At 35.9% G+C, this 72,089-nt stretch overlaps 2 protein-coding genes across 6 annotated transcripts in view; both read right to left on the reverse strand.

The window, feature by feature from the left end:
- Positions 1 to 15,468: 15,468 nt before the first annotated feature.
- Positions 15,469 to 22,898, reverse strand: LOC110464762 (zinc finger protein 37-like). Of its 4 annotated transcripts, none has more exons than XM_021520149.1 (9): positions 22,851 to 22,898; positions 20,946 to 21,432; positions 20,464 to 20,591; positions 20,022 to 20,066; positions 19,141 to 19,542; positions 18,773 to 18,895; positions 18,179 to 18,430; positions 16,994 to 17,077; positions 15,469 to 16,653 (listed from the first exon to the last, which is right to left on the reverse strand). In XM_021520149.1, exons 1-9 carry the CDS (start codon positions 22,876 to 22,878, stop codon positions 15,494 to 15,496), a joined length of 2,709 nt encoding a protein of 902 aa, XP_021375824.1. In that variant the 5' UTR covers positions 22,879 to 22,898; the 3' UTR covers positions 15,469 to 15,493. The 4 variants fall into 4 exon arrangements, with proteins under 4 accessions (XP_021375824.1, XP_021375815.1, XP_021375832.1 ...); XM_021520140.1 differs by having other exon boundaries at positions 20,946 to 21,435; positions 22,851 to 22,892; XM_021520157.1 differs by lacking the exon at positions 22,851 to 22,898 and adding an exon at positions 22,560 to 22,668.
- A 46,046-nt stretch (positions 22,899 to 68,944) lies between these two features.
- Positions 68,945 to 72,089, reverse strand: part of LOC110464780 (Williams-Beuren syndrome chromosomal region 27 protein-like) — an 11,275-nt gene continuing 8,130 nt past the window's right edge. Inside the window, exons 3-6 of one of the 2 annotated variants that reach the window (XM_021520176.1) lie at positions 71,957 to 72,088; positions 71,597 to 71,732; positions 71,361 to 71,453; positions 68,945 to 69,182 (exon numbers count right to left, since the gene is read on the reverse strand). In XM_021520176.1, the coding sequence (XP_021375851.1) occupies positions 68,998 to 69,182; positions 71,361 to 71,453; positions 71,597 to 71,732; positions 71,957 to 72,088 (546 nt within the window). In that variant the 3' untranslated portion in view covers positions 68,945 to 68,997. The remainder of the gene's footprint in view (positions 69,183 to 71,360; positions 71,454 to 71,596; positions 71,733 to 71,956; position 72,089) is intronic. The other variant, XM_021520186.1, reaches the window with a different exon arrangement.

Consider the following 72,089-nt stretch of genomic DNA (forward strand, 5'->3'; position numbering starts at 1 on the left):
ATACAACAATTTGTCCTACCACGTTATACCATATCACCCCTCAATCACTCGCCATACTAAACATGATTTATAAAAGTTGTCCTACCACGTTATACCATATCACTCCTCAATCACTCGCCATACTAAGCATGATTTATACAAGTTGTCTTACCACGTTATACAATATCACAGCTAAATCACTCGCCATACTAAACATGATTTATACAAGTTGTCCTACCACGTTATACCAAATAACACCACAATCACTCGCTATACTAAACATGATTTATACAAGTTGTCCTACCACGTTATACCATATCACAGCTCAATCACTCGCCATACTAAACATGATTTATACAACAAGTTGTCCTACCACGTTATACCATATCACACCACAATTACTCGCCATACTAAACATGATTTATACAAGTTGTCCTAACACGTTATACCATATCACAGCTCAATCACTCGCCATACTAAACATGATTTATACAAGTTGTCCTACCACGTTATACCATATCACACCACAATTACTAGCCATACTAAACATGATTTATACAAGTTGTCCTACCACGTTATACCATATCACACCTCTATACTCGCCATACTAAGCATGATTTATACAATTTGTCCTACCACGTTATACAGTATCACACCACAATTAATCGCCATACAAAACATGATTTATACAAGTTGTCCTACCACGTTATACCATATCACACCTCAATCACTCACCATACTAAACATGATTTATACAATTTGTCCTACCACGTTATACCGTATCACACCACAATTAATCGCCATACAAAACATGATTTATACAAGTTGTCCTACCACGTTATACCATATTACACCTCAATCACTCGCCATACTAAACATGATTTATACAAGTTGTCCTACCACGTTATACCATATCACACCACAATTACTCGCCATACTAAACATGATTTGTACAAGTTGTCCTACCACGTTATACCATATCACACCACCATCACTAGCCATATTAAACATGATTTATACAAGTTGTCCTACCACGTTATACCATATCACAACTCAATCACTCGCCATACTAAACATGACTTATACAAGTTGTCCTACCACGTTATACCATATCACAGCTCAATCACTCGCCATACTAAACATGATTTATACAAGTTGTCCGACCACGTTATACCAAATCACACCACAATCACTCGCCATACTAAGCATGATTTATACAAGTTGTCCTACCACGTTAGACCATATCACAACTCAATCACTCGCCATACTAAACATGACTTATACAAGTTGTCCTACCACGTTATCCCATATCACAGCTCAATCACTCGCCATACTAAACATGATTTATACAAGTTGTACTACCACGTTATACCATATCACACCTCAATCACTCGCCATACTAAACATGATTTATACAAGTTGTCCGACCACGTTATACCATATCACACCACAATCACTCGCCATACTAAGCATGATTTATACAATTTGTCCTACCACGTTATACCATATCTCACCTCAATCACTCGCCATACTTAACATGATTTATACAAAAAGTTGTCCTACCACGTTATACCATATCACAGCTCAATCACTCGCCATACTAAACATGATTTATACAACAAGTTGTCCTACCACGTTATACCATATCTGACCTCAATCACTCGTCATACTAAACATGATTTATAAAAGTTGTCCTCCCACGTTATACCATATCACACCTCAATCACTCGCCATACTTAACATGATTTATACAACAAGTGGTCCTACCACGTTATACCATATAACACTTCAATCACTCGTCATACTAAACATGATTTATACAAGTTGTCCTCCCACGTTATACCATATCACAGCTAAATCACTCGCCATACTAAACATGATTTATACAACAAGTTGTCCTACCACGTTATACCATATCACAGCTCAATCACTCGCCATACTAAACATGATTTATACAACAAATTGTCCTACCACGTTTTACCATATCACACCACAATTACTCGCCATACTAAACATGATTTATACAAGTTGTCCTACCACATTATACCATATCACACCTCAATCACTCGCCATACTAAAAATGATTATACAACAAGTGGTTTATACAACAAGTTCTCCTACCACGTTATTCCAAATCACAGCGCAACCACTCGCCACTCTAAACATGATTTATACAAGTTTTCCTACCACGTTATACAATATCACAGCTCAATCCCTCGCCATACTAAGCATGATTTATAAAAGTTGCCCTACAACGTTATACCATATGACTTATACAAGTTGACCTACCACGTTATACAATATCACAGCTCAATCCCTCGCCATACTACACATGATTTATACAAGTTGGCCTACCACGGTATACCATATAACACCTCAATCACTCTACCACGTTATACCATATCACACCTCAATCACTCGCCATACTAAACATGATTATACAACAAGTGGTCCTACCACGTTATACCATATAACACCTCAATCACTCGTCATACTAAACATGATTTATACAAGTTGTCCTACCACGTTATACCATATAACACCTGAAACACTCGCCATACTAAGCATGATTTATACAAGTTGTCCTACCACGTTATACCATATCACACCTTAATCACTCGGCATACTAAACATGATTTATACAAGTTGTCCTACCACGTTATACCATATCACACCTTAATCACTCGGCATACTTAACATGATTTATACAAGTTGTCCTACCACGTTATACCATATCACACCTCAATTACCCGCCATACTGAACATGATTTATACAATTTTTCCTACCACGTTATACCATATCACACCTCAATCCCTCGCCATACTAAACATGATTTATAAAAGTTGTCCTGCAACGTTATACCATATCACACCTCAATTACTCGCCATACTAAACATGATTTATACAACAAGTGGTCCTACCACGTTATACCATATAACACCTCAATCACTCGCCATACTAAACATGATTTATAAAAGTTGTCCTACAACGTTATACCATATCACACCTCAATTACTCGCCATACTGAACATGATTTATACAATTTTTCCTACCACGTTATACCATATCACACCACAATCACTCGCCATACTAAACATGATTTATCCAACAAGTTGTCCTACCACGTTATACCATATAACACCTGAAACACTCGCCATACTAAGCATGATTTATACAATTTGTCCTACCACGTTATACCATATCACAGCTCAATCACTCGCCATACTAAACATGATTTAAACAAGTTGTCCTACCACGTTTTACCATATCACACATCAATCACTCGCCATACTAAACATGATTTATCCAACAAGTTGTCCTACCACGTTATACCATATAACACTTCAATCACTCGTCATCCTTAACATGATTTATACAATAAGTTTTCCGACCACTTTATACCATATCACACCTCAATTACCCGCCATACTGAACATGATTTATACAATTTTTCCTACCACGTTATACCATATCACGCCTCAATCACTCGCCATACTAAACATGATTTAAACAAGTTGTCCTACCACGTTTTACATATCACACCTCAATCACTCGCCCTACTAAACATGATTTATACAACAATTTGTCCTACCACGTTATACCATATCACCCCTCAATCACTCGCCATACTAAACATGATTTAAACAAGTTGTCCTACCACGTTTTACCATATCACACCTCAATCACTCACAATACTAAACATGATTTATACAATTTTTCCTACCACGTTATACCATATCACAGCTCAATCACTCGCCATACTAAACATGATTTAAACAAGTTGTCCTACCACGTTTTACCATATCACACATCAATCACTCGCCATACTAAACATGATTTATACCACAAGTGGTCCTACCACGTTATACCATATAACACTTCAATCACTCGTCATCCTTAACATGATTTATACAATAAGTTTTCCGACCACTTTATACCATATCACACCTCAATCACTCGTCATACTATACATGATGTATACAATAAGTTGTCCTATCACGTTATACCCTATCACACCTCAATTACTCGCAATACTAAGCATGATTTATAAAAGTTGCCCTACAACGTTATACCATATCATACCTCAATCACTCGCCATACTATACATGACAAACTATGAAATGAAATGAGGAATTTCTGGTAGAATTCTTCATCATGAAATGAAATTGAATCCATATGTCATATCATCAAGAATATATGTTTTAAAATCGATAATGCGTTATATGGCCCTGTTTGAATAATTCATAATTAGGTTCATTACAAATACCACTAAATGGATCTGTTCGTTCAAATCATTATCAATTCATACAAGCTATTCACAATAAATATTTTTGAATTTAGAACTCTGTTACAAGTGTAAATGTTCAAACGGTCTACTATTGTAAGAAAATGTACATTTAAAGAAATAGCTATATATATAGATGATTTTTGCCATTGATTTATTTTTTGGTAAAAGACTCAATTAGCTATTGTGGCTTTGGAAACGTGTCCTGGTAGAAATATTCATGCTGATATAATTGAAGTACCCTATAATTTTGGTTGAATGTTTAATCTATTTATTTGTCGTGCGGAGTGGCCGGCCCATTGTTCATGTATGATTGCTATGAATAAGTGATACACAGTAGCTAGGTAATAAACGGTGTTGGTGTTGTATATGACTCACTAATTTATTAGGCAAGTAAACAAGAAGCCCAGAGGGCCTGTATCGCTCACCTGTTTCATTTGTGACATGAAACTAACATATAGGTAACTTCAGAACAAATTTGGTAACTAGAACTCAAGACATTTTAACATCTCTTAAACGCTTAAGATATTGTTGTTTGAAATTTGAAATTGTAATTTTAAAACTTTTAACTTTTAACGGACAAGACACCATGGACATTAAGCTGCCAACATACATCAACAAGTAAAACACATACAGCGCCAACACCAAGAAGTTCAATTTCGATTCGAAAAGACAATCGCAATGAAGAGATACCGGAACAAATGTAAAAAGAAAGTAATATCCAAAAGATATATAGAACGCATCATGCAATTCAAAGGATAACACAACATATTAGTATGTGGCATTATTTCATCATTTTATTTTATCGGCGAGTTATATATATATTTCATCATTATTAACTGGTGTGTCTATATCAAGCACTAACATCAAGGGAACCCATCAATACTTTGTAAATAAATGATTGTCCCATACATTACTCTGAAGTTTGTATGGCCAGTTAATACATGCTGTATATGGAAAAGCCCATCAGTTAAGTACTGAGGCATGTAATCCCTATCAACAATTCAATGGTGTAGTCGTTGAGGTGTTCTACGGCTTTTATCCGTAAATCATTTATATATTGAGTAGGCAGCATTTTGGAACAATTAACTATATCTAAATTAAAGCTGAATTATAATGATAAACAGCATAAAGCACCATATTACCTGACGTTACTCAATAAACAAGAGGCCCAATGGGCCTGCATCGCTCACCTGGTATTAATCTCACACTTGTAATCTTAAAAGTGGACTAAAAGACAGCTACAGGCAGAATATCAGGGTTTGATTCATAAGAACCCATTAAAAGATTTAAACATATTACGCCTGTGACCTTGAATGTCGAATAAGGACATCAGGTTGAAAGTGGATCAAGGTCCTTCATTTGATTAAACTTGGTAGTCCTTCATCCCAGCATGCTACAGGCCTAATTTCAGTCCCCTGGGCCTTTTGGTTATTTAGAAGTTGTTTGAAGATTTTAAAACATTTGACCCCTGTGACCTTGAAAGCTGGTCAAGGTCATTCATTTGAACAAACTTGGTAGCCCTTCATCCAAGCATACTACAGGCCCAATATCAGTACCCTGGGCGTTTTGGTTATTGAGAATAAGGCGTTTGAAGATTTTAAGACATCGGACCCCAGTGACCTTGAAAGTCGGTCAAGGTCAAACATTTTAACAAACTTGGTAGCCCTTCATCCCAGCATGCTACAGGCCCAATATCAGTACCCTGGGTCTTTTGGTTATTGTGAAGAAGTTGTTTGAAGATTTTAAGACATCGGACCCCAGTGACCTTGAAAGTTGGTCAATGTCATTTATTTGAACAAACTTGGTAGACCTTCATCCCAGCATGCTACAGGCCCAATATAAGTATCCTTGGCCTTTTGGTTATTGAAAAGAAGTTGTTTGAAATTTTAAGACATCTGACCCCAGTGACCTTGAAAGTGGGTCAAGGTCATTTATATGAACAAACTTGGAAGCCCTTCATCCCAGCATGCTACAGGCCCAATATCAGTACCCTGGGCCTTTTGGTTATTGTGAAGAAGTTGTTTGAAGATTTTAAGACATCGGACCCCAGTGACCTTGAAAGTTGGTCAATGTCATTTATTTGAACAAACTTGGTAGGCCTTCATCCCAGCATGCTACAGGCCCAATATAAGTATCCTTGGCCTTTTGGTTATTGAGAAGAAGTTGTTTGAAGATTTTAACATATTTGACCCCTGTGACCTTGAAAGTGGGTCAAGTCATTTATTTGAACAAACTTTGTAGCCCTTCATCCCAGCATACTACAAGCCCAATATCAGTACCCTGGGCCTTTTGGTTTTTGAGAAGAAGTTGTTTAAAGTAAAAAGTTGACGCCGGACAGACGGACGCCGGACCGACGGACGGACGGACGGACGCCGGACGCCGCACCATAACATAAGCTCACTTGCCCTTTGGGCAGGTGAGCTAAAAGAGACAACCGGAATAAATTATCAAGACAGTAGTACCATATGGGCGGATTGGTCGAGTGGTTAACACTCCGGCCTTCCAAACAGGCGGCCGGGGTTCGATGCCCGAAGTCGCCGTACGCATGGAATATTCAGAGAAAGTGTTTTTCTCCTGCCCACACAACTCCAACAACCCATGTGGAGTATAAAATGGTCTGGGGTGGGTGTTGCGGTATCTGTGCTGTAGCATTCAAGTGAGATGACACTATAAATTATACCGTTGGAAGCACGGTTCCACTACAAACAGGACACAATTCATCTCTAGCGCACACACAGGCATACACACATAGGGAGATATTAGCCAGGTGGCATAGGACTAGTATTTAGCGCCTGATAAGGCAGCTCCTGGAAATTCCTCAATACTGTATTGATTAATATATATGCTAATTGTATTGATTGTATAAAATTGTATATTTATGTACTGTACAGTGCTTTAGAGTGGCTTATGTTAGCTAGATAGGGCGCTATATCAAATGTTGTATCTTTTATTTATTTATTTATCAAGATCATCTGAGCAATGCAGAGTGACATGAACTTAAAACAATACCGAACTCAATCATCAAGACAGTAGTATATCATCAAGATTGACCCAGAGTTAAAAAATATCAGAATAAATATCAAGATGGTAGAACATTATCAAGTTAGTCCAAGTATAGCATAGTAACCTGGAGCTTAAAACAAAACCGGACTCAATCATCGAAACAGTAGAACATCAGCAAGATAATATCAGGGAGACACCCGGGTTAAAAACAAACCGGACTCAATTAGCAATACAGTAGGACATCAGCAAGATAATATCAGGGAGACACCCGGGTTAAAAACATACCGGACTCAATTAGCAATACAGTAGGACATCATCGAAATAACGAGAGTTAATTAACTAGATAGTCCGTCTTGAAAATAATGTAACCAATCATTTTGAAAAGTCACGGTACCAAGAGCGGTCCGTTTCTTTCACAAAGGACCCGAAGAGACATCAAGACAAAAGTACAGAAACCGAAGAAACAAAAGTCAAAGACATTAAGACAAAAGTAAGAATCTTTAACTCTTACTTCCTCCAAGTTCAAGGTTTCCCCTCTCAATATACATATCTTATATGCATCCGTAGAAAATGTCATGGCAAAATTGAAGCCTATTTATGCGACACCTTAATGATTTTAATGAATATCATAGTAATTATACTCCAAAGTAAAATCGACTGGCTTTAAAGTTATTCAAAGGACAGCTACAGTATCAACCTACCGATTGGAACCCGTGCAAGTTTGGGGAAAGAATAGGGCTGCTGTACCCCACTGCATGATTGTAAGAAGCGACTAATTGACCCCCCCCCCCCCTCTGCAGAATCAGGGGTGATTTCTTCTTTGTCTTCTACTTAAAGAGACTTTAAAGAAATCAAGAATAGACCTACTATATCCCACTGCATGTGTATCGTAAGAGGCGACTCATGGCGGGGCCCTGCGAAACGGGGGTATCTTCCATGTCTTCTACGAAGATGACAAAATTGATTTGTTGCCCCAGCAGTGTCTCCCTACCTACATACCTGGCTGCAATGAGGACGTTTAACCCCTAAAACAAACGAACCTAGCGATTGGTCAGGTTTGTATACCTGAAACCAATCAAATAGCTAACTGAGAGCCTTTGATTTTGTCATGACATATTCAAGGGGTGCTGAGAAGATACCTGAATGTGTACCAATCCCAGAACTCTTGGATTTCAAGGATGTGTTTTATCTTGGTTTCACTTCCAAACGTACAAGATTGACTAATTAGCTGAAAATACCAACGTAATACTAACTGAAGTGCTTTAAATATCCGTCGTTATAACGTGCACTTGTTTTCATAATGACTTCTAAACTAAAACAGGTATTTAGGTAACTGTAAGAACCATTGCTCAAGATCGATTTTTTTTAAAATTTTCAAGCCAATTAAAAAATCGATCGGATCTTGAGTTATTGTTACCGAAGATACATGTAGTATTTGGGTATCTATCTTTTTAACAATTTGAGTAAATTATTAATTGAATAATATAATCTTTTTCATGTTTATGTGTACTTTATGTGAATGATTTTCAGCATTATGACATTGACACTTACTAAAAACCTAATATATTTAGAACTTGTTTCTTTTCGTATTAAGATACTAACCGCCACTGAAACCACTTTGAGTCCAAATCTGTAAAAGCTGGCGTAGTACACGTATCAATTTGACCCAATTTTTCAGAATAAATGTTTCCAAAATAATCCCTTTGTGTTGTGTGAAACTGTGGTAGTTTTTTCAATTTCCCATGAGTGAAATGAACGCTTCCTGTAATGAAGCAAGGTATAAATGGGTTTAATTATTTATTACTAACGGTCCCATAGGCTACAAAACATGGCAATTCACTGAATGTAATCATGAATATTTTTGAAAGGATAGGATATCAGATTGTGTTTCATGTTAACATTTGCACATCAAGCGCCAAATAAATGTAAATATTGTAGCCCAGGATTGTCAATCAATCTGAATCACAAATTTTATCAATAAATTGATATTACTTTTTGTTACTAGTGTCATTAATTCGACAATTACGTTAAACATGATTAAAAATTTGATATCTTACATTTTTCTGATAAAAGTGTGTCCTTTTATAATTCTGGACGTTAAGTTATATATATAAGTACATGAGAAATGTAATTGAAGTCAGCATGCAACCCATATATCAATATGTAAATGACAAACTAAAGTTTTGGAAAGGGTGCTCTCTTACATGTACTTCTGATTTCTAGTACTTAATGAGCGTCCGTATCAATTATAGACAAAAGAGTTCAAAATGTAATTAAAGAACATTTTTATTACTTCCAACATTGACATTTGTTTGTATAAATAACATTTAAAGATTTAAATGATTAAAGAGATAGTAGCACACATTATGTATTCAATGGTGTTCAATGCTCATATGTTTAATGTATAGCCAATCAAACAACAGGAAATACCTCTAAAGATACACTGAGAAGGAATCTGGAAATATGAATAGAAACTAGAATTTTCTTTTGTGAGCAAAAACATGTGTCTCCCCTTATTAGCCAATAGACAAACTTCGGTATAAAAAATTAACAAAGGCCCATATCTCTTTATATAGTGGGGCATGAGACCCGAGTTTAGAATAGACACTCCTACTTCCCAAGATACATTAAAACTATAGCAAGTTTGGTCAACGTAGATGAAATAACATGGAAGTTATGCTGTGGACAAACTTCGGTATTAAAATTAAACAAAGGGCCATAACTCTGTATATAGTGAAGCATGAGACCTAATTCCAGTGCACTGCACACCTTCTGTGGGTGATGCAGGTATACTTTAAGTTTAATCAAGATATCTTTAACAGTTTAAAATTTATGAGCCTGACAAGAATTTGCTGAAAATGTTGCACTTATTTGACCTTTGACCTTGAGGTGAAGGTCACAGTTACCTAATTCCAGTGCACTGCACACCTTCTGTGGGTGATGCATGCATACCTTAAGTTTCATTAAGATATCTTTAACGTTTTAAAAGTTATGGCCCGGACAAGCTGCGATTAGAAGAACCAGAAGAAGAAACAGAAGAAGAGGAACGAAGAAGAACCAGAAGAAGAACCATTATTAATACAATATGTCTCCCTCATTCGAAGGGGAGACATTATAAACCTGTCCATATCATGAAACCAATTATACACATCTACCTTTCAAAATACTGTTACCCCTCAGGTGAAATAAATGTCGGATAACCATAGTGTTATTACTGTCAATAACTACTAGATTACCATATATTATACTGCACTGTTCTAACAGAGATAAACTATATTAATACCCATAGAACCAGTGTTATTACTGTCAAATTACTACTAGATAACCATATAACTGCACTGTTCTAACGGAGTTAAACTACATCGATACCCATAGAACCAGTGTAATTACTGTCAACTTACTACTAGATAACCATATAACTGCACTGTTCTAACAGAGATAAACTATATCGATACCCATAGAACCACAGTGTTATTACTGTCAACTTATTACTAGATAACCATATAACTGCACTGTTCTAACAGAGATAAACTATATCGATACCCATAGAACCACATTGTTATTACTGTCAAATAAATACTGGATAACAATATAACTGCACTGATCTAACAGAGATAAACAATATCGATACCCATAGAACCAGTGTTATTACTGTCAAATAACTACTGGATAACCATATAACTGCACTGTTCAAACAGAAATAAACTATATCGATACCCATAGAACCACAGTGTTATTACCGTCAACTTACTACTAGATAACCATATAACTGCACTGTTCTAACAGAGAGAAACTATATTGATACCCATAGAACCACAGTGTTATTAATGTCAAATAACTACTGGATAACCATATAACTGCGCTGTTCTAACAGAGATAAACTATATCGATACCCATAGAACCACATTGTTATTACTGTCAAATTAATACTGGATAACCATATAACTGCACTGTTCTAACAGAGATAAACTATATTGATACCCATAGAACCACAGTGTTATTACTGTCAAATTACTACTGGATAACCATATTACTGCACTGTTCTAACAGAGATAAACTATATCGATACCCATAGAACCACAGTGTTATTACTGTCAAATAACTACTAGATAACCATATAACTGCACTGTTCAAACAGAAATAAACTATATCGATACCCATAGAACCATAGTGTTACTACTGTCAAATAACTCTAGATAAACATATAACTGCACTGTTCTAACGGAGTTAAACTATATCGATACCCATAGAAACCATGCTGTTGTCACTAAAGTCAAGTAAATACTTGATACCTATATAATCGTACTGTTGGCACTATGGTTAAATAAATACTGGATACATTGTACCATTGTCATTAAGGTTCAAATAAATACTTGATACCTATATAACTGTACTGTTGTCACCGATGAAATAGACACTGGGTACCTCTATAACTGTACTGTTGTCACTGATGAAATAGACACTGGGTACCTCTATAACTGTACTGTTGTCACTGATGAAATAGACACTGAGTACCTCTATAACTGTACTGTTGTCACTGATGAAATAGACACTGAGTACCTCTATAACTGTACTGTTGTCACTGATGAAATAGACACTGAGTACCTCTATAACTGTACTGTTGTCACTGATGAAATAGACACTGAGTACCTCTATAACTGTACTGTTGTCACTGATGAAATAGACACTGAGTACCTCTATAACTGTACTGTTGTCACTGATGAAATAGACACTGAGTACCTCTATAACTGTACTGTTGTCACTGATGAAATAGACACTGAGTACCTCTATAACTGTACTGTTGTCACTGATGAAATAGACACTGAGTACCTCTATAACTGTACTGTTGTCACTGATGAAATAGACACTGAGTACCTCTATAACTGTACTGTTGTCACTGATGAAATAGACACTGAGTACCTCTATAACTGTACTGTTGTCACTGATGAAATAGACACTGAGTACCTCTATAACTGTACTGTTGTCACTGATGAAATAGACACTGAGTACCTCTATAACTGTACTGTTGTTACTGATGAAATAGACACTGAGTACCTCTATAACTGTACTGTTGTCACTGATGAAATAGACACTGAGTACCTCTATAACTGTACTGTTGTCACTGATGAAATAGACACTGAGTACCTCTATAACTGTACTGTTGTCACTGATGAAATAGACACTGAGTACCTCTATAACTGTACTGTTGTCACTGATGAAATAGACACCGAGTACCTCTATAACTGTACTGTTGTCACTGATGAAATAGACACTGAGTATCTCTATAACTGTACTGTTGTTACTGATTAAATAGACACTGAGGACCACTATAACTGTACTGTTGTTACTAATGAAATAGACACTGAGTACCATTATAACTGTACTGTTGTCACTGATGAAATAGACAATGGGTACCTCTATAACTGTACTGTTGTCACTGATGAAAAAGACACTGAGTACCTCTATAACTGTACTGTTGTTCCTGATGAAATAGACACCGAGTACCTCTATAACTGTACTGTTGTCACTGATGAAATAGACACTGAGTACCTCTATAACTGTACTGTTGTTACTGATTAAATAGACACTGAGGACCTCTATAACTGTACTGTTGTTACTAATGAAATAGACACTGAGTACCATTATAACTGTACTGTTGTCACTGATGAAATAGACACTGAGTACATCTATAACTGTACTGTTGTCACTGATGAAATAGACACTGAGTACCTTTATAACTGTACTGTTGTCACTGATGAAATAGACACCGAGTACCTTTATAACTGTACTGTTGTCACTGATGAAATAGACACCGAGTACCTCTATACCTGTACTATTGTCACTGATGAAATAGACACTGGGTACCTCTATGACTGTACTATTGTCACTGATGAAATAGACACTGGGTACCTCTATAACTGTACTATTGTCACTGATGAAATAGGCACCGAGTACCTCTATAACTGTACTGTTGTCACTGATGAAATAGACACCGAGTACCTTTATAACTGTACTGTTGTCACTGATGAAATAGACACCGAGTACCTCTATAACTGTACTATTGTCACTAATGAAATAGACACTGGGTACCGTTATAACTGTACTGTTGTCACTGATGAAATAGACACTGAGTACCTCTCTAACAGTACTGTTGTCACTGATGAAATAGACACTGGGTACCTCTATGACTGTACTATTGTCACTGATGAAATAGACACTGGGTACCTCTATAACTGTACTGTTGTCACTGATGAAATATACACTGGGTACCTCTATGACTGTACTATTGTCACTGATGAAATAGGCACTGAGTACCTCTATAACTGTACTGTTGTCACTGATGAAATAGACACTGGGTACCTCTATGACTGTACTATTGTCACTGATGAAATAGACACTGAGTACCTCTATAACAGTACTGTTGTCACTGATGAAATAGACACTGGGTACCTCTATGACTGTACTATTGTCACTGATGAAATAGACACTGAGTACCTCTATAACTGTACTATTGTCACTGATGAAATAGACACTGGGTACCTCTATAACTGTACTATTGTCACTGATGAAATAGACACTGGGTACCTCTATGACTGTACTATTGTCACTGATGAAATAGACACTGGGTACCTCTATAACTGTACTGTTGTCACTGATGAAATATACACTGGGTACCTCTATGACTGTACTATTGTCACTGATGAAATAGACACTGGGTACCTCTATAACTGTACTGTTGTCACTGATGAAATAGACACTGAGGACCTCTATAACTGTACTGTTGTTACTGATGAAATAGACCGTGAGTACCTCTATAACTGTACTATTGTCAATGATGAAATAGACACTGAGTACCTCTATAACTGTACTGTTGTCACTGATGAAATATACACTGGGTACCGTTATAACTGTACTGTTTTTACTGATGAAATAGACACTGAGGACCTCTATAACTGTACTGTTGTCACTGATGAAATATACACTGGGTACCGTTATAACTGTACTGTTGTCACTGATGAAATAGACACTGGGTACCTCTATAACTGTACTGTTGTCAATGATGAAATAGACACTGGGTACCGTTATAACTGTACTGTTGTCACAGCAGTAAAATAGATACTGGTTACATATTCTTCTCATGCCCAACTTCTTACTCAAGAATAAAAACAGCTCAGGTAAATAATGACAAGAAATGCAATATGTTGGGTATTCACAAACATGCTGCAAACTCTGATCATGAAGGGTTGAAGACCCTGTGTTCTAGGGCAATGACATTTCTATTTGTTGATACAGAATGAATATCCTTAAAAGTTGGCAGCATAGAATGCACCTTGGCCCTGTATTCACGAAACCGTTCCCATCCTCAAGCATGGACTTTGTGCTCAAGCCAAATATCTTGTTCTGGCTATAAATTAACAAAAATCAATGTTATTTTGTCAATGATTTGGAAAAACAATGAGGAGACTTAAAGACAATTACTGTTTTTAATGTTTACAATTGATGTTTTGACCGTTGACACAATTTGAGTGAGTTACAAGAAAGGTGGTTTGAGCACAGAACCCATGCTTGAGCATGAGAACGGTTTTATAAATACGAGCCCTGCACTTGGACAACAAAGCTTAATAATCATACGCTACACTTTAGGTTATCAAATTGTATACCAAAACCTAAGTCTAACAGATGAACTTTTGTCTACATTAGTTTAATGACGGGCTCACTCTAATCATAAAAAAAGTATTTACGCATAATTAATGCTCTTATCTTTTACAATGTAACTTCCAGAGTGGTACTTATGGTAAATTCAGAACATGTTTAATACTGGACAAAATCAGTTTATATATAGGTTGCCAATTAAAAACAGATAGAACTTATTTATAAAAATTCAGAGTTTTGTCATTTCTGTTAACCTTTAAGTTATATAAAAACACTATCTTACATGTACATAGACACATTTAGGAACACAATAATTTGTAAAATATGAACACAACTGAGTGAAATACTTGAACATCCTGACTGAAAATTAAAGAGTGTGCTATAAATATAAATTGAAACTTTTTAAAAGGAATTTCATTTTAGTGAATTATCTGTATATAAATATCACTGAGCAACATATACAACATTCAACTAAGTAAAGCACACATACAATTTTTGTTACCGAGTTTAGAACAAACTTGTTTATATCAACTCTGTGATACTGAAGTCTAACTGATAACAGGTCTAAATCACGCCTTCTCTAGATTTTGCATGACATAAAAAAGATGCTCATTAATAATTGTATTCAATTCTTTCGAGATATTCATGAGGATTTTGAAATTTTCCTTATCAGCTACAACCCCTGACGGGGTAGCCATGACATCAGATAAGGTCTTGTGCACTTGGCTGATCTTTTGGAAGAGGGACACGTCCAGGGGCATGGGAACAACCTTACAGAGCTCCGTGAAGCTAGACAGCCAGTTATAGTACTGCTGACTACCAAAGTCAGGACTTGTCACATAGTCCAGTGACACCGACCCACCCTGCTGGCTCCCCCCAGAGGCGAGAGGCGACCCTAGTTCCTCAACATTCATTGGAGATGTCGTTAGGGTTTCATTCCTCTGATTGGACGGTGGTGTTGAAGCCCCCTCTGTTGGAGGGTCTGCCTCTTGATAATGCACTTCCACGATTTGTTGTTCTAAAGAATCAGGTGCGAGCTCTTCAATGATTTGAAGGTACTCCACTGGTACTTCTGCCTGGTCACTCGCATTCTGCAAGATGTCAGTCACATCTGTGATGGCAATTACCCGCTGATCTTTGTCATCCAAGGTTTGTCCTTCGTCAGTGACAATTTGCTGTATGTCACTATCACTGGACACAGTCCCTAGGTCCTGTATGATGATTCCTTCATGTGACGTTTCTAACCTCTGTTTGTCACCATACAATGTTTCCATGACAATAGTTTCCACAGGCTCCAACTGTTCCTGGGTCTGAGATGGTGTCTGCCCACTATCTTCTTCATTAAAGTCCTGAGAGGGCAGATTAATTTGAACATGTTGCACCATAGATGAATTCAGATCTTTGATAAGCTTCACAATTTTTTTCTGCTTTGTGAGAGCAACAGTACTACCGTTCTTGTCATTTTTATTTAACTCCGGCACCAGATTTGTACCATCTTTAAATATGAACTGTATATCACCGTTGTCAGCACGAACCACCGAAACCTCATCTTTCTCATTTGTGTGTTTACGACTGAGGTGAGCCTTGAGCTGTCCCGCCCGTTTGAATGAGTCACTACACAGCTGACATGTATACGGCTTCACTCCTACATGTTCCCGCTCGTGTCTCCTCTTACTGGACGGGTCGCTGAACTTGGCATGACACACTTCACACTCGTAAGGTCGCTGTCCTGTTAAATACAATATGGAAACTTGTCACCACCATACGGCACATTTCAGTTCAATGAAAAAATAATTGATTCAAATACCTTTTACATCTCAAAGACTTACAACATACATCAGTGCTGAATGGTAACAAAAAAGAGGAAAACAGAAAATGTAAATGCTTGAAATAAGTATCAAAACTAATCAAACGTCCTGAGATTTATAAATGACTTTTGTTTTTTTAACAACAGCATTAAAATCAGTGAAATTTTATTGTGAGAATTTGGCAACATCTAGCAATTACACCTCTTGCTTATGGTTAAAAAGTAACATATTTCTAATTTACATAGAATAATGAATACCTACCAGTGTGGATGATTTTGTGACGAGTAACATCAGACTGGTGAGCAAACGCTTTCCCACACTCATTACACTTGAATGGCTTTTCACCTACAGAAATAGATAACAAATAAGATGTGATTTCTAACACAAGCTGAAGTATTTGACACATTAAACATTAGTGTTACAGTAGTTCAGATTGGTTTTACACTATAACTATGAAATTAAGGAACTTTTTATTAGTAGTTATACTTTTCCATCAGCTGAATGTACATTTGTATAACAAGCACAGAGTAGTATACTTATAGATGGATTGAAACCCTACTTTGCACTCAACTGTTTGATAGAAAGACTATGGAGATCATTTTCCTAAAACACATGCCAGGCCAACATCATCCTGCCATTTTTTATGCTGAATACAAAATTACTGAAATTTCAAACAGATAAATTAATACTGAATTTTTGCAAAGGAAGATAACACACATCTGAATGTATATTTTTGTTTCAAGGGAAGTGACTCCATCAAACAATTTCTGCATTACAAATTGAAACGGAAAGTAATTTGTTGGCCCGGATGTTAGCATGTGTACAGTGGAGATGAATAAAGCAATATTGACAGGTAATTCTTGTTGTGATGCACTTAAAAGGTATGTAACATGCAAACACTATGATATTATGATTGAAGTAATTCTATTGTGTTTCAATACACTTCAAAATCCCAGCCGAAATGGCTTTATGCTAACCAACAGCACTGAGTTACTTCATGCTGTATTCCGTCTTTGCGTATTGCAGAATTATCTTCTCTTGGGAGCAGGGATTGATTGTTACGTCACTTGTTTGTGAGAGTAACGTCATCAATTTTTGAGAAAAAGACGTAATTTTCTCACACAAACCAATGACGTAACAATCAATACCTGCTCCCAAGGGAAGATAACCCTGCAATACGCAAAGACAGTATAGTTCAGGTCGTTTTTCAGACCTGATTGACCCAGAAATGTGTCGTTTTACTGACCTGATTGACCCAGAAATGTGTCGTTTTACAGACCTGATTGACCCAGAAATGTGTCGTTTTTCAGACCTGATTGACCCTGAAATGTGTCGTTTCAAATGCACTACTTTTAGTGCCTTGGAGCCAAAAGATTATTGTTGTATGAATTTTCATGAAATATTACTTTTTTTACTACCTGTGCAAGTCTTTCAAGTTTTCCTTACCTGTGTGGGTTTTCATGTGAGATTTGAGGTACATGGTGGTGGAGAACCTTTTGCCGCAGACCTGACAACTGTAAGGTAGGTCTGAAGAGTGAGTGACCATGTGTCGCCGTAGGCAACTGACCTGGCGGAAGTTCTTTAGACATACAGTACACTGGTGTGGACGAGCATCGGTGTGTCGACACATGTGTTCTTGTAGACTAACACTGCTGGCAAACTTCTTACTACAGAACGTGCACTGGAACGACTTAATTCCTGTAGATTTACAGAATGACATGCCATGTTAAACATTGGAAATTGACCCTGTAAGCCTTCTTATCAATATCAATAACAGAAGGTTTAATTGGCTATTACAGTTATTCACATCACATGGATTTCAACCAAAAAGAAAGATAAAAATAATGCAGTCAGTACTTTGAAAGGCAGGCTTATACCAAATTTGATCAATTTTTAATTACCTTTTTGAGAAGAAACTGTTAAAAGAAAGGTGAACAAAGTGACTTATATAAGGATTCAAAACCTAACTTTATATAACAGGAGCCTGTTCAATACATATGGACTGACAATGCAAACTGTCATATCATCTACATTACGTACCCATGTGTGCTAGCTTGTGTCGTCTCAAAGTCTCGTTACTCCTGAAGAACTTGCTACAGTTCGGGAAATCACACGAGAATGGTTTCATTCCAGCATGTATTAACATGTGGGTCTTCATGTTGCCTGCAGAAAGAAAACAAATCCTTAAAAATATGTATAATATTGGCAGAAAACAATTAGTAAACACATATTTCTTCAAAACATTTATCAAAATTATCTGTAACTAATTGTAAAGCCAGTTTAATGTTTTCTTTGGAATTTACCTCACATTTTCCATTTAGTTGTATTATTATGTTATCATTTGATTTATAAAAAATATCTTTTTTCTTGATATAATTGACATATCAACATAAATCTGATTTAGGTACCTTTAGAGGAGAAGACCTTATTACATGTTGGACATTTTGAATCCTGTATACGGGAACTTCGCATTCGTGTACTGAAGATACTTTGAGTGGTCGCGTTGACTTTCTCCACTACTGCTGTCTTAGGCTGGTCTGTCTGTCCGTCCCCCTTCCCACCCTCTGGACGCTGCAAGGAGACGTCTGTCTGACTGTCTGCTTTCCCTCCTTCTGGATGTTGTAATGAGTTGTCTGCAGTAATATTCTGTTCTGATGCCTCTGCAGCAATCTTGATCTCTGCCTCTGCGGTTGTCTCCCCCTCATTATCAATCTGGTCCGAGCTAGACATTGGCTCTGACTCACTGGTTGTAATAACTGGATGGCCCGTCAAAGATTCAACCTCCATCACTTCAACAGCTGGGGGGTTTACTGGAGAATTATGTGATAAAGGTTCTGTTACCATGGATATATACCACCAGGTAAATAGATATAATCAAGTAAAAACATTAATATCAAATGGTGGTAATCACCATAAAAGTGAAGATGTATGTACATTAACATGGTCAGAAGATTTTACAAAGAATATTTCAAAATTTCTCGACTCAAAGTATAAATATAAATTTCCAAATACCTGATTTAGACTTGCAGGATATTTACTACCTAAATACATACATATGTACTAGTGTAGAACATGAAATGTGTAACAAAATGTGCATTCACTTCTTGTTTAATTAGGTGTATTTTCTAAATGAGATTTGAAATTTACAATGATACATGAAGCATAAATTATTAATTTATCAATAATTACCCCTTAGTGGTTAAACAAATGGTAAAGATTGAAGTTAATGTCTAATTTCAGAAGTTGTGATTCACATAGAACAACATGTATTCAAATAAAATGTATTTACCTTTTGTGTGAATTTCATACAAATGAGGATATTTCCGGGGTCTTCCTGTAACATAAACCATAAAGGATTATTGAACAAATAAAAACATGGAGATCATTTACAAATATAACATTTTTAACATACCTATCAATATTGTTCCATGATTTTGGAATATCATCTAATTCGGGTAAATTTATGACAAAAAGTAATAACTCTCTATTGAGCTTTTATTTTGAGCATCAAGTCTTCATTAGCATGTTAAAGTCATGGTCAAGAGTTGATTGTATAATTGTATTATTATCTTTTTTATTTTTTTCAAATTTCTACTGTACTGATAACCAGCTTATAATTATAATTATCATCCCATTTTCAGACTATGAAATTATTATTCCCACTAATTTGCCCATCAAACTTAGAGAAAATATGAAATCCTTATCAACGTACATGTAGTATATTAACTTACCCCGTTTGGCCTTCAGCGAGTAAGTGTGGATCCTCTTACTGTCTGGATGGGCCGACATTTCTGGGGAGAAGTCTTCATCGTCATCAACAACTTTATCCTCGCCCACGGTGTCAGGATTTCTGTAATCTCTGTTAAAATAAAACCATACATTTTACTCTTTCTTTTTTAAAAGCTTTATAACAGAACATTTTCTTAAATCATGGCCAGATCAGCTCTAGTAAATTAACTGTAATTTCAGGTTTATAGGTTATGATAAGTACCATTTAATGGGAGATCCAATTGCATAACTAAGTTATCTTGATCAGTCCAAATTAACACTTCACTCAGAGAAAATGTCCTTAAATGATATAATGTATTTAAGTTCAAAACTTACCTTTAAATTAAATTAAATTCCTGATTATTAGCATCAGGAAAGCAACTTTGCTGGCTATGTCACTTTTCAATTAAGGATTAACAAGGTTCCCCATTTAATAAGAACATACCTGTACTTTGACGGAATGACCCGTCGCCTAGCTGGCAACCTTCCTGATCTCCTTACGGGGCGATTGTCTTCAATAACGGCCTTTCCTTCATCTACTTCCTTTTTTATGGTCTTCTTTGAATTCTCTGCATTGTTTTTCTTATCCTCTATCACAGACTGGATAAAGATTTGGTTGTCCTGACCTTGAAGAAGAGATGTCCCAGTTTTTGGAAAGACCTGTATGACCCCTGACCCTATATTTTGGCTCAGGTCTGTCTGCTGTATTTCTATGATCTGTATTTCCTGGTTGTTGACATCCTGTATTGGAATGACCTGTATGACCTGATCCGATGACCCATTTTCCATGGCAACAGCAGACTCCAATAGAGCCATGGTCTCGACTTGAACAGTGTCATTTGTTTCCCCTTCCGTTTCCGTAGTTAGGAAAACAACAGTAGACTCAACAAGGTTATCCACAGCATTTTGAATTTCAGACCCAGTTGTTGTCGCTGCTTGATAAAAGAGATGAAAGTGAGTTAAAGTACAGCTGTTCATCTGCATTAAACTTGAATAATACTTGAAAGAAGACCACAATCAAAATTAGAAGTGTTAGGTTACCTGAAATCAATACACCATTTTTCCTCTTAATTTGTAACCTAATACAGCAACATCATTGACACCCCATGACTACATTAGTCGAATACCGATATCACCCGGTGGTTTTTCTACTTCCATTCCACAGGGTCCTGTGCCTTAATTGTGACTGGGAAAATATCACATGCAAAAAGACCCTTGATTTTGGAAAATAAGGTGTATTTGGGAAAATATCACATGCAAAAAAAAACTTGATTTTGGAAAATAAGGTGAATTTTGCATTGATTTTTAGGAAATTACTATAAATTGTTTACGGGAAGGGCCTTCAAAAGGCCAAAATGTACCCTTAAAATAACTTTCACCAGGACACTTTAACAAGATTCCTGAATTTAAAGACCAAATAATGTGATAACTCTAGAATTCCAGATTGTTGTGTTTTGCATTTATTTGTTATTAGAAATGATGTGCAAATGTTCAAAGATAGATTAGCTGCGTTAAACTTAGCTTTCCGACGACGAGAGATTTTTTTATATATATTGCGTTGGCCGGGTATTTATATTAGTACTTAAGGTAGATATGAGGTAACTTTGAGGCCTAAATATTTAATAGAATGTGTTACAATATTGTGGACTTCCTAACCTACTGACTAATCAAAGCTCAGACAACTCACATAGTATGAGTGACATTTGCTGAATACCTTAGTTTCTTAAAAACTGAAAACTATGGTAATTGTACTGAAAGAAATAGGAAGGAAATAGTGTTTGTTTGCCAGCTGTGTTCTAAAGATTTTCATTGTCGATTTGTGTTTGTTGTAATCTGAGGGACCCGTTAAACTCATGTAAATGATAGGAGAGGTCCCTACTGAAGCTATTTCACTACTCTAATTTAAAGCTTGACAAGCCGCTATATACTCGGCATTACGTACTCCTACAGTTTGGGAACTCGTTTGTGGTTAATATTAAAAATCTTGTACGACGTGTCTTTTTTGCACCGACAACATATTTTATGTATGATAAGTCCCATGTTCATTTTAATGCCCCACCTTAAATGTGTGTCTATCATATGGTTATTGGACTGGAAAACTAAATGACATGACAACAGCGTAAAGCGAAAGTAGACTATCTTTCAGCCCCCTTACATCCTTCACAAGATCAGAGGAAATCTCAGAGCATGGGGCCTCTCATATGATTGACAAATATCGTTTCCTTCTTTCTTACTCGCATTTTTACAGTATCTTCATAGCAAAATGTCATTAATGAAGTAGTTCTTAATGTATTTGTGCGTTTTAGTTTGAAAGTTTATCATACAAACATCAAAATCGGTATTATATTACCTGCCGGAACGGCGCAAGCGGCAGCCATTTTGGTTTTGCCTAAGGAACCTCTAGGTGCCCGGATAATACCAACCGCACAAGGGGAGGTAAGATTAATTTCGCGGCAAATTCGAATAAACACACATGGCTGATAACCTAGGGTACATTTGCGTATCCGGTTAATACGGCTGAACCAGTTGAACCTGTAAAAAAACGACAGGCACATATCTGAGGTACATTCGCGTTACCGGTTCAACCGTTTAGGTTCACGGTTGAACCTGTAAAGAAAACGACAGGCACAGATGTGGACCGAGGCTGACCTCAGGAAAATTACTGTCTGGATTTGGATAAATAGGGGATTAATCCTCTTTTGTTTATATATTAGTAGAGTCTCCAGTCAGGTCAGTGGTGAAGGCTCAACGGACTGTCTACCTAGTCGTATTGTTCTAATGTCACGGTGTGGTGATCACCCTTCCGTTGAGAGAGGATAAAACCATGTGTTGGAATTAGGTATATATGTTAATTGTTATTTCAAAGGTAGAGTCCATTTCATGATCGATAAACCTGTATTTTCACCTGTGGTTTCATGTACACACGATCACCAGGAGTGATTTATTATACCTATTAAAAAATGTAAATTTCAAAAATGTCAAAGACAATCAAGCATCCACCTTAGCATCACGTTATCAGGTGAATAATAACCAATGTTAGCATAAAAGCCTGGCATGTATATATATATTCTTTTTAACAGGTGTTGCTCTTGTACATACAAATTCACAATAAAAGACAAACAGTCAAATCATAATTCATATTTATGACAAAATAAATCAATATTTAATTGCCAAAATGCTCGCCTAAACTACATGCACATGAAAGCCATGAAACCTACATTTTTACCATTGTTTCAGAGAGTTTGTTAACACTCGCTCCGCTCGGCCATCATAAAATATAAATACTCTATGTTATAAAATATAACCTGGAATAATACCGCAAACTCAGAAAACTTTTCTATGCCTTATTCGATCTGTTTGACAATGGTAATAATGTCCGATAAATTCTAGCTTTCTACGCTTGGAAGTGCTTGAACAAGTGTAGTAATACATCTTCAGAAGAAAAAAAATCGCTCTGCTCGGCAGGGAAATTATAATTGTCACAATCTCAGAAATAATGAAGTTCTATATATTGTTTGGTGCCAGAAAGTAGTATACATGTACAACCGACATGACAATTATAATTTATTAGTTTTTTTGAGTCTTTTTCTGAGTTTAAAATTTTGGGCAACACCCAAAATTAATTCCTGGGTCCCCCCTGCTTGATACATTGTTATTTATTCTCCGAAACTGCATTTTTAGCTCTGCTTATAGAACGGTCCAATTGCGTTCGTTTATCGTGGACCATTTCTGCGCCACACGTACCGTTTCAACCGGGATACGCGAATGTAACGTAAAACCAATCTATTTTGCGTAACATATAAAGCCTCAACTCAAAACCGCTTTTGTGTAAATTTCAATTAATGTCGTTCCCCTTTCATTTTTGATAGTGCATATAGATACTTCATACAGAGACGTATATAAAGCCAACTTTTGTAAAAAAAAATAAAAAATAATAATCTTAGTTTGATGGAACATATCCTTATGATAGAGGGCATTGGAGTCGGGTATCGCACGTGCTGGGTGTGTGGTATGTGACTGATGGGTCATACAGCGATAGTCGCACATGTACAGACAGTACACATGTTTTTGTTATTCATGGAGAAATGTACACCTTATTTTCGAATTTCGTAATGAATTGACGGAATAGTTTTAATAGTTTTATGTGAATTCGTGATGTAAGTATGGGAATGTGAGAAATTTGAGCAAGTTTGAAGCGTAAATACTGTCGGCGATAATACGCTCCAAACAATAAATAATTAAATTGTTATTTTGATGTTGTTTTGGTTTATGTCGGAGGGTGTGGTATTGGAGGGAAATGTCTTGTTCTAGGAAATGAAGAACACTTCTTCTTCAGGTGTGGCTATAATGCACAGCTGAGAAAGGGCTATTTAAGTAAATGTATTCAAAACTATTATATACTATACATAAATACTTTAACACATATTTTATTTTCTGACAATATGCAACTTATACTTGTTTCGTGCTTATACGTGAAATAGTCACTTGAACTGCGGAGTGTGGGCCTTGCTTCTGTGTAAGTTTATATGTTGTTCACTATTGCAGTTTCTTTGTAAATTTGTTGTTTTGTTATTTGCCTTCAAGTTACTCTGTATCTATAAATGAGCAATAAGATTATTGAATTGGATTGAATTGAAATGATATGATACGTCTCTGCTTCATATCAGCTAAACCACTTTACCTTACCTGCCGATCCATATCGATATCATTCACATGTAATATACCTTTCTTCAGCCAACTTTTGCATTCCCACCATCATTTTATTTACCTGCCAGTGACATATGTATACACCCCCCCCCCCCCCCCAAAAAAACCCCACCCAACACAACACAACAACCCCACTTCGTAAATAGAAGTCAGTGCGGTGTCCAGGTAAAATATCTATTATAGAAAAAAATCCATATCAACACATATTGCAGACGAAATTACAATTAGAAATAAAAAAAAAAAAAAAAGATAGGAAAAAAGTTAACACCACAATCAAAGGACAACCCCTATGTCGAACATATTACTACTACACTAAATATCTACTAGATCGTAGATAAAGGCACGCATCCATTGGCTTGGCGTCTCGGAGTATAATGCATAAGGTTTGATGGTGTTTGCTGAATACTGTCTCAGATAGGAACACATACTATACTGTAAAAGAAGCTACGTGGTATAGATATATGAACTCGACACATCATTATTGATTGCATGTACAAAAGCGACGAAATGCTGCTAACTAAAAGCTAATGTTGGTTCGATATTCTACGCTGAAAAGGACATTGAACATTGATGGGCGACATGTGTTTTCATTAACAGCTATGACATGCGACACATTTTCTTAACTTTTTTTTAAACACATTTTAAAACTGTATTTTAATACCTATCAAATGCTATGGATGACTGGTACTTTGCTGACGTGGAAGATACTTGTTGTTCAGAAGCTGAACAGTCAAATAAGTGCTAATTATCAGGTACATGTACAACTGAGGAAGTAGTTAAGTATTATTAAATTTGACTGGTCACAGCTTGTTGAAAATAAATAAAGAGGGGATGCAATGAACAGACAAAAACATGACAATATACATCATAGCCATGTATAGAAAATAAAATATAATTGTACAAAATAAATACTCTGTATATATATTAATTACACCCCCCCCCCCCCTTAGACAGTAAACCCTCTCCCAGTTCCTGTTGTTATGGTGTCGTCTTGTTCTAGTGTCTGCTCTGTTCGTGGTGTTGTTCTAGGGTCTGCTGTGTTCTTGGTGTTGTTCTATTGTCTGCTGTGTTCGTGGTATCGTTATTGTGTCTGCTCTGTTCGTAGTGTTGTTCTAGTGTCTGCTCTGTTCTTTGTGTTGTTCTAGTGTCCGCTCTGTTCTTGGTGTTGTTCTAGTGTCTGCTTTGTTCGTGGTGTTGTTCTATTGTCTGCTGTGTTCGTGGTATTGTTATTGTGTCTGCTCTGTTCGTAGTGTTGTTCTAGTGTCCGCTCTGTTCTTGGTGTTGTTCTAGTGTCTGCTTTGTTCGTGGTGTTGTTCTAGTGTCCGCTTTGTTCTTGGTGTTGTTCTAATGTCCGCTTTGTTCTTGGTGTTGTTCTAGTGTCTGCTTTGTTCGTGGTATCGTTATTGTGTCTGCTTTGTTCGTGGTGTTGTTCTAGTGTCCGCTCTGTTCTTGGTGTTGTTCTATTGTCTGCTGTTTGTGGTATTGTTATAGTGTCTGCTCTGTTCGTGGTATCGTTATTGTGTCTGCTTTGTTCGTGGTATTGTTCTAGTGTCCGCTCTGTTCTTGGTGTTGTTCTAGTGTCCGCTCTGTTCGTGGTCTTGTTCTAGTGTCTGCTTTGTTCGTGGTGTTGTTCTAATGTCCGCTCTGTTCTTGGTGTTGTTCTAGTGTCCGCTCTGTTCTTGGTGTTGTTCTAGTGTCCGCTCTGTTCGTGGTGTTGTTCTAGTGTCCGCTTTGTTCTTGGTCTTGTTATAGTGTCCGCTCTGTTCTTGGTGTTGTTCTAATGTCCGCTCTGTTCTTGGTTTTGTTCTAGTGTCCGCTCTGTTCTTGGTCTTGTTCTAGTGTCCGCTTTGTTCTTGGTCTTGTTCTAGTGTCTGCTCTGTTCGTGGTGTTGTTCTAGTGTCTGCTTTGTTCGTGGAGTTGTTCTAGTGTCCGCTCTGTTCGTGATGTTGGTCTAGTGTCTGCTTTGTTCGTGGTGTTGTTCTAGTGTCTGGTCTGTTCTTGGTGTTGTTCTAGTGTCCGCTCTGTTCTTGGTCTTGTTCTAGTGTCCGCTCTGTTCTTGGTCTTGTTCTAGTGTCTGCTCTGTTCGTGGTGTTGTTCTAGTGTCTGCTCTGTTCTTGGTGTTGTTCTAGTGTCCGCTTTGTTCTTGGTCTTGTTCTAGTGTCTGCTCTGTTCGTGATGTTGTTCTAGTGTCTGCTTTGTTCGTGGTGTTGTTCTAGTGTCCGCTCTGTTCGTGATGTTGTTATAGTGTTTGCTCTATTCGTGGTGTTGTTCAAGTGTCTGCTCTGTTCGTGGTGTTGTTTTAGTGTCTACTCTGTTCGTGATATTCTAGTGTCTGCTTTGCACGTGGTGTTGTTATAGTGTCTGATCTGTTAGTGGTGTTGTTCTATTGTCTGCTGGTTTGTGGTATTGTTCAAGTGTCTGCTTTGTTCGTGATGTTGTTATAGTGTCTGCTCTGTTCGTGGTGTTGTTCTAGTGTCTGCTTTGTTCTTGGGGTTGTTCTAGTGTCTGCTCTGTACGTTATGTTGTTTTAGTGTCTGCTCTGTTCGTGGTGTTGTAAAAGTGTCTGCTGTGTTCGTGGTGTTGTGATAGTGTCTGCTGTTTGTGGTATTGTTCTAGTGTCTGTTTTGTACGTGGTGTTGTTATAGTGTCTGATCTGTTCGTGGTGTTGTAGTGTCTGCTGTGTTCGTGGTGTTGTTCTAGTGTCTGATCTGTTCGTGGTGTTGTTCTAGTGTCCGCTCTGTTCTTGGTCTTGTTCTAGTGTCCGCTCTGTTCTTGGTGTTGTTCTTATGTCCGCTCTGTTCTTGGTGTTGTTCTAGTGTCCGCTCTGTTCTTAGTGTTGTTCTAGTGTCTGCTGTTTGTGGTATTGTTATAGTGTCTGTTCTGTTCGTGGTATCGTTATAGTGTCTGTTCTGGTCATGGTATCGTTATAGTGTCTGGTCTGTTCATCGTATCGTTATACTGTGTCTTTTCTGTTCATGGTATCGTTATTGTGTCTGCTCTGTTCGTGATGTTGTTATAGTGTCTGCTCTGTTCGTGGTGTTGTTCTAGTGTCCGCTTTGTTCTTGGTCTTGTTATAGTGTCCGCTCTGTTCTTGGTGTTGCTCTTATGTCCGCTCTGTTCTTGGTGTTGTTCTTATGTCCGCTCTGTTCTTGGTGTTGCTCTAGTGTCCGCTCTGTTCTTGGTGTTATTCTATTGTCTGCTGTTTGTGGTATTGTTATTGTGTCTGCTCTGTTCGTAGTGTTGTTCTAGTGTCTGCTGTTTGTGGGATTGTTATAGTGTCTGTTCTGTTCTGTTCATGGTATCGCGTGGTGTTGTTATAGTGTCTGTTCTGTTCCTGGTATCGCGTGGTGTTGTTATAGTGTCTGATCTGTTCGTGGTATCGTTATATTGTCTGTTCATGGTATCGTTATTGTGTCTGCTCTGTTCCTGGTATCGTTATAGTGTCTGTGCCGTTCATGGTATCGTTATAGTGTTTGTTCTGTTCCTGGTATCGTTATAGTGTTTGTTTTGTTCATGGTATCGTTATCGTGTCTGTTCATGGTATCGTTATTGTGTCTGCTCTGTTCCTGGTATCGTTATAGTGTTTGTTTTGTTCATGGTATCGTTATAGTGGCTGTTCATGGTATCATTATAGTTTCGGCTCTGTTCCTGGTATCGTTATAGTGTCTGTGCTGTTCATAGTGTCCGCTCTGTTCTTGGTCTTGTTCTAGTGTCCGCTCTGTTCTTCGTGTTGTTCTAGTGTCTGCTGTTTGTGGGATTGTTATAGTGTCTGTTCTGTTCGTGGTATCTTTCTAGTGTCTGTTCTGTTAATCGTATCGTTATACTGTGTCTTTTCTGTTCATGGTATCGTTATAGTATCTTTTCCTCTTTTCGTGGTGTTGTTCAAGTGTCCGCTCTGTTCTTGGTGTCGTTCTAGTGTCCGCTCTGTTCTTGGTCTTGTTCTAGTGTCCGCTCTGTTTTTAGTGTTGTTCTAGTGTCTGCTCTGTAGGTTATGTTGTTTTAGTGTCTACTCTGTTCGTGATATTCTAGTGTCTGCTTTGCACGTGGTGTTGTTATAGTGTCTGTTCTGTTCGTAGTATCGTTATAGTGTCTGTTCATGGGATGGTTATAGTGTCTGCTCTGTTCGTGGGATCGTTATAGTGTCTGTTCATGGGATGGTTATAGTGTCTGCTCTGTTCCTGGGATCGTTATAGTGTTTGTTCTGTTCATGGTTTCGTTATAGTGTTTGTTCTGTTCATGGTATCGTTATAGTTTCTGTTCATGGTATTGGTATCGTTATAGTGTCTGCTCTTTTCGTGGTATCGTTATGTGTTTGCTCTATTCGTGGTGTTGTTCAAGTGTCCGCTCTGTTCTTGGTCTTGTTCTAGTGTCCGCTCTGTTCGTGATGTTGTTCTAGTGTCTGCTTTGCACGTGGTGTTGTTATAGTGTCTGTTCTGTTCCTGGTATCGTTATAGTGTCTGTGCTGTTCATGGTATCGTTATAGTTTCTGTTCATGGTATCGTTATAGTGTCTGTTCATGGTATCGTTATAGTGTCTGCTCTGTTCCTGGTATCGTTATAGTGTTTGTTCTGTTCATGGTATCGTTATAGTGTCTGTTCTGTTCGTGGTATTGTTATAGTGTTTGTTTTGTTAATGGTATCGTTATAGTGTCAGTTCTGTTCATGAAATCGTTATAGTGTCTGCTCATGGTATCGTTATAGTGGCTGTTCTGTTCATGGTATCGCTTTAGTGTCTGCTCTGTTCGTGATGTTGTTATAGTGTCTGCTCTGTTCTTGGTGTTGTTCAAGTGTCTGCTTTGCACGTGGTGTTGTTATAGTGTCTAATCTGTTCGTGGTGTTGTAGTGTCTGCTGTGTTCGGGGTGTTGTTCTAGTGTCTGCTGTTTGTGGTATTGTTCTAGTGTCTGTTTTGTACGTGGTGTTGTTATAGTGTCTAATCTGTTCGTGGTGTTGTAGTGTCTGCTGTGTTCGGGGTGTTGTTCTAGTGTCTGATCTGTTCGTGGTCTTGTTCTAGTGTCTACTCTATTCGTGATGTTGTTCTAGTGTCTGCTGTTTGTGGTATTGTTATAGTGTCAGGTCTGTTCGTGGTATCGTTAAAGTGTTTGTTTTGTTCATGGTATCGTTATCGTGTCTGTTCTGTTCGTGGGATTGTTATAGTGTCTGTTCATGGGATCGTTATAGTGTCTGCTCTTTTCGTGGTATCGTTATGTGTTTGCTCTATTCGTGGTGTTGTTCAAGTGTCTGCTTTGCACGTGGTGTTGTTATAGTGTCTGCTCTGTTTGTGGTATCGTTATAGTGTTTGGTTTGTTCATGGTATCGTTATAGAATCTGTTCATGGTATCGTTAGAGTGTCTGGTCTGGTCATAGTATCGTTATAGTGCCTGTTCTGTTCATGGTGTCGTTATAGTGTCTGCTCTATTCGTGGGATTGTTATAGTGTCTGTTCATGGGATCGTTATAGTGTCTGTTCATGGTATCGTTATAGGGTCTGATCTGTTCATGGTATCGCTACAGTGTCTGCTCTGTTCGTGGGATCGTTATAGTTTCTGTTCATGGTATCGTTATCGTGTCTGTTCTGTTCGTGGCATCGTTATAGTGTCTGGTCTTTTCCTGGTATTGTTATAGTGTTTGTTTTGTTAATGGTATCGTTATAGTGTCAGTTCTGTTCATGAAATCGTTATAGTGTCTGCTCTATTCATAGTATCGTTATAGTGTCTGTTTTGTCCATGGTATCGTTATAGTGCCTGTTCTGTTCATGGTGTCGTTATAGTGTCTGCTCTGGTCATAGTATCGTTATACTGTGCCTGTTCTGTTCGTGGTATGTGTCCGCTCTGTTCTTGGTGTTGTTCTTGTGTCTGCTTTGTTCGTGGTGTTGTTTTTGTGTCTGCTTTGTTCGTGGTGTTGTTTTTGTGTCTGCTTTGTTCGTGGTGTTGTTCTATTGTCCGCTCTGTTCTTGGTGTTGTTCAAGTGTCTGCTTTGCACGTGGTGTTGTTATAGTGTCTGATCTGTTAGTGGTGTTGTTCTATTGTCTGCTGTGTTCGTGGTATCGTTATTGTGTCTGTTCTTTTGCACGTGGTGTTGTTATAGTGTCTAATCTGTTCGTGGTGTTGTAGTGTCTGCTGTGTTCGGGGTGTTGTTCTAGTGTCTGCTCTGTACGTTATGTTGTTTTAGTGTCTGCTCTGTTCATATTATCGTTATAGTGTCTGTTCGTGGTATCGTTATATTGTCTGTTCGTGGTATCGTTAAAGTGTTTGTTTTGTTCATGGTATCGTTATAGAATCTGTTCATGGTATCGTTAGAGTGTCTGGTCTGGTCATAGAATCGGTATACTGGGTCTGTTCTGTTCGTGGTAGCGTTATAGTGTTTGTTTTGTTCATGGTATCGTTATAGTGTTTTTTTTGTTCATGGTATCGTTATAGTATCTGTTCATGGGATCATTATAGTGTCTGCTCAGTTCGTGGTATCGTTATAGAGTCTGTTCTGTTCGTGGTATCTTTATAGAGTGTCTGCTTTGTTCGTGGTGTTGTTCTATTGTCCGCTCTGTTCTTGGTCTTGTTCTAGTGTCCGCTTTGTTCTTGGTGTTGTTCTAATGTGTCTGCTCTGTTCGTAGTGTTGTTCTAGTGTCTGCTCTGTTCTTAGTATCGTTATAGTGTCTGTTCTGTTCGTGGTATCGTTATAGTGTCTGCTCTGTTCATAGTATCGTTATAGTGTCTGTTCTGTTCATGGTATCGTTATAGTGTCTGTTCTGTTCATGATATCGTTATAGTGTCTGTTCTGTTCGTGGTATCGTTATAGTGTCTGGTCTGTTCATAGTATCGTTATACTGTGTCTGTTCTGTTCGTGGTATCGTTATAGTGGCAGGTCTCTTCGTAGTGATGTTATAATGTCCACTCTGTTCGTGATGTTGTTACAGTGTCTGCTTTGTACGTGGTGCTGCTATTATGTTTGCTGTGTGCGTGGTTTAGTTGTTGTAGTACCTACACTCTTTTGTGTCAGTGCCTTCTCCGTTTTTATTGTTTAGTTACTCCTGTGTCGATGCGGTATTTTTGAGTTTATAAATGAGAACTTCACATGCTGTTTAAATGGCTTCATTTCTATAGACAAATAGATTTGTATTTGTAGACTATCACTTTTTGATTATATAGGGATAGCTATAGGTTTCCATAGAAAAAATACACATTGCTTACATTCAAAGCAAACAACGGCTTACAGCAGATTCGATTTTAAAAGAAGATATTACGTATAGCTTTTGTTTTACTTGGTTGGTTTGTTCTCTAGTTATTGTTTGGGAATTTATATGCTTGTTTTATAAAGAAAACATAACTTAAGTTTCATAAACAAAAGTATTTGTATTGATTAACTGTTTTTATCAACAAGTTGATGATCTTTCATTGATGTGTTCAACGAACAATGACTAATATAGAAATTTACATAAGTTACTAGACTGTTTCCAGTTTCTCATCACATACCTATTTCAGAGGTTACATCAACATATAAAAAATATGGTTTAAACAATGCATTATCGAACAACCAACTAGCATAACTCACCAGTCCAACATCAGCAGAATGTATCATCACTTAGTGATACTATTGTGACAGTTATAGGTTTCGTAAATAGCAAGCTTAAGTATAGGGGTGTTCCAGTTGACTATATCAAACATTTTCTATCGACGTAATAATCCTATGTTTATGGTAAAAACATATGTTAACGCACTGAATACAGTTAATGTTCATGTATAGTGTTTGCAAACTTCTTTGTTAAACTCTCCTGCTGTCAGATATAAATATGAAGCATTTTATTCGCTCTCTCTAGCAAGTCAGTATAACATGGCCTTTGACAATCTCGTAATGTTAACGTTTTGTGATATTTTAGTTGCTCGCAGCTGTCAGTACAAATGTTTATCAGATATATGTTTCTAAGAACTCCTCACATTAATTCTCCATTTTCAGTATTTCTGTCTCGATTAAAAAGAGAATGGCATAAATACATTGTTTTCGTGGTAACAGAAAACTATTAGAACCCTTATGTGGTGAAATATAATGATAAGTATCGAATCTACGAATTAAATTAATATAAATGATAGAATTTATGACGTACACTTTATAGCTCAAATATGAAACCCACTCCTTCTTTCAAATTTAGCTAATGTAATACTTGCTTGCTATGACTAGTAAATACTTTGCGTACTTTATCAGATTTAACAGGAACAATCGCGAGGAGTGCCACATGTGGTTACATGAAATGATTTCCATTCGGAAACACTTGATTTCGCCTCCGATTGTTGTCGAGGTTTTTGCTGCCTTTCTTTTGCTGTCACCTCAGTTCTTGTCATAGTCTTTTTTAATCTTAAATTAATATTAACAGTGTATTTTTTTTACATTTTACTTTAACCAGATGTGTTTCAGATGTTCTTTTATTTATTACAGAAATGAAAAATATTCAAATTCATAATTTAGCTTGATTCATATAAGTTCTCCCTCGGGCAAAGCCATTGCCCAGATGGTATTTTCTGTAAACTTGTATAAATGGAGAGGTATCATTTTCTCCGTGTTACTGGATCTAACATTTATCAACATATCTATTATATGTCAATTATGAAGCGTGTCGTCTATTTTTTTAACCGCGTTGTACTGTTTCTCTATCTTGTTTATAAATCAGATATATTTAAAAAAAAGTTTGTAGAATATATTGTAATGTGACGGATTTAATTTGGAAATAGAGACAGCATGTCTATTGAATAATGATAATCCAATTAAACAATTATACTAATTCTTTGTTTCGAGACTACGACGGTGGTGTCGGAACAGGATATCCGAGAGTTTGAACGGTGACAGACTATATGACGTTTGATATTTTAAAAGAAAGAAAACCTGCGCTTTTATTCAAACATTTAAGAAGTTCTGTAATATATAGCAGAATATTACTTAAGCTCTTTTACTATACTTGAGATTTATTCGGTGTAAATCATCTTCAACCCTTACTACTGTAAGATAACTTCCTTTTTTTCATACCAGTTATTCAAATTCCAACTGTCGATATGTTTTCTGCATAACGATATGTACTCAAATTCCAATTGTAGATATTTGTTTCTTCCTAATGATACATATTCAAATTCCAAAAGCATATTTTTTTCATAATGATATGAAAAGTTATAGTAAAGTCACGTTCACCGGAAACGTTTATACACGAAATAACACTACACAACAACACTGCTCAACGGCATCACGTGAAGTGAATTTACAGTGACATAACATAATAATGAAGCCATTGACGATATCTACGTTTATATTTTACTTGGAATATTGTTAGTGTCAGTGCAAACATAAACATATATTATGATAATACTCGTTAGACAGTTACTCTAACATTTATAATAAGTCTTGGATTTACATGAATTCAAACAGTTTGCATGTTGTTTTATTCCCTAATGATTATGCTGTTTAGTCTTTCTAAAAGCATGTTGAGATATGTTTGCATTACACTTCACCGACTATTGTAAAACACATTTTGTTAAGTTAAACTAATGATGTTTTGGGGATTTTTGTTTTTGTTTTACTGACAGTTTGTTATAAACATTATATCTTCATATGTCAATAAGGACTGTCTCCATAATTTATTATAGCATGTCGCGTTCCAAATACATTTGCGTATGAAGCGAAACCCTTTTAATACATTAATATATTTTCAATTATAGAATTATAATATATCTGTCTAAACATGATATTATATCTCAACCCATTAGTGTTATCCTAACCTTTTATATACCATAATATTAACATATTATTTTCTAGAATTAACATCCATTATTTCTTAAACGTCACGATCTTACTTATCAAGAAACCGTTTTTGTTTTAGGCCTAATAAGCGCATGTTAATGTAAGAATAATAGATCGTCGCATAGCTAAAACAAACTATCTGGGATAGAGATATAATAAGGTACCAGCTTATTACTAATTAATACATTTAGTCTATTGTAACAGCTTCCGTGATGACATTGAGAAACACTAACGGACTAGAGTGATATGGGTATTTTATCTGATGATGACAGGGAGCGAACAAATGATACAGGCCATGTCCGCCTAATGGTCCCGCCTGCTGGGCTTCTGTGACATGACTATTCGTGTAATTTGCCAGCAATAAAACTATTGTTAACACTTGTCATTTTCACATACTCGACGTCCGGATCTTGTCACTGTCATCAGACACCTTCAATTTGTACGTGGTGAGCACAATAACTTATGACGAGTATCATTTAAACTGTTACTTTTATTGGGGACCAGTACATTATCGATCTAAACATTATATTGATCTATACATCACTTCGCACTATGACATTAATAACTTTAATTGCTCATATAATTTTCGTTTTTGAGAACATCGTCGGCCGACTGTGGTATATATTATACCTTATTAGTAGCTGGATCAGCGGACCATGTCGACATGGCGATGCAGCACGCGCAACAGCTTGTCGAACGACAAGTGACTAACTACACCAGTAGGGTAACATCTGGGACAAGTGGAGGTCGCTGGGCGGATAGTCAGCCTCTGAAGCAAGTGGTGGGAGCCGATCTCAGTCCTACGTCCTCAGCCTCATTTCCACTCGGGTGTCCCACCAGGCGCCACTCACTGGAACGGAGTCAGATGGCCAACTTTTACACACAGATTCACGTGTAGCCGGACAGATCAGCACAGATTTCATATCCAGACGCATCATGAATAAACTGATACAGAGCCCGGAAAGAGGTATGTAAGTTATGTAAAAATATTTTTTTTATGTTATTAATATAATCAAATAGAATCAGAATGTGTTTTATATTCATATATTTCACTTTGTGATATATATATATGTTGTAATGATGTACAAGTGAACCGTGTAACATATGTGCTATCAAATACATAAAATGTTATGAGGAAATCAATATTTGATGATTACTGAAATTGTGCATAATTAATTTATTAAGTTGTCATACATGATGCATATATTTCATTTAAATCCTACCTAAACCGTCCATTGTATTCGTATGGAGAGGCTAGTCTGGCCGCATGGGGAACGGCAACTTCATCATCCCCATCAGTTTTGGTAATTGTCCATTCTTTTCCGTTCGCCGCCATTATGGGGACATTTGACATTTCCTTCTAGCCCGATTAAAGATAAATACTTCACAAATTGTTTTAGAACAATGCGGATGGAATTCAAACCTTAACACATGTATTATAATATATCGGGCTTCACTTCAGGAACTGTTCTGACTATTCTATTTATACAGTTAGTTTTATTATGTAATTCTTTCTTTGTGGAAATCTTGATTATGTTAAAGTAGTTTTGAACATCAAATACTAAATAACAGAATTGTTTATCATTAATAGAAGGATGGAACAAAGTTTGTGGTCAGTTAACTTTGGGGTGAATAGAAGAACCATTACAATCTTGTTTACCAACGCTGGTAGATAACCTGGAATACAACATTTCAACACAGACAAACAGCGTAGTTATAAACAAAGCATCTGACCAGGTAGTATACCAGGCTTTTGATAATTTAGTTAACAGGTTGAAATACCATTGCAAAGCATTTTTCTAAGAGTAACCATCGTTTCTTGCCCTTTCTTTAAGATTGCAACCATCTTGCACCATATTCGATATCATGAAAAGTGATTTTAGTGGCTCGCTGTCAGCGTATGCACTGCTTATGCACATATTGTATTCAATTCTATCTAATCCTATATACCCTATATATAGTCTACTGAAGATGTAACAATGATAGTCAACCGAATACGCAATACAATGTATATTGATATCTAACCTGTGTAGTCTATCCTAAACGTAACGTTGATATCTACCCCGTTAGACGACTGATCATGTGATATTGATATCTTCCCCGTTATACTACTGATCATGTGATATTGATATGTACCCCGTTATACTACTGTTCATGTGATATTGATATCTACCCCCTTAGACGACTGATCATGTGATATTGATATGTACCCCGTTAGACGACTGATCATGTGATATTGATACCTACCCCGTTAGACGACTGATCATGTGATATTGCTATCTACCCCGTTAGACGACTGATCATGTGATATTGCTATCTACCCCGTTAGACGACTGATCATGTGATATTGATACCTACCCCGTTAGACGACTGATCATGTGATATTGCTATCTACCCCGTTAGACGACTGATCATGTGATATTGATATCTACCCCGTTAGACTACTGATCATGTGATATTGATATCTACCCCGTTATGCTACTGATCATGTGATATTGATATCTACCCCGTTAGACTACTGATCATGTGATATTGATATCTACCCCGTTATACTACGGATCATGTGATATTGATATCTACCCCGTTAGACGACTGATCATCTGATATTGATATCTACCCCGTTAGACGACTGATCACGTGATATTGATATCTACCCCGTTATACTACTTACCATGTGATATTGATATGTACCCCGTTAGACGACTGATCATGTGATATTGATATCTTCCCCGTTATACTACTGATCATGTGATATTGATATCTACCCCGTTATACTACTTACCATGTGATATTGATATCTACCCCGTTAGACGACTGATCATGTGATATTGATATCTTCCCCGTTATACTACTGATCATGTGATATTGATATCTGATATTAATATCTACCCCGTTATACTACTGATCATGTGATATTGATATCTACACCGTTAGACGACTGATCATGTGATATTGATACCTACCCCGTTAGACGACTGATCATGTGATATTGTTATCTCCCCGGTTAGACGACTGATCATGTGATATTGATAACTACTCCGTTAGACGACTGATCATGTGATATTGATATCTATCCCGTTATACTACTGATCATGTGATATTGATATCTGATATTGATATCTACCCCGTTATACTACCGATCATGTGATATTGATATCTACCCCGTTAGATGACTGAGCATGTGATATTGATATCTACCCCGTTAGACGACTGAGCATGTGATATTGATATCTACCCCGTTATACTACCGATCATGTGATATTGATATCTACCCCGTTAGATGACTGAGCATGTGATATTGATATCTACCCCGTTAGATGACTGAGCATGTGATATTGATATCTACCCCGTTATACTACTGATCACGTGATATTGATATCTACCCCGTTATACTACCGATCATGTGATATTGATATCTACCCCGTTATACTACCGATCATGTGATATTGATATCTACCCCGTTTGACGACTGATCATGTGATATTGATATCTATCCCGTTAGACGACTGATCATGTGATATTGTTATCTCCCCGGTTAGACGACTGATCATGTGATATTGATATCGACCCCGTTATACTACTGATGATGTGATATTGATATCTACCCCGTTATACTACTTACCATGTGATATTGATATCTACCCCGTTAGATGACTGAGCATGTGATATTGATATCTACCCCGTTAGACGACTGATAATGTGATATTGATATCTACCCCGTTAGACGACTGAGCATGTGATATTGATATCTACCCCGTTATACTACCGATCATGTGATATTGATATCTACCCCGTTTGACGACTGATCATGTGATATTGATATCTACCCCGTTAGACGACTGATCATGTGATATTGATACATTCACTCTGTGTGATTTTGTTTTTGTGTTTTGCATTTTTTACGACCAATCGACAATGTGAGTCGGTAGCCATTCACAAAAATTAATACATCAATAAAAACAATAAGTGTCAAAGAGTTAAACATACATCCCTAGCATCTGATGTTGATAGTTACCAGCACACGAATCCGAATTTCCGTCAATAAATAATATTAATTACTAATAGTAATATATTCCTTATTTTTTATTCCAATTTTGTTAGTAACTATTGACATAATGTTTGATTTCCTTTGATACCAGTTAAAGTCAGCGGATCTGTGGTTAACGTTTGATATTGACATCTAACATAACCACGTGTAAACTACCGGCCTCTGTTGAGTATGTGATTATTACCATCTTCCCCTAACTTAAGAGTATGGTAAACATATCTCAACCAGATAAGTGATATTCTTAGTTGTCTAACACTAAGTCTGAAAAGGGTTTCGCATTCAAGAATAAGGCTGATTTTATTTTCCTCACATTTCAATAACATGTTCCAAACAATGATTTTCAATATTTTTTTTACTTATATGCATTCCCTAAAAGCTACAGCTGATTGTGACGCCAAACCCATTTAGTTCCCGCTATGCCATCATTTAATGCTACCTTACATACCCGAGGAGAGTGACAGAAATATCTTGGAAGTTCTATAATTCTGTGAATGGTGGGTGATATCTATCCTGTTTAAACTACCGCCCTATAGTGAACATATGATATTGATTTCTGCCCATGACCTGTTGTAGCATTCAAGTACCACCTGTTGCGCTATAATGTATCTCGCTACAGATAATTTGATAAATATGGAATTCAGTGTTCAATTGATCTCAAATATTGTTAATAACATTTCACATTTAGGTCCATAACACGGGTAGGAAATAATATATAACCTTAAACAGAAAATTTGTTTTTTAAGAAAATATACATAATATTACAGCAAGTGGTTATTATCTATCAGTAATTTAAGTAATCATTCAATTACATTTTGTTGTAGCAAATTGCCATAATTATTATTATGTTTTTTTTGTAAGTCGATTACTAGAACATCACATTAAATGTAATAAAAAGTCGGTTTCAAAAATATAAAGAATTGAGAAAAAAACAAAAAACAATTAGTGACCTCAAAACTGTGAAGTTATTTAACACTCGTTATTAATATTGATAGTAACCAAAAATTAAATATAACATTTAAATGAGCATTGACAGAGATTATGCTTGATTTTGTATCAAGTGTTTGGACTTCTTAGTGGTCTGGTTTGCTTCATGTGTTTACGATATGCCTCCCATTTGTGTAACCTTGTAATATCTGTAATCAAACCCTTTAAATAACAAAATAATCACATTTTGTATGGGAATCTCTTGGATAATATCACTGGGAAAATAAGAAATAATAATTGATTATGTTATACTATTATAATTCATTAAACAAGAAAATGCTTATGTTAATCAGCACTTGTGATAAGGTTAACAATAAATCAAGGCAATACGATATCTAACCGTTTAACTTATCGACCTGTTCACGTGCTTGTGAAAAAATGACGGACACATGTGTGACAAATCACGCAACCTAGTCTGGAAGAATACACAGTCTTCAAATAAAACTACACTAAGTCGATTCATTTACCCTAGTAATGAAAGCATACATAATGTCACATCGGTATGGAGCTTAACTAACACTAGCAATGAAAGATACACAATCTTTACGACAAAGACGAATAAATCACACATCTTAGTAAGAAAGCACATTTTATCTGCTTACAAATGATGTGGTATAATCACAAATCCTTTTGGAAAGAAAGAAACACAACCAGAGAAATACCGAAACGTCAACAAAATCATGTCACATTAGAGTAAGAAATCATTAACAAAAAGTATTAAAAAACTTATAGTAGGTAGCAGTAAGGAAGCACCATCTTCTAACTAACATAGTAATGAAGCATACACAATGTTAACAAATGACGGATACTCATGAAAGTTTGAATGAAACAAAATGTGTAACACGACAAAACGATAGAAGGACAATTTATGTTCATACTCGACGGAATGATAGCTGGTAAATTGTATTTGAAATACCGGAAGATAACTACTGGGCATGTGTGCTGTAAAAGGGACGCTATCGGGCTTAATCTATAGTGCCGCTACAACATACGAGCTGGTAATGACCCTCATCCATATGTAATACTTCAAAACTGGCGGACGACAGACGTACATGTGCACACCAAATACAAAGCATACCTTATTTTGATATTTCAAGTATGCAAGCATAAGCCAAGCAACAGGCAAATGTATATAGTCTGCCATGGCTATTTTACTGCAATACTTATACAAAGAAATGTGTACAGATTCCGTATCATTTCTATGATAATTCAGTACTCATGTAGAAAAAAAGTGTACATGAAATATACTATTTATATTATAATACACTATTTTTGTTAGTAAATTTGAACGATATTATCAGACAATTTACCTATCTTGATGTATTTGTATCACTGTAAATGCCAGACCGTTATAATACAAATGCCATTTTATATTTACATCATTAAAACCTAACATTATGCTTTCGTGATTTATCAACATGATTTTGCAACCTTCTACCTGTGACACTGTCAGTTATAACAATACCACAAAGTTAACGTGAATGTGAAAAGAGGATAGTGCAGCAGAACCTATACTAGTATTATAGCACATGTCGATATTCATATTCTACAACATTAGAAAATCGCCAATACATTAGTATATGTATTACAAGATATTTGAGGGAACTTTAATTCAAACAACAAGCTATCACAAATACTATGCCTATATATGGGGTAGTATTGATTAACATATTACACTTGTATACATGTTCTATCAGCCCAGCAGCTACCGATGTAACAGGTGCGACACTTCTATACGGGGAATGCTATACACCACCACCTACATCAGTTGGTCATTGTATAGTACATAGTAGCTATTGTTGTGTACATATCTTACAGTACACATTGATCATGTTACCAACCTATTATAGAATACAGGTTGTTATAAAAATGACATTTTGATCAACAAAATAAGAAGCAAAGCAACAACAATGCTCAGACAGAAGATTTCATTGTAACTACAAAGCTTCTTGAATAGTACACATAACTGATACAATTTAACGTGTTTTTTTACATGTTTACGTTGTATTGTTTATAGATATACAACCCAACTTTTCCAATTTCTAGTATTGTTTTAATGGTCACTCCTCTAATTTGAAATATCTTTGGTTGTTTTGTTATACTTATCCATTTCATGTAAGCTATTTTTGAGACCCTCTACAAATTATTGCGATCCATGGTTTGTTTTTTGTTCTATCATAATGATTTCCGAACAAACCTAGGAATTTCAGTTTAACGTAATGTTTCTATGGGCTACAAGTTTGAATGCATTGCTATCATATTATAAACATGGCCACGAACTACACCTAGAGATCTCTCTTTTTTATGTTTATATTAAAAGTCATAACTGTTTAATTGACAGATTAAAGGTTTCTAAATGTTTTGAAAGACTAACTGTTTGGCATTATATGAATGACACGCACTTTATTTTTTATTTTTTATTAAAGATTATTTATGAACCGTATCATCGGTGAAGCTAGGGGCTAAAAAGTTGGAACTCCACATTGTCTAAATTACTGTTAAAAACCCTTAAATTTATTAATTTAAACATGTAGAGGAGGACTTGCTTATATTTTGTTTTTATACTAATGTTATACGTTATAAGCTATCCTTTCATGAATAATTTAACTATGACCTGGAAGGACGACATAAATTAGGCACTATTTAATAATCTGCATCACCTGCAGCATATATTGTATAGGTTATACTTGTACATATGTATCAAAATGCTTTTATATCAGGAAATGTATTCCTCATTTGTGCGGCATTTTTACAACTTAACAGCGCAGTCGAACCAACCCCATCGATCCATGTATTCTCATTAAAGCTAGCTACGAACCAATAGCGTGATACGTTTATGCATGAAGGAGCATATCATACCTGGTAATTACTGTGCAACAGGTGCTGGCTATTCTGTCAGTTACGGATTCGCCAGCCGTGAACGACCGGCTGTTATAAATGCTTGAGGCACTAACCAGTATTCACAGTGTGCTGACAACATCCTCAGGGAACTGACGCATGTGACATGCACGGGACACAATGGGGCCTCACTGTGATACTTACCACAGGATTACACCCACTTACACGGATTTGTAACTACAGCTGATCCGCGGACAACCTCACGATTACTGCCGTACACAATGTCATGTTCACTTCGGTTCAATATTTCGATAATGTCTTTGTTCTTACTTCGGTATCAGTAAAAGATGTTGCTTGTTTCTCCTTCATGCGTATAGTAAGGTTATAGCTCAAAACTTATACCATCCGTTATATTCTTGCATTTAAATGACTAGAAACAACTACTTAACATTTTAGGTTACTTGTTTATGGATCTTGGTTCTTTTGAATCGTCTGTTGATAAAATGTTTATTTTCATTTCTGTTTTGTTCTTACTACGAGTATAAGTGTCCGGACGTATGTAATGTTACTTGAATGAATATGATGTTGACTGAACAGAGATGTCATTGCCTAAATGGATGTTACAATGCCTGGACGGACGTGACAATGCCTGGACGAGTGTGACAATATCTGGACGGATGTGACGTTCCATGAACAGAAGTGACGTTGTACATTGATTTACCTTTTTGTGGCCTTTCCGTTTTTGTGACCGTTATAATGGGCATTAATGATCACATGCTCATTGTACCGATCATAAGTATGGAGGGGTTGTACTCATCTCGTCAGAAGACAGAAAAGGGGTTGTCATATATGGATACTCATTTGAAGAACAGCATGGTTTCTGGTTTCCCGTTGTCGAGTTTGTTATATTATTTTTTATATTTGTTTTTGAATTTCTTAAAAGTTTTATTGATGCCTTATTCACAAGCGAAAAACAACTTTTCTAACGGAAGGGTTAGCATTAAAATCACATTTAAAGAAGATACCACTCTAGGTTGCATTACTTTGTCTTTTTCAAAATCCATTGTTAATATTTATACTCGTGTAAAAGGTTACTCTCTGGTGACCTCTGATCTATATACCACGAAATAGGTCCTTATTGATGTGCATTAGTTGAGTTTAGAAGCTTGTTGACTATCACAGCGAGTTTATATCGGGGCGTAGATATATATGTGTCCCAGTTGTATTGGACTGCGTTCTCGTTGATATATCTAGTGATACTACCTTTTTGGACTCAAACGAATTGAATAAATGCTATAGTAAAATGCTATCCACTGAAAACTACATTGATGAAGCAGTATGTACTGTAAAATTTAAAACATTTAGCGATATATGTTTACGTTGAACGACGAGAAGTGCTGAACCGCAATATATATTGTCACACGTTAAAACAATGGTACATCGAAGGCACTTTTTGTTTATTGTAAAAGTAATAGAGAAAGACAAGACTTATTTATCGTGAAGATTAAATAGCCATATCGTTTTAGTTGTTACGTTTACAGGTACAAACGTTGCTTTTGTGATATCAAATGAGTAACAGCTTCATATGTTGCTTTAGTGATTGCTCAAATATTTTTGTCAGTGACGTGATCTCGCTTTATCGAATTCCAATAAATTTTGTCAATTAACTATGTTTTCGTTTTTAAAATTATGCACTCTACTTTGTAGGAGTTTACAAAGTCTTCCGATTTGTTTATTATGCTGTCTTTTCGTTTAGACCTCGAGTTGCATACTTTTTTATTTTATAATAAGGATACTTTTTATTTACACCGATTGCTACGCTCAAGTTTCATCAATGATTATTCACATATATTCATTCGTAGAGATAAACGCTCTACAAAGCAATTTCATTATTCTATAAACATGCATATTGTGACAGATGTTTCTAAAAAAAATATTTTAATGTTGGGTAGTTGGAAAAAAAAATGATGGTTGGTTGATAACAGATAAATTTAAATATAAACAATAAATGTACACAAAGAGTACATATATTTACATCAAATAGTTTTCGTGCGGATTTTGATCAGTATACGATTAAAAAATAATCGATAAAAACATTGACTCTAGATGAAACATCAGTAAGGGTGTATTAACAATATATTAACTACATGTATAATATATATAGAATGTAGGCTAACAGAAGTAAGCCTGTTATTGCTAGTTAGTTGAATTTTGTTGTGTGTTTTGTTTTTTAAATGGGGGGATTCGAAATTTGCAACTGTAATGTATTTTTTTTACACTAGAAATACACCTTTATAGGTTCATAACAGTAGATATTTAAGGAGCTTGTTACTCTAGGATAGGTCCCTTGGCGGCAGCAGGTTCCCGTTAGGTATAGCTACCCTGTACAATTCACTGTTTTACAAGCCTAATGCTAGTGTGTTGGTAATGTAATTATCGAAGATGTTATCTGTTTCTTGAATAACAATAGTTTAGTATCGAAGTTGACTTATTTTACGTTTCCAAAGTGTGTGTAGTTGCGCTCGTGTGTCTAAATATATCGATGTGTATGGCACCCATATATACTGTATTTCATTCCAGGCATTTGCATATTATTATGGCACTTTAACCTTCAACTTTGATATGACCTTAACAATAAACGACAGTTAATGCGTACAATGTCAGAAAGTTCCCAGCATAATAAGTTCAACCTATTTCAGTACAACTACACAAACATGTTACATTTAATTCTACATAAGACTAGTACTGTTGATTGAAAAAATGACAATAGAAAATAGTCTGAGATAATGCCTATATTTATGCTGTCATTTGGCCTTGATATGAGTTTGGGAACAGACGTAAAGCTTCAATCTTTGTATTTTAAAATTTAAAATGATGTATATATGATCTATACATGGCTTTTAACTATGTATTTGATGTTAGCATATAACACTTTCTGATCCCATCCCCTCTTTTTCAACATGCTATTTTTCGACCCTACAACAATTCCCTGTGGATTTCCAAGAAGGTTGTGCAGCTCATAAATACTCTATGGGGTCCAATCAAATAAAACACGAAACCAATCCTTGACAGCAGGTACCGGAGCCGTCTACGTACCTTTAGATAGGGGCCTTGCAATTGGCCTCCGGAGTATTATCTTTATTGTGATAAATATGGAACATTGAGTTGTGTCCCTTAGCCCGGTCTGATCAAATATTTCCCATAATAACACTCACATATCAGTTCCAATAGACAGTTCTAACCATCCATTCAATGAGATTGTAACAGTTAGCAAATTTTACGTTGCGTAAACACGCTTTCAAATTTAAGCCGTCGATCATCGCAATTTTGTGTAGGTAAATAAGACTGTATACCGAAATATCATTAAAGGGGCATCACGCTGAAGTAACTTTTTTTTTTTGTCTTTTTTCCAAATACTACATAAACATATCAAGTGAGACTCCTTATGGAAAATGCCGATCGGATTTGGCTGAAAAAGATTCATAAAAATGATTAAATCTAAGATAATCATCGGTATTTCTACCTGTCTGACCAACGTTTTGTTCAGGGATTTCCCTCTACTAGCGCATGCGCATAGCACACCATTTCTTTGTAAACAAAATGACTGGCCGTGTGAAGTAAGCCAAAGAAAAGTGTTGTACCGTGTCAGCTACGAAGCGAATAGTTGCCAAATGGTCAAAAGATAGCGCAAGGGGTACGTTACGGAATCATTATTGCCAGTGGGAAGTATTCAAAGCAGAAAATAACTGCCCTAGCAGTCAGTACGGTGCATGTTTTCTTCCGGATAGCGGCCGGTTAAGCTGAAATAAAATCGACAGAAATGCTAGCGCTGTTTATGTTATGAATAAATATCTAAAACTATTAACCTCGCTAGTATCATTGTGTGAGTTTGAACACAGATGAACTTAGTTTAATATGTTAATGGGCATGTATCGGAGAGAGTTTACTTTGTGTTTTTTATAATTATACAGTGGTTTATGCAAACGAAAGGGATAAGTGACTGGTTAGTTTGATTTTGCCATGAGGCCCCCCAAGGGATAACTGCTGTGATGGCCACGGCGTATTCTGTTCTCTGATCCTCTGTCGGTGCTCGGGGTCAAATGAGATACGTGCGCTATTAGATTTACATAATTTATAATATTACCGGGATCAGTAAAATGGTATGATTTAATTATATTGCTGAATTAAACGATTGTTTTTTGTTTTGACATGCAAGTTTTAAATTAGTACTAATATAATACCCGGCCTGCCCTGGCGCGACGACGCAATATATAAAAAAAAAATCGCTCTTCGTCAGAAAGCTACGTTATCGCAGCTAGATTAAAAATGTCAAAATGACGGACCAGGATGAATAACTGAGGAAGGAGAACCTACTTCTAGTAAATAGGATCGCATAACACTTTTTTTTTAAATCGTAATTTTTCAACAGTTCATGTTTTCATATGATGTTGACTTAGAATGTATGATCATGTAACAACCTTTTCTCTATAAAGAATAAATTTTCGACTTCAGATAGAATCGGAATACGTATTGAAAACAGGGGAAAAAATATTTGATTACGTTATAAAAATGGCGCGTGCTGCCGATAACTACGGCTTCTGTTTCGGACCAAAGGAACTGATTAAAGAAAAGTTGTCTCAGCATAAAAAGGTCCATTTAAAAGTATGCTTTAATCTCTGTAAAGTATTGAAAAAATATAATTATCAAGTATCTCAACACGTTCCTTATTGACACATATTCTACATGTACACGTAGTGGTTTTGCCATACAGTTTATTGTGTGTGATGGTTAATATGACTTCCTAAATGTTAGCGTTTGGAGACAGTGAAAGTGGGAAAGAGAGTATACATAGATTTATATTCATGGTCTAGAAAAAAAATGGCCAAAGACATTGAGTTGTTTAATGTAATAAATAAATTCACAAACGTTTCCTTTTTATATTCGCGTGTAGTTTGTCATTGCATATATGCACTTTATGTAAACATTTGAAAAGGGATATTCGTCTCGTGAATATTCCTTTTTACAGAAAGGTTTGTCCCATTGTTGAGGGAGTGTTTAGCCCCGTACCACCTGTACCGGTCACGGGAGAAGGCTGTGATAAATTGTAAAAACTTGTGCCCCATCCTTTGTTTAATTTTATTGGCAACAAATTTATGTTAAAAGCTAAATAAATTTAAATTCTTAATATTGGCAAGTGTGCAATTAACTTCTGATGATGAATAATTACTGTTCAATAAGTTTGAATACGGAATTAGAAATCATATAACTTGGTTTCATAGTGCGGTAAGAAGTTGCAGTTGCCTGACGGCCCCTCTCTGAGGGCCCCTTTGTAAACCGTTTCATCTCGCTCGCACCACTTGTGTTTGCTGCCTAATCAGGTGACGTTATCGGCGCTATTTTTAGCCGGGCTTTCCCGAACAATTCAAGTGGTCAAACTGGACATTTGGAACGGACTATGAATATGGGGATAGCGAGGTAACATAAGTGGAAGTATATACAATACATACATTCATTAAAAAAAACAACGCCTTTTCACGTGATGTCCCTTTAAGGTAGGTACTCGCTCAATTTAAGTAAAATCTCTTTTTTTCCTCACTATTTGAATCATTTAAATAATTATCTAAGGAGCATAACAGCAAAAACCGGTTATCCATATTACTATTCAACATAATACATGCTGAACTTCATACCTTAATTACCTTGTTCCACCAAGGCAAATATGCCTTATAGTTCTGTTAACTGAATCGTTTTCTCGATCCAAAAAAACATTCTGAAATCATTTCAGCATAGTGAGGACATGCAACATTCACATTTTAGTATAAATTACAGATTTCCGGGTCAAAATATTAAATTCACCAAATACTATGGCTTGGAAAGAGAATAGAAAAATTTATACAATTCATTTGCACATAATGAATATTGAATCCAATAAACACGGAATCAACCACAAATATATTTCTGGGAAAAACCAAGTATATGAAAACATTATTTGTATATAAACGAGGGGCTGTGGTGGACAAGTGGTTCTGCTACCAGTAGCCCTCCACCACTGGGTCGCGGGTCCGAGGCCTACGTGGGGCAGTCGCCAGGTACTGGCCGTTGGTCGGTGGTTTTTCTCCGGGAACTCCGGCTTTCCTCAACCACTAAAACCTGGCACGTCCTTATAAATGCAAACAAACCAAACAAAAGTATATAAATGAGTATGTGGAACAGATATAAATCATGTCAATATCCCTTTAAACATTCGACAAGCAGTTTGATGACATTTCTAGACTGAAACGTTATTGGAGTTTTGACATCTAATGCAGAGCTATTGTCGTCAATATGTTGAAATTTAAAGGTCTGAACCCCATTGCCGTCCTCGTTTTCCTCACCCAAGATATAATGATAATCTGAACAACTACTCTTCCTACCTTTAGATAAACAGACTGGTTTTCACAACTTCTAAAAAAATCTACCATACTTATTTTAAGTTCAATACGCAATGATTGAAAGATTTATAGGCGGGAGGACATACCGGAAGGTCGCTTAACTTATGTGTAAACCATCTTTTTTGTTCTTTAAATCATTTAAATATTGTCTCAGGAGCAAGAAAAAAATCAATATAAAACACATGACTACCCAAATTACTTTTTGGACAAGGGCAACTACAACTTGTGGACCTCAGCATCAATATTTTACCAGAAATAAACTTCAAAACTCTAATTCCTATTTTACAATATACATTCCTTCACTCTGTTTAAAATATTTTCCCCAAACAATGAAAATTATCGTAAATATTTATGTATTACAATTCCACCCTTCAAAGATATATGTGTGACATATTAATTACTATTCCTTGAATTGTGAAAATAAGCAAATTATGGCTACCCTTATAACTGTTTTTTAACAAAGTATATTGAGCATGTGGACCCTCGGACAAAATGACCAGGGGCGGGGATACTGTATACCTGGACGGAACATTTTCGCCCCTCGACGGTAGAATCCATATTCGCCCCTCGACGGTAGAATCCATTTTCGCCCCTCGACGGTAAAATCCATTTTCGCACTTCACATTTAATTGCTATGTACATTATATTATACATAGATTCGCTGTCATGATGAATTCGCCTTCATTACTGAGGATGAAAAAAAAACCGAAAAATTAAACTGCATCGAATATTACCCGGTATACAGTAGATGTGCCAATTTTTTCTGACAATAAATCTTATTCATAAAACATCCTAAAACCTTTTTGGGGACGGAGAGGACATAAACTATTTATAATTAATTTAGATGTCCCTGTAACATATTACAGAGTTTGTGCACAGATCATCCTTTTCAAAGTCAAATTTTGTAGTTAGAAACGCTGTTGAATTCCTGCGATAGTAATTCCTTCCTTGCCTTTTATTTGACATGATAATTATTATCTTTAATGTCTAATGAACCGTTGTTTTGTTTCAGATGTTCTTTTTTAATATACTCTTTCAAAAATCGTTAAATACAACAAATACTATTTAGCCTAGTTCAAAAGGGTTCATACGCCTTCAGATAACACCAATATCCGTTTTCACACTGTATCATTCCATTGTATTCGATCGCATTCAAACCTAATCAGAATGTTCATCGTTCCTTTTTAGTATATTTAACTTGTTCTTAGTAATTAGAAACAAGTAGTTGTATAATTACTTTTTTTTCCATATTTTAAAGTGAATGTTAATATACCCTACAATATTGGCATAGCTTATTTATAATATCCAATGTATAATATTATAAACTGAATATTTACTGATCTACGGGTAACTCTGTGTGTATCTTGAATTCCCAGGGAAGATCTAGTGAAGGACGGTGGCCAATATTCACTATTACCCTGGTGAGGTCAAGATAATTTCTAAAACCAATTTGAGTTATTTCCCCTACACCATTGACTTGCACAGTGATATATGTTGTATCGTGTATCAATTTTCATTTCACTATAAAAATCATGTTATAAAATAAACTGTTACATACAAATGCATGCAGGATAGAACACATAAAGGCGTAGCCTGTTGTTCGATCCTATTCATATATCATAATGAATAAAATTTATTGAAATGTAGTATATTTAACAGTTAACAAAACCAAACCGTTTTGAGATTTTTTTTGTTATATGCAATCTTCATGTGTGTTATATGGCTAATATCACTAGCGACAACCGGGTGGTGCTTACATGTTTTATTTAAATATTTTATCTTGCTATGTGTATTATGTAATATCTATTCTTCATCAGCTCAAACTTTAAAGTATTGTGTTTATTGTGGCATGTCAACTCAATAAGCAGTAGAGAATAGCATTTTCTACTACTGTACTAATGTAAACACATATTTATGTACTCATTTTCCACTGAACGACGAAAATTTTGAAGTTAAACACTCTCTGATTTAGATTAGAACTACAACTATCTTAAACATGCAAAGATGAAGTTATTTAAGTTTAGTTGATATGATATAACATAATTCAACCCTCGGGATTAGCACGATAATGGGTGGACGGGTAGTGCAGTGGATAGCGCACTTGCCTTTCACCAAGGGGTTCGATTCCGCGATCGGACGTGAAAAAGTTGGGGTCACCTGCCCGACCACGTGTTTTTTTCCGGGTACTTCAGTTTCCTCCCACACTAAGACCCCCACGGCTAACATCCGGGGCAACAAGAGTGATTAATATAAGTTGAAATAACTTGTTTCATAATTGTTGTTAAATAAATAAAGTTTATATATATAAGCTCAAAAATAGTATTACCGCCAGGCTAAGTATTATTACAGAATGCGCTCCCCAGTTTTACATCCCCCCGTTACTATTCCAGGTTTCGTCAGTGCGTATGCATGATATAAGTTATTTTAATGGTCTCATTCCTGAGACATACATTTGGGCATAGTTGCTATATGTTGTTTGAGTGGTCAACAAATTAAGACATGATCTCTCTATGACATTTAATTTGCCTGCACAAAAACACGACGTTAAATTGGTTTTTGACGTTACATAAAACGAAGTTAGAATAGTGACCTCTTACGATGTTTTCGGTGTTGAAATTTAAAGTGACAATAGGTTACGTAGAACGCCAACAAACGAAAGAATTACCTACGTACTCGGAATAAATTCCGTTCACCATCACACTTATCATGTATACACAACTATGCTATCGATAAGATATTTGAGCCAGGTCCATTTAGGTGTCGGAATGACTTTTTACGTTGTCGCAGACAGAGTTTGTTTATGTGTATGAACTTTGTACTGGATCAAAGCCAGTAGATTTAGGGTGTTTTACTTCCAGAGTTGTTGATGACACAGGCTGCTTCTTTGTGTAAAAATAGGGTGCTATATTTTCAAAATTGTCGACAACAGTCTATGTCTGTGCATGCAAGTAGTGTTCTTTATATATGTAAAAGTTGCGTTCCAGTCTGTATATGAGACTGTGGTGCTATATTTTAAAATTGTTAACAACAGTCCATCTCCTCCGTGTACTAAACTACAGTTCTTTATTTTTAAAGTTGCCCACGACAGTTGGTCTGTGTATGAGACTATAATGCTTTATTTCTTAAAGTTACCCACGAAAGTCTGCCTCTGTCTGTAGTGCTTTACTTTTTAAAGTTATATATGCCTCTGTGTATGAAAAAAGGATACTTTGCTACAATAGTTGTCGATAACCAAGCCTGTGTTTGTTAGTGATACTGGATATAGTCTAGTAGAATATGGATGCAAGACTAGTAGAGGGAACTGACAGAGTCTGCCTCCGGGTTAAGTAGTGGTGCCGCGGGTAAGAGAATGTACAGCTACCAGCGTACCTCTACTTTACCTGAAGGTCGACACAGCACGATGTCATATTTTATTGCAAGCTCATGTATTTTTCACTTCATTAATGTTGAATTACCAAGAATTTCGTAGATGCATATTGAATAATGGAATGTTCGAGTTCAGACTGATGTTTATATTTGCGTTCATTTGTACAAGCTACGGAAGTTGCTCGAAAGTTAGAGATAACCTGATAACGGCTAATTTCAATTGTTATGTTGTATAGTTTACATGCTACAAGTACTTGATTAACATAGAATGAAACATACTTACAACACGGGATCGCTGGTGAGAACCTTGCAGAGCTCCAGGGAGGTTGACCGAGTGTTAAGTACTAGTGCCGCGGGGAGTACATCTGATATCCTCGTGACTCTTGTCCTTAATATAAAGGTCGATAATTCAACAGGCACCCTCGATGAAAACAACGTTATTAATACATTCAAAATAAACAGCTGGCAATGGTATCCTTTTAGACATGTATTTTGATATAGAAGGGTTTTTTAAAGAAAAAGAAAAGAAATATTAATGTTATTGCATTGTATTTGACTCACGACTACCTAGCTCAGCTTACGGTTTAGTGATTTAAATACAAACACGTTATTTTGTTTGCTTGTTTGTTCGTAATGTACGTCCTATTAACAGCTATGTTTTTAAGGACGTGCCATGTTTTGTTGGTGGAGGAAAGCCGCAATTCCCGGAGAAAAAACACCAACCAACGGCCAGTACCTGGCGACTGCCCCACGTAGGCCTCGAACCCGCGACCCAGTGGTGGAGGACTAGTGGTAACAGAGTGTCAGACCCTTAACCACTTGGCCATTGCGGCCCCTCAAACAAGTTACAGTTCAACTCATGGCTGCCTGATTCGAATCTTAACAAGTTGTCTCATGTTCATGCTTGTATCGGTTTTTTATCACAATAAAATCTACAGCTACTGCTGTGTAAAAGATAGATAATTTAGATGATGAACGACAAATGTTAATTTAACCAGTGCATGGCTTCACGTTTCTTATAATCGTTAATATAATCATGACGTAAAATTGATCTCTATATATATGTATATTATATAGGTCTCATAAGTAAAAAAGACAGTATGATCCAATATTGGCACTTGATCCGAACAAACAAATGTTGGTTGGATGCGTATTACTTAAATATAATATATGGGCAAAGAAGTAATACTGACAGTGCAGACAAAGAATTTTGTCAAATTTTCATGTTGATCTGCCCCTTTATCAAGACAGAACATGAAAATTTACATTTCACAACATAAAAAATAGTCACATGAGACAATAATACAATACAAAATACACAAACAAACATAAGTTACTTATATAAATAGTAATGCCATGGGCACAAAGATGGCACCGTCATATGCCAACGTGTTCTTGCAGCTGCCCCCTCGAAACCACTCAGCTGGCTATTATTCATTGATGACATTGAGATTTAATGGACATCCGGTCGGGATTCCCTTCAGGAGGTCATTAGTTTTGCGAACGAGTTCATTTCATTTCATCAAATTTTATTGACAAGATGTCATAATCAATTGGATTGAATAACAGGCAAAGCCTATATAAATTATCTCCGTCAAATGGCCAAAGTTGAACAAACAAGGAGACATAATATTTTAGACATGTTGCAAATGAAAAAAATAACACAAAATAATTCATAATAACACAAGGCTAAGGGGAAGTAACTCATGAAGGAAACATCTCACACACCTCATACACACTTACACACACACACAAGTACATGTACAAATACATTTATTTCAGCATATATATACACTATCATAGACAGATATTGGCAGGCTTAGACCAAAAGTCCATGTGCATATATTGCACAGGTCACTGCTACCAACAACTGTTACAATTAAAATAATAAATTCATTTAATACATATAAAATGTAATTATTTACAATGTCATGATAAGTACACGCAATAGACAGTAGTCATGCTCAACTAGAATCTCCTGGATGAAATATAGAATATATAGTATATTTTTGTATAACATCATGGCTTTAAGTCATATAAAAATTAAAACGACGGGATTTTCCAATAAAAATATGCACATCATCAAGTATTCTTCTATTTGTAAGCCCATCACAATCAGGACAGCCCTGGAGAAGAATGTTTTTATCAATGTGGTTGTGGTTTCCATAACTATTAAGAGAAGTGAACAAAGTTGTTCTTTGATTATTAAAAATAGGACATTCCAAAAAGTAATGAGATACTGTTTCATGTTCAGCAGAGCAGGTACAAGCAGGACTATTAGTAAGATGGTCATGGTGTAAATCATAATTTAAATTACTGCAAGAGTTTCGAAGTCGACATAGAATAATACTTGCTCTTCGGTTACCTTCTGTTTTGAAAATTGAAACAGATTCACTATCAGAAATAATATCTTTATTCAAATATTGTTTTAATGCTGCAGGAAAGGGAGAATTAAGAAGATCAGAATTTGCAATGTTAATTGTGCGGCACATTTGAGGGAAAAACTGTCAAAATAGTTATTAGTTCTACATAAGGGTGGGTTGAAAAGCCTAGTTTGTCTGAGAGGATAGGGGTTATCATTTTGATTATTAATAAAGGGATTTAAAACAATTTGTAAGTATTGATGTGTCTGCCAATGCATAATTTTGTACATCATTACATGTTTGTGTTTATTTCGTCTTACAGATAGTGTTTCCCAACCTAGTTCTTTGTATAGTTTGTCATGTGATACCCCAGAACGAGTTTCACAGGACAATCAAGTTTACAGCAGAGATCTCGGAAGTAAACAACACTTTTCTGGACACGTTCTCCACACTCACAAGGGGAATAATAAGAGTTACCGCATACTGCAGTCACTGTCATGTAAGTCAGCCAATGTGATTTACTTGATCACTTGTGCTACATGCCAGATGCAGTATGTCAGTTTATCTTATCATATTTATTATTTTCAGTTTATTTGCCAACTTCTAATATTTGAAAGATCGTTGGCTCACTGTCTGTGCCCTATACTTAACCAATTGAGGCGACTCATTTGGGAGCCCCTGCAGCAATTATCGATAGTTTCCCTGGCTCAGAGCCTGTACCCTCAACTTGACAGGGACTAGTTTTATCATCCTTTTTCATATTTCCTGTTTAACTGTCAAAAAGTACCACCCTGCAATAAAGCTTTATTTAATAATGAGTTAGGTATCTTCTGATTATCCATTATGATTATTTTTATTCAGTTTTGAGTTTTTGTGTGGACGAAATTTTAAGTGGGGGGGGGGGGGATTACATATGAGGAAAATCTTTTTGTAAACCTCTATCATGTCGCCAAGGGATCTTCTATGTGCTAGTTGTTGGTATTTAGTATCTCTAATCACTTCTTATAGGACAAGTCTTTTAGGCCAGGTACCTGCTTTGATGCTCGACGTTGGAACATTTTCTATTGTTTCAATGTGTATTTCGAGATGAGGCCACTAAACCTGATTCGCGTATCCAATGTGTGATCTAACTAATGATTTGAATAGCAACCTAACACTCCCCAAGTACATATATCTTCGTAGAACTCCAATGGTGGAATTAGCTTTATTTACTTTTTAAGGTATGTGTTTATCAAATGATAATGTATTGTATACGATAACCAAAGAGACATAAGCCATTATGACATACCCAAGTTAGCTCTCCCAACCAGTTGTACTGAGTATCTAAAAATTAAGGCCGTCTTATACATATATAGTTTTCTCCCGTCTGTAATAAGTAGCCTTAACTCATAACATTCTCATACATATATGACACCATCATCAAAATCCAAGGGTTTCGCATGTATTATCTGCACCCTAACAATATGTAATGTCTTTATACTTCATAATTATGTCATTCTTACGTTATTACTTAATTGTGGTGGTCTTTGTAACTTTCCACTTGGTAATAATGACAAGGTACATTCTTTTGAAAATAAAATGCATTTTTATAATTAATTTCTGTATTTCGGGTAATAAGTGTTTTTTTACCACCAAAACAATATTAACAGAGTAGAGTAAAAGTTTACATTTGTAAAATACAATCAAATAGTTCAACTTCCAAGTATATGATTGTATCGCATAATTGATCCTCAGATTCATTTATGAAAAAAATTGCATGAACAAGTTATGTTTTTTTTAACACAAACACTGCTCCTTGCTTTTTCTTCATTATAATTAGGAATCACACTTTTCTTTATTTTACTCCATTTCCCTGATTCCTCCATGTTATCAATCAAGACCTCTAGTATCCCGTCGTATTCCGGATCTCTCAGATATTCCTCCCGCATCGACCAGATAATGTACTCACCTGTTAATTAAATTATATAAAAAAACACTAAAGAGGATATAAACTGTATAGAATACATTAAACATGAACAAGAGGCCTAAAGGACATGCATTGAATACCTGGTACCCGATTCTTTTGGCAAATACATCTTACTTCTGTGACCTCCGATTTAATTGTTTTCGCGAATATTTGTATCAAAAATTGCTTTGTGATCTATAGAATTTCACTTCCATATTAATTAAATATTTATGAAAGCAAAACAGGTGTTGATTTCGACTGTTTACTATCAAATTAATACACAAATATATGCTAAATCCAATATTTGTTTTACATATGAAATACTTTTTGATGGTAATATCAATAGTTCGTGTGTCATTCTTACATAAAATACTATTTGCATTTCCCACTTCACACCTAAGTAAATACCACTATCTTAAACGTTTCGCATTTGCAAACAAGTACAATAACCCAAATAAATAGCTAGATGGACTTGTGAAGCCGCTTAGTGCATCAAACGACGTGAAGGAAATCAGAGAATTGTCCTAACGGCTCTAAAACAAAATGCAAACTCGAAGTCGATAGGAAAACGGAAAGTATAGAGGCCCAAAGCATCAAATGCTCTATACAGTTTAAGGTGTTCCTGTCAGGTTAATATGTTGCTCATTAAATCGAACATTTGAGCAGAATTTACTGTGTGACGACAGTTTTAAAGCTTAGTTTCAAACCTTTTATGTAAACTGTGATACCACGTAAGTTACATAAATATACCGTGAACTGTCACATTTACAGATTCATTCTTTATTAAATACTCTGTTTTGTCGTTTTGGACCAAAACAAGCACTAGAAGGGGGCGTAAACGTATCACCTTATGACGATGTAAAGGGACAAAATGTGGGCTTATTACACAGACAATTGGTACAACAGCATCAACAAAGGACAGAAAAAGGAAAGGAACTCATGTTTTAAAAGATTCCAAAAAAGAATAGTTATCTTTATTTTCATTAGTTTCATTATTCGGCGATATTTAGTTTAAATGTTTACCTTTTCGGGTAATTCTCAACATTTCCCATAATGCTCCTGCCGGAATGTGACTCTGACCCATTCCTCCCGATGATACAACGATGTCGTAGGTATCTGAAAAAGAAAAAAAAACCTAATCGTTAATATAGTGTATTAACGTACACTGATATTCCGACAACAAAAGAAAGTGCGCTGGAGAATTGATGAATAGTTCGACCATATTTTTGTTTGTTTCTGTAACATTTTTGAGGGTCAATATGTTTTAATTCGAAAATAAATCTGGAGAGTTATATTATAGATACGTCATCGCCAAAGATTAGGGTCATATGAAGACTTTGTACTGGGATGACGGGTCCTCTTAAAATTGCATTTTGCTTCTGAAATGTCATCACTTGGACACGGTAGCATGACACTCTTCCTTGTCACATCATAAATACGATATGTCGCTGTTTATTACACAGATTTCGGTGTTCATTTTAAAGACGGATATCCTTTATGGCCATTACTCGGGTTTGACCTAAATAAATTGATATGGTTGGTGTCGTCGAGGTTTCACACATAAATTATAAATGGTGAATATCCTTTCTGTCTTTCAAATTTCTATTACCATAAATATCAAACACATTTGTCTAGAATAAAGATAATTTCATCTTATGATTTTACAGTTGATATGGTTTAATTAGAAAAGTAATACCTATAGCCATATCATTCACGGACTTTGTATGATCTTTAAATACTATTTGTTTAATAAGAATGAGATTTTACACATAAATCAGATCTTCTTAATTTAATGTCAAACACACTTATAAATTCACCATTTGTCTTTGGATTTCTGCTTTTCTGCTGGAACAGGATTCCTTGGCAACGAGGTGAATTCATTATGTGACGTGAAGCATTTCCATTTAAGATGTAAACATGAGCTTTTCGCTGTGAACTATGATCCTTTTGGTTAAATTTTTCACACGATGGATATACATTATAATTTTAGTCTAAGCTTTATTGCAGCTGTACCAGAGAAATATACGGCTTCAGAAATATCCATGCATAGGATCCGTCGCATGTTCTTGTTGAGTTCTTAATCAAATACTATCTGGCCATTTTTACGGGGTATATTATGTCAAGCATAAGGATCACGATTTATAGATTGTGTAAACATCGGTGAAAAATACTACTCTTAATAGATATTCAGAACTTATGCAATACCTTTATCACAATTAGAACATGAAATAGTGACGCCTGTATGAGGAATGGTCCTAGTTGCAATGGCAACACATTTTTCTGTGTCTAACATATCTATAAACATATATACTTACATGTTTTTTCTCATGCTCTTAGTATTTATAGAACGAATGAAGGCGTGTTTATAACAACCGTAGAGTAAACTATTAAATAAATTTCATGTAAAAACAGATAAACTGCAGTCAAAACCTGATAACCTTTATGGTGATCCTTTCTTTTTATGTACACCCACTTTATTCGTGTTTAATATTTATAGAAGAACATCAAGAAAGGAAAGGAAGAAACGCTACTTAATAGAGTGAACAACAACAACCAATAGAGAAAAAATACAAAATCTATATAAACACATCCTTAACAGAATTTGTGTAATAAAGAAATATAAACTGTTTTTATTTGACAACTATTGTGAAACAAATTACTACATCTTACATGTACATTATTCACTCTTTTTGACCAGGGTGGTAGCGCACGGGGGATAGACCTATGTCAAAATAACTCAATTAAATATAACCTAATGTATCAAGTACCTTTCCAAACCACAAAAATAAACACAAAAATTAAATGACTTTAATATAAAATTTTGAACCGGGTTATTTTCAAATATTTGGTATTTAAGTCTCTGATATATGTTTACTTTTTTTTGTTTTGACAAATCTTATTATATATATAAATAAACATATATAAATGGATAAGATAACAGGCTAGACCTATATGTTTACTTCTAAGAGCATATCATGAAACGTTGATATTGTTTTGGAATTGTACGAACACCCATCATTTATGGGAAATGGTTTAGAGAATGGCTTTATTTCACATGGGAAAATCAATAACTTCAGTACAAGTACTTTCCTATTTTGAGCTAAAAGCAATGAGTAAAAACATTGAAAAAATAAACGCCATTATTTTTTACACCTAATTCTACATATTCTGTAATGCAGAGAAAACATGTAACATTGCATTAATAGGTCTAAAGGTGAGTCTATATCAAACATTAGCACAAAAAACTCGCCAATCCTAAAATTCTAGAAATCTTTTCGTATTACGATGAAATGGTGAATGAACCATTACTAGTTGGTCACTCATAGGAAAAAACTAGAGAATACCGAAGTGTCCACAAAACCAAAATTCGAACTCAAAATCCATAAAATTGAGAGAGAAAGATGAGCAAAGGAAACATTCACATGTAGACACATGAAAGTACTTTTTGTCTACAAGAAAATGAGCGCAAAACCCCAATCGCTCACTCTACAATAGCATTCCAACTGTAAATAGCAGAGCAGCAGGTGGTGGAGCCGTAGCTGTCCATAAAAATATTCCTCACAGAATGATAAAGTTAAACACAAATTTACAGGCTGTTGCTGTCTGCGCAACATTACAGACAAATAACCGTCTGAAATGGCTAAATTTCAAATAATCAAACAAAGAAAGTTACAATGAACAATTTACCCTACCAGAACTTGTTGATTCGCTTAGAAAATCACAGGGCTCTGCCTCAGGTCCAGATGATATTCCATATCAATTTCTCAAACACCTACCGGACTCGTCACTAAGGTGCCTTCTTTACATATTCAATCAAGTTTACGCTTCCGGAAAGATTCCTGATTCGTGGAAGAACTCCACAATTATACCTATCCCAAAACCGGAAAAGGATGCTACTGACCCAAACAACTATCGTCCTATTTCTCTGACTAGTTTTGTATGTAAAACTTTAGAACTAATGATAAACACAAGACTGGTTTGGTTTTTTGAGGCCAACGATATAATATCACCTCTTCAAAGTGGTTTAAGAAACAGAAGAGGGACAAATGACCATCTCATCAGACTCGAGACATTCATTGGAGAGGTTTTCGCAAAGAAGGAACACCTTTTTGTCGTGTTCTTTGATCTTGAGAAGGCCTATGATACTACATGGCAGTATGGCATCATGAAAGATCTTCACGACCTTGGTGTACGTGGAAACCTCCCCAATTTTATATCTAATTATCTATCAGATAGACACTTCAAAGTCCGTGTTGGTTCAACTTTTTCTGAAACGTCTAAACAGGAAATGGGAGTCCCACAGGGTGAAATCCTATCAGTCACCCTGTTTGGTCTTAACATTAATTATATAGTCAAATGTCTTGGTCAATTGTCTTGGTCAAACAACAGAAGGATAGTTATTTGTGGATGACATCTTGATCTGGTACAGATCTAAGAACATGCACACAACAGAACGACAACTTCAACAGAGTTTAAACAAACTACAAAATTGGGCAGACGAAAACGGCTGCAAATTCTTTAAATCTAAAACTGTGTGCATGCATTTCTGACGAAAAGCACACAATGACCCAAATCTTACACTCGATGGTACTAAAATTCCTGTTGTTGAACAGACTAAATTTCTCGGCCTCATTTTTGATTCGTTAAACATTATACGAGGCCTTTCTCATACTGATTGGGGAGCGGACCGTGAAATGCTTTTGCGCCTATACAGATCACTTATTCGAACAAAACTGGATTTTGGTTCTATGGTATACGGGTCGGCGCGCAGTTCGTACCTTCAGATGCTACATCCAATCCATAACCAAGGGCTACGTCTAGCCCTTGGAGCTTTTCGAACAACACCTGTAAAAAGCCTGTACGTGGAAGCGAATGAACCATCTCTTTATGACAGAAGGGAAAAACTTGCATTACAGTTTGCAACTCAATTAAAATCAAACCCTAGAAATCATGCTTTCGACCAAGTATTTAACCCAAAATATCAAAACATATTTACGCAAAACCAAAAACTTCTGCCAACATTTGGTATCCGAATTTCAAATTTCCTGCAAGAACTCAACATAAAGTTACTGACATAGCTGAATTTAACATATCTGATGTTCCTCCGTGGACCATTCAAACCCCTGATTTTAACTTTACATTACATGAGAGAGGGAAATCAAGTGTTATGCCCGAAGAACATAAATCCTCCTTTCGGGAATGCATTTCGAATTACCCTTCGCATACACAACTTTACACCGATGGTTCAAAGAAGGTGAGAAAGTGGCAGCAGTCTGCTGTACTGCTAATTCTCGCACTTCAGTTCGACTACCAGACGGCGCCTCCATCTTTTCTGCCGAAGCATGCGCCATTGGTTTGGCCCTCGAACATATCAATGAATACCGCATTAAAAATGCAATCATTTGTTCAGACTCTCTATCTGTCGAATGTCATTTAACCCACCTTACCCTTTTTGACCCTATATATATCACATAGTCCATATCATCTATTTGTATCTCTTTTATTATTTTAACCCCCTTTTTATTTTAATTATCTACAAATACAATGCGAATGCTTTTAAAATGAACCTTTTTATCTGATTTTATCTTCGCTACTCACATGTTTGTTAAAAAAAATACAATCAAAATCACCATGGACCTAAATGACCACAGCCGTCGATAGACCGTTAAACATAAACAAACAAACAAACAAACAAGTCTTCAGGTGGTTTATCAAAAATATGAATTACGTTAGCTCATGGCTTCCTTTCCTCCTTGGGAGGGGGTGAAATTAGTTACTATATTTATATAGGAAAACAATACTTTTGGGTTCATTTGTTGATTTTCAACTGCAATTATAACACTATTGACAGTCTGACACTTTGAATATGTATACCCTGGTCTACCCCAGGGGGTGAGGAGCTGGGTCAACAGGTATCAAATGAATTATTTAGGCTGAAATTTCTACAGTCTTCTTCTTATAAGACTCGGATATGCTAGAAACAAATACTCTTCTTAGAGGAAGGATCTTAAAAGGTGCTTTATCAATATTGTGAAATTTAATATCCAATGGGCTGAGTTTGAGCTCTACCTTCCCCCCTGGGGAGGAGTTGATTGGAATTAAAACTCTATGAGATGAGAGTTTGGTGCTAGTTTACCCTGGTGCTCCTCACAAGGGACCAATTACGGCCTGGCTTATGTACCTTGTAGGTGTAAAATTCCCTTACATTTAACAACATTTTTTCTTTGGGTTCAGGTTTTGGAATCAAATACTCTTCATTATTGAGGATAACACATTTAACTTTGGGGAGAAGTGTTTACTGTAGTTCACTGTTGATTGATCTGCGTTAGATTGATGTTTTGGTCAAATTCATTCAAGTTTATAGTTTCTAGGTCACCTGAGACGAAGTCTCAAGTGACCTATTCTAATCGCCCTTTGTTTGTCGACCTGCATCGTCCGTCGTGCGTCCGCAAACAATTTACATTTTCGACTTCTTCTCAGAAACAGCTAATCCGATTTCAATAAAATTTTGCAGGAACCTTCCTTGGTCAAATGTGCACCACAATTGACCAGGTCTGACTTGACTTACATTATAAACATGAGATTACAGTATGATACTTTGACATTTTTAACCCTGTCTCATCCCTAGGTTCATATATACTTCATATAGCCAGAAATTTCAACAGTCATCTTCTCCACACTGAGATAGGCTGGAAACCAATACTCGTCATAGATGGAAGGGTCTTTAGGTGCTTTATCAAAATTGTGAATTTCATAACTCCCAGACTCCATGTTTGCCCCTGGGGAGGGGGCGAAGTTCACTATTCTTTATATAGGAAAATGATACTTTTGGGTATATTTGGTTCATTTTCAATTGGAAATAATTCAAACTTGACAGCCATTATAACTATGAAACGACGGTTTGATACTTTGACAGTTTGGGCCCGGGCCCGCCTCCAATGGCTGAGGGGCGGGGCTAAAAGGGGTCAAATTGGCTTAAATTAAACAATATTATCCAGAGCAAGATATGCTGGAAACAAATCATCTACATAGATAGAAGGGTCCTATAGCACTTTATCCCCTGGGGATCGGGTAACGTTTACTAAATGTTTTCATTTTAGCCAGTAACCTTACTCAAATAAACAAAAACAAAAATCCAACAGCTCGTTCTACTGTAATAGGAAAGAAAGAAGTGGAAAGATGAGGTGCCCCAGCTGGGATCGAACCCATGACCCCAGGTTTAGGAGGCCAACTCTCTACCACTGAGCTAAACGGACAAGTACTGTCAGTTGACTGACAGAACCACTATTTGTACATAGTACATACATGTATACTATCCAGATCTTCCAAACTACATTACATGTAGTTCAAGTTACCTTTGTTACAAACTGATTTCTTTTTCATTTGGCAACATCGATAACATCAGTTTTTACATAACTCAGGTGACCATTAAGGCCCATTGGCTTTTTGTATTATTTTAATCCACTTTTTATTTTAATTATCTACACATACAATGCGAATGCTTTTAAAAATTAACATTTTTATCTGATTTTATCTTTTTAAATTTTATCTATTTTCTAATAGCTGTGAAACACAAGCTCATAATGGGTTAGTAGACTTGACTAATGTTCGACATGGGGTATTTTACTTGTGTTAAACCGTTTATAGCTAGTTGTGTAAGATCAAAGTGGCACAATAGTTGGAATTTTTATGCGTAAACAACAAATTATACACGGTAAAACCCAATCGGTGAATGGTAGTCCAGGTATAGAACAAACCGCCGCGACGAGTTGGTCCTTGCAGTCTCTGGATGGTCCATTCATACATTACCCATTCTAACTATTACAACACAAGGAATAACCTCAATGTGTAGCAATGTCTCGAAAAAGGTAGATAAAACACGTAAAAGGTAGATAAAACACGTAAAAAGGTAGATAAAACAACTAAAAAGTAGATAAAACACGTAAAAGGTAGATAAAACACGTAAAAGGTAGATAAAACACGTAAAAGGTAGATAAAACACGTAAAAGGTAGATAAAACACGTAAAAAGGTAGATAAAACACGTAAAAGGTAAATAAAACACGTAAAAGGTATAACACGTAAAAAGGTAGATAAAACACGTAAAAGGTAGATAAAACACGTAAAAGGAAGACAAAACACGTAAAAAGGTAGATAAAACACGTAAAAGGTAGATAGAACACGTAAATGGTAGATAGAACACGTAAATGGTAGATAAAACACGTAAAAGGTGGATAAAACACGTAAAAAGAGAGATAAAACACGTAAAAAGATAGATAAACACGTAAAAGGTAGATAGAACACGTAAAAAGGTAGACAGAACATGTAAAAAGGTAGATAAAACACGTAAAAGGTAGATAGAACACGTAAATGGTAGATAAAACACGTAAAAGGTAGATAAAACACGTAAAAAGAGAGATAAAACACGTAAAAGGTAGATTAAACACGTAAAAAGGTAGATAAAACACGTAAAATGTAGATAAAACACGTAAAAGGTGGATAAAACACGTAAAAAGAGATATAAAACACGTAAAAGGTAAATAAAACACGTAAAAGGTAAATAAAACACGTAAAAGGTAGATAAAACACGTAAAAAGGTAGATAAAACACGTAAAAGGTGGATAAAACACGTAAAAAGAGATATAAAACACGTAAAAGGAAAATAAAACACGTAAAAGGTAGATAAAACACGTAAAAAGGTAGATAAAACACGTAAAAGGTGGATAAAACACGTAAAAAGAGAGATAAAACACGTAAAAGGTAGATTAAACACGTAAAAATGTAGATAAAACACATAAAATGTAGATAAAACACGTAAAAGGTAGATAAAAGGTAGATAAAACACGTAAAAAGGTAGATAAAACACGTAAAAGGTGGATAAAACACGTAAAAAGAGAGATAAAACACGTAAAAGGTAGTTTAAACACGTAAAAATGTAGATAAAACACATAAAATGTAGATAAAACACGTAAAAGGTAGATAAAAGGTAGATAAAACACGTAAAAAGTAAAATTGAACCATTTTTTCTCTCCACAAAGTCTACGGCTATCAGCATATCTACTAAAAGTAATATTTAAATGTACAGTCAGGTATAATTAGTAATTTTAACAGTTTAATGTTACATGCCTCTATGACCTCATTTGTTAATAGGACGTTATTCCTTTTACCACCAACCTTAAAGCCTCATATTAAACCAGCTACATAACATTTTTTAGAACAGTCGAGATTTAATTAAAATATTATGAAGCGACGGACCTAGGATTTTCTTATAGATCTAATATTCATTTTTCTTATATTTTTTAGTTAAAGTTGAAAATAAACAGAACTAGAACATCAGAACGTGATGAAGATTTACAGAGAGTATATTTTATATTTTACAGAAAGTATGAAACCGGGAAATGAGCCGGCTTACAGAGTCCGAAGATTAATCAACGATGTTATAGAATTAAATACTAAATTATTTGGCCGGTTTACACAAATATCTGGATTGGACAGAATCTGGTTAAAATAAAATCCACATCACTTCAAACTTTATTAAATTGTTGGCATTAATACATTATTACGAGATATCAATTTGAGGCTAGTCCATGAACCCTTTTAGAAAGACTTTGCACTTAAGGCGAAACCAATATTTCTGTATTGATCATGCTCAAAATAAAATATTTATTTACTTGTAATCTACAGCTGGACCTGGATCCCCTTTCTTAAAGTTTCGTTCAACACCAGGTCGCCTTACTTTAAGAAAAGTCTAGGTCAGTTGCTGCATAAAGGCACTGCACGTGTTATTAAGTCGAAATTTCGAGTTATCTTTAATCGAGTTATCATCTCGACATTTCGAGTTAGTATCATGAAAACAATGAAACTATTTTGTTTAAAGTGGCCGTAATGCCCTTCCGTACATAAGTGTTATAGTGACGGATATTGAAGTTGCAAACCAGATGAAAGGAATTAAATTAAAACATGTCAAGGTATAAGATGCTGTTTTTCGACACAACAACATGCATATTATGTACGTGTAGTTTCGACATTCAATACCAACATACCCTGTCTCTTGCATACACACACGCATGCATGCATACACTACACACATGGATGCACGTCCTTAAATGACCTTAGCTGTTAATAGGAAGTTAAACATTATTAAACCAAACAAAACATTTGTTTGGTCTGTATTTCCTGTGTCTTAAATATCCAAACTATACCTACATAATTCGTGAGACATGTTGTATAAGTACTGGTTCTTCTTCTTGTTCTGGTTCTTCTAATCTTTCCGGGCCATCAAAGATATCTTTATGTCACTTGAAGTATGCTTGCATCACCGACAGATGGTATGCAGTGCACTGGAATAAGATCACTGTGACTTTCACCTCAATGTCAAAGGTCAAATAAATGCAACAATTTTCAGTAAATTCTTGTCCAGCCAGTACATTTTAAACTGTTAAAGATATCTTGATCAAACTTGAAGTTTACCTGCATCACTCATAGGAGATGTGCAATGCACTGGATTTAGTTATCGTGCCCCACGTTATACAGAGTTATGACCCTTTGTTTATTTTTAATACCGAAGTTTGTTCGGAGCATAAGAGAATATGTCCATGACATAACTTCTAAACCGTTAAATATATCTTGATCAAACTTGAAGTATACCTGCATCACCCACAGAAAGTGTGCAGTACACTGGAATTAGTTCTCGTGCCCTACTATATACAGAAGACAACTAACATGAACCTGAATAATTGAAAAGTTTAATGGTTTAGAATTTACACACGTTAATCTTGATTTGACCTTTCTATTCTTCCAATTATGCATATTAGCTAATACGGGGAGACCTACGTTTCTGTTAACAAAATAATTTTCTAGTTTGCATGTGGTTTTGACGAAACACAGCATCTAGTACATTGCCCCTTGCAAACGCTCTTTCCTATGGGTTTCCTTTTAGTCTTCAAGCTACTTATTTTCTTTGAAATGATGAACCTACTCAAACTCAACATTTCCCTATTTTAGCCCAGTATCTGGTGTAGTCTTCCAGAGAATTTATAAAGATATTGATGCTCAATAAAAAAATACGTAATGTAAAGTTATAATAGCTTTTATAGAAGGGATTAAAATAACTAAGAGACTCATGCAACCCCTGCAGGTCGGGGATCGACAAAAGAATACACCTATGGTTATCTACTGCATGTATAGTAAGAGGCAACTAGTGTTTTAACCTCCTGTATAATTTAGGATTTGCCTTTCTGCACTCTATTTGGCAATACGAAATCGACCAAACTAAGCCTGCCGCACACGTTGCACTATTTGGGATTTTATTTTTTCTCTCTGCTTCTAACTACCTTTTATTTAGTAGCGCCTTGCTTTAGAAAAGGAATTGTATCTGTTCCCAAGCCGGGACATACCCAAGTCCTTGAAATGGTTATTGTTATTCCCTGCTTAACGTTCAGCAGTTAGGGTGTTTACAACAACAGCTTCTCCCGTTGTCAGTATAATGTGATCAGGCGGAATGCTTTGCATGGTGTCTTCGACATGTTATTTCAGTGAGATAGCACTACAAAGTCGGTATCAGATCCGCGCTATCATAAGGACGCAAGTGAACAAACATACACGGCCTCCAGCACACATGCACGCTTACACAACACACATGGAACACGTCCTTAAATGCCCTTAGCTTAGTTTAAACATGTTTTATTGACAACATATTGACAAAGGGATTAGTCGGTAAGTTTTTCCAACTTAATAATTGAATTCTCTAGGACTTCTCAATGACCTAAGCTGTTGATAGGACGTAAAACAAAATCGTGACATCCCGTTATGTTCACTTGAGAAGCAAATAGAGCGGTTGATGAAATGTAAACAAAGAAAACATGGAATAATTTATGAGTATTTTCTTATTCTTTTATTTAATATGTCCATATCTAAGGCACACCACCCTTTTTTAAATATCTTAGTTCGAAGCAATCCGACATTTTCACAGGCAGCGATAAGCAAATTTTCATCCGATCAGTAAGAACGGGTACATGTAGGCTTTTTCTTCGAAATATGGATATTCAAAGTACTTTGTATATAAATATGAGTCCATTCTTTTTGAAGGCGTAGTTAGGTACGACACGCCTCTCGACATTGACCCATTTTCCTTGGGCCTCTAATTTAGCCATGAGTGGTTCTAGACGGTCCTTGTATTCTGGTACATTGTAGAGATATTCCTCTCGCATTGCGATCACCACATAGCCACCTATACAAGAAAAAGGCAACTAATGAGGTTTTCATGGAATGCTTCTTAATTAGAACATTGTTTTGTCAATACAAGTACATACATTTCAATTAACTCTGACGAATATTGTACATCATTAGCTACTAATGAACAAAATCAATATTTTAAATTGTCATGATATCGATTAACGAACTATCCTGAAGAAGACCAAATTATTGATCATTATTTTGAAATCTTTCATTAGGTCAATAAGAAAGACGTTAAGGATGTACTCTTCTGAAGTTTCAGTCACGTTCAAGTCTCGTTTTGATCTGGTGTAACGGGTTTTTGTAATATTTAAGAAATTAAGATAGGTATAATAGCACGCACACATCTGAAAAACATGTAAAAAAACCTAGATGTCTGTTGTGTGTAGAACATTTTTTACAAGAATTTTAAAAAAAATGACCAATTTGGCGGCCATTTTGAAAAAGTGTATTTATGTGAATTTCTTCCCTTCACAATGGGCCAAAATTATACTTTTTTTGACACTAGATTGATCACTTAAATTGTCATTGTGTCACTATTATTAACTGTAGCAGGTTCAATTTTGCTGTACAATTTTATAATGTTCAATATGATTAAAATAATATGGAAAAAAGCGGAAAGTTATATATTATTGATATAATATTTTACATTTTAGGGTAACTGAAGCACTTTTAATTTTTGACCTCGAAAAAGGTGAAAAACAACACAAATAATAATGGGACAAAAAAAGAAGCACACCGCCCCCCCATTTTTGTGGCTGTTTTAGAAAGAGAAACACTTTTTCTTTGGATTCATTGAATACTAAAAAAAGTTTAATACAGGATTTTTTTATATCAAGCGTTTAATCTGCAAAAAATGGTGAAAAATGTGCATTTTTTCATTAAAAAATAAGGGGTAGGGGTAACTAAAATCGCATTTCTGAGTAAAATGAATAAGATTAAGAAATTTACTTCCATAGTTTTCCAAAGAAAATAATATTTTTATCAATTCTACAAACATTCATACATATCTAGATCTGATAACACACTTGGAAGAAATTGTATGAACTTGTTCTGCAAATGGGCAAAACCCGAAAATTCACCTAAAATCACATATTGTGTTAAATTGGTATCTTTGGCCGATCATAGCACAAAAACGAGCACAGGGACATATATTTTTTTTTTGCATTTTCTTCTATGCCATTATCTTCTTTTTCCAAAAATCAAGATAAGAAAAAAAGTTTAATACTGGAAATTTTTACTTCTCAGAGGTGTACATCCTTCGACATTATAATTTTGAAACGAGAGAAAAGATGTTAACGTATCGATATTCCACCCGGTCCGCGATTACAAGGTAGCCACATGTCCGAGAGGAAGACAACTTGCTATGAGGTTATGATAGGATATTACTTAAGCCGCGGTCACATCTAACGGTCATGCACGTTGTTGACCTAAGTGGGGGATGACCATAGATGACTGTAGTAAACCGAAGGTTACCTTAGTTAACTAGTAAATGTAGTTAGACATAGTTCAACGTAGTTATAAACGTTTGAACTTCAAGAAACTCATAATTTGGCCGTGGTTAGCCCAAAATTGTTCTAACATGTTCAAAATATCTTTACGGTGAGTTGGTATGCAAAGAACCTACTGTGACCGTAATTTGAACGTAGTTGACCGTTATTGACCCTACTTTACCGTAGCGTTTACCGTAGTTGACCGTAGTAATATGGCACTACGGTTAACACTACGGTCAAGTAGGGTCAAGTAGGGACAACTATTAGGGTTGGACTACGTTTGAAGTACGGTGAACTAGGGTAAAGTACAGTTAAGTAATGTTTAATTTAGGGTTCGGGAACTACGTCTAATTCGTTTAACTCAGGTCACCTGCGGTCTACTACAGTCAACTATGGTCATCCCCCACATAACAGTTTAATTGTACTATATGATTATATTATTCTTTCTTCAATTTATTCAAGATGACTTTTGATTGAGATCTCTTATTAATATATTATACACATTTTTTACTGAAGATGTTTCTGTTCTTATATCAAAATACGTTCAAACGTAATAGATATATCCTGCTAAACGCGTCTGCTTATATGTTTTCAATTAAGAATTCCAACTAATTGTTTGTATATATATCATGGATACATTACGAATTACATTAAACTTAATGAAGTATGTCAATGTTTACCTGATTTCACTATACGGATTATTTCATAAAGAGCCTCACAGGGGATATGACCGTCTCCCATTCCTCCTGATGACGTCACACAGTTATAAAAACCTGTGTAAATACGCCAAAATAACATTTACTTGATTTCTTTGCCAATGTTTTAACAAACTGAAGTACTATAAACGATAATGCTGCAGTGATATATATATAAGTTGTTTGAATTTTCCTTTGTTTGATAATAAGGTGATACGTACTGTCAGGTACCGGAAGTTTGTCTTCAGTTAGGTATTCGTTCAGGAAAGTTTTATAGACTTGTTTTCTCTTCGCTAATTCTAACATTCCTTCTGAAGGGTCCAGAGCGTGGATATCGCTGAAACCCTTTTTTGCAAGCTACAACCACGTATAAACATATTTTCATTCCAATTTCTATTGCTATATTCAAAGGCTAGAACATCAAATATATTTCAATCCGTAATAGAACATTATTCATCGATTTAATTATCTTTAAACATGAAACGCAGTATATATTGCATGTACACTTGCTATCAATTCAATTTGCTGAAAATATATTAGAATTGATCTATAAACAAGTTAAGAAATAGTTTAAAGCGTACCAGTTCACCAACCAATCCGGTTCCGGCTGCCACGTCTAGTATCCGCACATTTTGTCTGTCCTTCTTTTTGAAGTATTGCGCACATGTTTCCGCGGTCATCATTGGTCCGTCATATCTCCCAGGAGCGAGGTCC

This window comes from Mizuhopecten yessoensis, unplaced genomic scaffold, assembly GCF_002113885.1.
Source record: "Mizuhopecten yessoensis strain PY_sf001 unplaced genomic scaffold, ASM211388v2 scaffold1539, whole genome shotgun sequence".
Classification (NCBI taxonomy): domain Eukaryota; kingdom Metazoa; phylum Mollusca; class Bivalvia; order Pectinida; family Pectinidae; genus Mizuhopecten; species Mizuhopecten yessoensis.

What these genes read in the sequence shown, in the direction of transcription:
- LOC110464762 (XM_021520140.1), bottom strand. Translation starts at nt 22,878, where the DNA reads ATGGCTGCCGCTTGCGCCGTTCCGGCAG. An exon ending in GTCATTCCGTCAAAGTACAG is followed by an intron (nt 20,592 to 20,945) that starts GTATGTTCTTAT and finishes TTATTTTAACAG; the next exon opens with AGATTACAGAAATCCTGACA. An exon ending in CTCGCTGAAGGCCAAACGGG is followed by an intron (nt 20,067 to 20,463) that starts GTAAGTTAATAT and finishes TTTATGTTACAG; the next exon opens with GAAGACCCCGGAAATATCCT.